Consider the following 61,066-nt stretch of genomic DNA (forward strand, 5'->3'; position numbering starts at 1 on the left):
AGAGAAGCCACCGCTGTGAGAAGCCCGCGCACCGAAAGGAAGAGTAGCTCCCGCTCACTGCAGCTAGAGAAAACCCGTGCACGGCAACGAAGACCCAATGCAGCCAAAATATATATATATATATACACATATATATACATATATATGTGTGTGTATATATATATATATATATATATATATATATATATATATATATGTAAACAGTATATTTTTCTCTGGTGTTCAGACTTGACACATTTTTGCATAAAGATCTTTGTGTCAATTCCTCCTCCCTTGATTGTTTTTAAAGAATCAGCAATGTTTCAAGTTAATTTATGGACGTTGTAAAATAACTTACATAACGTTACTTCCTAAAATGAGTAACTGATATTGTTCAGCAAAGATGTAATCAAACAGCTATGGACCTTCATAATTTTTTTTTGATAGTTTCACAGTTGTTTTACTGTTACAATTTATTACCAATTGAAGATTTGCACGTGATAATAGTATTCATTTTCATGCTGACATTTTGATTACTTCCCTTTCTAGACTTTATATACTTCTCCTTCCATGTCTTTAGTGATTATGCTGAAGCATAATCCTCAATGGGGTATTTGACACTTAATTCGTAATTCAACCCATGCATGTGAACTGCAGTAGTTTCTGCACAACACATAATAAACTACATTAACTAATATATTTTGGTTGTCTACCTAATACCAAAATTTAATTCAGGGGAAATAAATCAAGTTCCTAGTTTGATACAGATCTTCCTTGACTAACAATGAGGTTACCTCCCAATAAACTCATCATGAGTTGAAAATACCGAAGTTGAAAATGCGTTTAATACGCCTCACCTAGCGAGCATCATAGCTTGACCTAGCCTACCATAAACATGCTCAGAGCACTTCCATTAGCCTACAGTTGGGCAAAATCTAACACAAAACCTATTTTATAATAAGGTGTTGACTATCTCATGTAATTTATTGAATATTATACTGAAAGTGAACAACAGCGTGGTTATATAGGTACAGGATGATTGTGTTTTGGTTGTTTACCTTGGTGGTGGCGTGGTTCTCTGGGAGCTGTGGCTCGCTGCCCTGCCCAGCAGCACAGGAATACCCTACAGCATATCGCTAGCCCAGGAAAAGACCAAAATTTGAAGTTTGGTTTCTACTGAATGTGTATCACTTTCACAACATCATAAAATCAAAAAATTGTATGTCAATCTATCATAAGTCAGGGATGCCTGTATATAAAAATCTGCAGCTTTCACTTCTCAAAATGTTGTTTCAGCATTATGAAGATTTGGTTTGCCCATTATAAAATGGAAGTTTGTTTTATAGCAAAACTATTTAATTTTTTTTCATTAGTTTCCAAAACCCTAACATCAAAAATACACTAAAATTTTCCGAGGTCTAAGGCAGTGTCTAGATATCACCTGATTTGTTAATACCACGTTAAACCATTCAGTCACATGGATGCTTTCTAATGATTTTGTGTTTAGCATAATCTAAAACACGGATGAAAAACATCTGGCCCTCAGCTTAATTTCATCCAGTTCACAAGGCAAGTATCAAAGCTAAATCCTCATTTATGCTTATGGTTGGGAAAATGTGTCTTAATTTGAAAAGTGTTTGGTGGCAGTTTCCTAAAATCTATGTAAGGTACCATGAAAGCTTATTTCTCTTATTTCTGTCTTTGTAAGTTTTATTCTTATATTCTGTATGTCTCTTTACTTGTGGATGCCACGTCTTCGACATATTCGTGTTCATCTCTAGCATGGAAACTCATTTTGTGTCATGTGTCTCTCTTCCTTTTCTTGATGTATCTATGCCCATTATTTTATTTTGCTCCCTATAATGCAGGACTTGACAGGATTCTAAACTCCAATTATTTAAAACCTGTTGTATTTTTAATAGACACATATTCCTTGGTCTAAATTTTACATGTGAGTGAGTTAAATTTAGAGTTCTATTTATAGATTCAAATCATGTTTTATTTATGCATTACATGGCTGCTGTTTACTGCGGATTTGTGAACATCATTTTACTTTCAGTTGTCATGGAAAAAATATTTCCATGACAATTGAGAGTAAAATTGTAAAATATGGTAGAGAATTATGGTTTGAGGTAATACCAGGTTGGATAGATTTTAACTAGTAAAAAGCATACAAAAGAAGTAGATTACCTAAATCTGTAAACATAACCCTTTATTTATTGAGCTAAGGTTTTAATGAAGGGGATGTGAACTAAGACCTATAAGCATTTATCGATTTTTATTCCTTTTTAAGGTTATTATATTTGATGGAGGTTTCTTTTTCTCTCAAAGTCTTTATTCTCCTCTGTTTGATCCTTGATGAAGTTCATGTCATCTCTCCATACCTCAGGCAACTGCCAAGAAAGTCATTTTGGTGACAGATTTTGTACTGAGACTGGGTTTGGAGTAGAAAGCTGCTGAAGTTTTCTAAGGAGAAAGTACTCCCTTCATCGATCATGATTCAGGCTTGTCAATAGCAAGTCTGTGTGCCCTGAGCAGCTAGTAGCTGGAAGCTGCCCCCTTGCTTCTGTAGCACAGAGGTCTAGAAGTAGTGAAAAGGGAAACAGATCAGAGGGAATAACATGACCACGGGGAATAACAGACATTTGGAAGATCCTGTTTAGACAGGATGTTCCTAAAGGGGGTGGAAATAGGGCCATTGGGTAGAAGCTGAAGGAAAAGGCATGATCACTTTCTCAAAGTTAGAATGGACCCCTGGAAAGTGCCTTCCTCACCCCAGGTTGGTTTTTTCTTCCTTAAACCAAAGCTGAGTATGAGTAGGCTGTAGGGGAGATGCAGACCTTGACTGAGTTGGACTTGGAGGATCTTTATGGTCTCTTCCAAAGCTGAAATGCTTCAAATCGAAAATCTGTAAATCAAAAAATCCAAATACATTTTATTAAGGCTACTAAAAATGCAAGTTATATGGCTATTCCTGGCATTCTGGCACCTGATTTCAGAAATCTGGTTTTTGAAAATATAGTTTATTCTTAAATAGTTAAAGGTATTAAAGAGAAGCAGAGTCATTTGGGATAAATCAGTCAGCCTCTCTGCAAGTAATATCAGAAGGTAGTCACATGATCTTAATATTGGTTTTTGAAAATAACACTTCTGGGGGTGTCAGTCTTTGTAAATGCTGTATCATGATGCACATCACCAAGTCCTGTTTTTATTTACGGAAATTTCACAGTACAATGACAGGATGGAAAAGTATAGGTAACTTTTCAATAGTTATGTAGGTGTAATCATTTAGATTTATAAACTGTGGCCTAGCTAAATTTAAGGAAACCATTCTTTCCCCATACCCTCGAAGTCAGTCAAGTTGATATATATAATTAATACGTGAGCTGCATACTTAATTCAGTATTTGCTATTTATAATTATTAGATGCAGAAAACTCAGGCAAAACAAATTCAAAACATGTATACATAACTAAATTCAATTCACCAAATATTTATTTGAGTTTACAAGATGTAAGGTGCATTGAGGATTCGAAGATGAACACAATCCGAAGAGCTCCCAGTCATAAAGCAGTTAAGACATATACACAAATGAATGTAATACAAGGCCTCACTAAAAACCCAGGAACGAAATTCCTATTGTAACAAAAAGGAAAGAGAAATTACTTCAGGTAAAACAATGTTAAACTATTTTATGCCATAAATGTTTCTGTCTTCAGCAACAACAGTCCACAGACTCCGCAGCCTTCAGAATCCATTTAGGTTTTTACTTGGAGCTGAGAGTTCAAGACAGTGTGGTCCCTAGACCAGCAGCATTAACATCACTTTGGAACTTGTTAGAAATGCAGATTCTTGGGTCCAGTTCCAAGTTACTAAATCAGAAACTCTGGAAAGGGGCCCAGCAATCTGTGTTTTAATAAGTCCTGCAAGTGATTCTGATGCACACTAAGGTTTGAGAACCACTGGTCTAGGAAATTGTACCTTTTATAATGCATGAGATTAACCTATGGAAAACAAGCAAATTCAAGCCTAACACATTTCTCATAAGGTATTCTGGGGAAATAGAGAATGGACAGGCCACTTGGCTGAAATCCCTCACCCAATCAAGAGACCCAATTGAGAATCTTCTAACTCCTGATGAGAAGACAGCAATAGTCTTAATTACAGAGTGATTCTTCTGTGCATCTTCTACAATTATGTAGACAATTGTTCTTTTATAGTAGTATTTAATACACATAGAAGGTTTGGATTTTTGAATCATCAATCATATTTTATGTTAGTGGAATTTTCCCAAGAAAGTGGAACAGTGACTTTTAACAACATCTGTTTTCTTCAAAGCAGTGCTCAGCTAACTGAGCAGTTTGGTTTTTTAGTGTTGTTGGATGCTTAATAACTAATTATCTTAGGGCACGTATAAACTCTACCACTAAGAGTGAAAAATACATGTACACTCAATGCTGCAGAAATACAATGATGGCACTTCTAAAACACAAGCATGGTTGCTTCAAGCCTTTGTTTTGCTAAATAAAAGGGCTTTTAAAACTACTGATAGGGAAGTGCAGAGTCCTAGGGCTTCTTCGTAGAGGCCCAAACTTAGGAAGTTGTAGATATTTATCTAAACCCGGGGTCTTCAATTCCTCTGGCTTCACTGCTGTCCTCCTCAGCCCACCCCTCTCCTCCACCAAATCTTTCTTGCTCAAGGTGCATCTCAGGGCTGTTTCTCAAACCAGAGCATGATTTTGTAACATTTCTTTGAAAAACATTTTATTTCTGACCTTTGGAATTATAGAAGGATGCTGGGAATTACCAGTACCAGGGAAACTTGTAACATAAATGAGAATAGCTCCAAAATTTTTTCCAGTGAATGAACCTCTTCCTCTGCCTCCAAATCTAAACTATCCATCATTGATTTGGGGTACTTTAGGAGGACACTTAATGAATGACAACAAAAATCTAGGTTGATGATGACTATGGCATATTCCCAAGGAGTTCCCCAGACCCTGAAAGATCAAGGGAGCTCTCTATGACCAGATAAATCTCCCCAACCAGGATTTATAGAAATAGAATTTAACAGGTTGGAGTTGGAGAAGACCTTTAAAATCATCCAGTTTGACCTTCTCATTTAACAGAGGAGACAACTGAGGGCATGCTTAATCAAATGAAGCAACCATTATCTAATGTGTCTATGATACATTAAAGAGTAAGTACACTCAGTAGAAACCCAGCAGCCTAGAAAAGGGAGCGATAGTTAAAGATCACGATGAGTGGGAGAAGACTCAGGGATCAAGACCAGGATCCCTTTCTACCCTTAGCTGTTTGGGCAGAGGTAGGGTGGTAGTCCTAGGAAGCTGCTAATTGGCTCCCTCTACCCCTCCCAGTATCCTGGGTCTCCTGCCTTCTCTGAGGCAATCTCAACTTCCCAGTGCCTTAACAGTCGTTCCCTTGCACGCCTAAGTCTCATTGCTTCAGCTTTTAAAGACATCCCCCCACCACAATCTTCCTATGTTATCAAAATCTAAACTCATTTAGAAGATTGTTAAGTGACCATTCAAAGGCAAAAAAAAAAAAAAAAAAAAAAGCAAAGACCAGAAGGGCAGGGGGTAGAGGAAGACAGAGCTGAGGAGAAAAAGAGAGCCTCTCTGATGGAAAAGAGCTGATAGTGGTGTGGGTGTGTGTCATGTGGAAGACTGATAGATCTGGGGACGTGGAAGGACCATACTTCAGAAGGAACAGGTAAAAAAGGTGTAAAAAAGTCTAGATCCAGAGCACTTGGCAACTGTCTCAGCAAAGATTCCTCTGTATTTGTTATCTTTTGTTGCATAACAAATACCACAGACTTAAAGGCTTAAAACAACATATGTTTATTATCTCACAGATTCTGTGCACCAGGAGTCTAGGCAGAGCTTATCTGTAGCCTCTGCTTAGGGACATTCATAAGGCTGTAATCAAGGTGATGGCCAGGACTGGGGTCTCATCTGAAGCCTTGAACAGTGAAGGATATTCTTCTAAACTTAAGTGGTTGTTGGCAGGACTTGGTTCTCTGTGGGCTGTTGGACTGAGGACCTCAGTTCTTTGTTGGCTGCAGCCTGGAGACAACCCACAGTTTCTTGATACATGGGTCTCTCCAACATGGCCACTTGCTTCATCAACATGCAAGCTGGGAAGGCAATAAAGTCTACTAGAAAGATGGAAGTGGCTTCCCTGGTGGTGCAGTGGTTAAGAATCCGCCTGCCAGTGCAGGGGACACGGGTTCGAGCCCTGGTCCGGGAAGATCCCACATGCCACAGGGCAACTAAGCCTGTGCGCCACAACTACTGAGCCCGTGCGCCTAGAGCCCATGCTCCACAACAAGACAAGCCACCACAATGAGAAGCCCACGTACTGCAACAAAGAGTAGCCCCCGCTCGCCGCAACTAGAGAAAGCCGCGTACAGCAATAAAGAACCAAAGTAGCCAAAAATAAATAAATAAAATAAATTAATTAAAAAAGAAAAAAGAAAGATGGAAGTACATCTTTTGTAATCTATTCACAGAAGTGACAGCCTATCAACATGCTATTCACTTGAAGAAGGTTACTGAAGAGAAGATTACACAAGGGTTTGAATACCAGGAGGTGGGAATCATTGGAGGCCATTTTAGAGGATGACTATCACACCTGTGACACAGCTTGTCAAAAACAATAAAAATAATGGAGTCATGTATGTAGACCATAAAGGTTTGGACAAAGAGTTTCTCAGCATCAGCTATGACGCCTCCTCACTCGTGAGAGACTGTCCCCCAGCATCCATCTTTCCTTTCTTCCTTATTGTAAATAGTAATCCCCAAATTTTAGGGAGGCATATGGCTGTTCATCTAGAGACTACATATGGCAGCCTCCCTTGTAGTCAGGTATAGCCATATGACTAAGTTCCCACCAATGGGCCGTGAGCCTGTGTGATATACGCCACTTCTGAGTAACATCCGTAAAAGAAAGTTGCATGCCCCCCCTTCTTTTTTACCCCCCTTTCTGAGGCTGGAATGCTTATATGGTGGTGGGCATCCAGCTCAATCGTGTAGATAAGGGCAACACCCTGGAAGATCTTGGAAAAATAAAACAGAAGGAATAGGAGTCCCCAGACCATCACTTGAAGCAGAGTAGCCCAACTTTCCTGGGCTGCCTACCAGCTGGACTTCTATCTAAGAGAGAAATAAACCATCTTGTTTAAGCCATTGTTATTTGCTACGTGTTACAGTAACTAAACCAGTATCCTAACTGATGGATCACACAGTGCTTCCAGAGGCAGGTATTAGCAGTGCTCCTGCTGAGTCTTCCTGTGGCAGCTGTGAATTACATCGCTTTAAAAGATGTCACAGTGTGTCACCTTTCCAGCTCCTCCTAGGCTATGTCTGCTGGAATCCTCAAAATTAGTTCTCACCCCCAAAAGCGTGTCCTCTTAAGATGCTGCTATGGAAAACTCCATCACTGCTTTCCAGCTTTGCCCATGCTCAGGTACCCAGAGGACTTCAGTCATTCAGTGATTCATTTATTACACTATTTACGGGGCTTTTCTCATGTGGCAGTCACATGAGGCTGGGGATACAGCAGTGAACAGGACAGACCAGCTTTTTGCTCTCAGGAGACTGACATTCTAGTAGGGCATTAAAGACACAATAAACAAATAAACCAACAAATAAGCTAATTCAGGGAATCATAAAATAAAACAACAACTTGAAATTCATCTTCATTTACCCTACAATCACATAGGGAAACTGAGTCTCAGCCACGCTGCTGGATGGTTCATGGTCTCCAGCCTGAAGAATGGCCCCCAGTAGTCCTTGTCTCATAACTGCCTCAGACTGAAGGAGACAAATTATTTCCACCTACTACCCTTTGGTGAGAATTAGTCCCATGAACACACCTGTAAGCATGGTGGATGGAAAATATAGAGATGCACATGGATATCTGTTGAACACTAACAGTGTTCCACCAACATACCCATCATAAAAATCCAAATAAATAAAAAACACATAAAGCAGAAAATAAAAGGGCCACTTTATCCTTTCCCTTCATAAATAACCACTGTTAACATTTTCATTCCTTCATTCAATCAACACGTCTTTATTGATCTCCTGCACTGTTCCCGGCCCTGTCCTTGATGCTGAATATGCTGGAGATGGTTCCTAACCTCATGTGGCTTCTAGCTTGAGTGTGTGTGTGTGTGTGTGTGTGTGTGTGTGTGTCTCCTCCTGGGTTTGTAAACTGCCTGTACCATACCTAGCTATATGATTTCAGACAAACCACTTAACTCCCAAAGGCTCGGTTTCCTCATTGGCAAAATGGGTATAAAAATAGTAGCTAATTTACAGGGTTGTTGGAGGGGATTAAATTTCATAATATAGGTTAAATAACTTAGAATAAGTACTCAGTAAAAAAAAAAAAGGCTGCTACTATTGCTATATGTATAATATAAATATTTGCTTTTATATAAAGAGGATTATACTATTGTTGCTTATATACAACTACGGTCTACTCCTTGAACGCTTTCAGTGATGTTCCTTTTTCCATTTCAAAACATAGAAGGTGAAGTTCATCATTTTAACTGCTTTATGGTATTCTGTTGTCTGTATTTACATTTGTATATATATTTGGTGGAGAGATTGATGGACATGGAGTCCATGAATGGACATTGTATGCCAAGTTCCTTTTTTTTCTTTTCTTTTTTGCCAAGTTCTTGATGTACTTTTTTTTCTGGACAGTGGATACAAAATTTAGTTACATTCTAAAAGGGTTCATAATCCAAAAGCAGAACTGTGGTTTAAATGGGCCAGTGCTTGACTTGATCACATAATTTCACCTCTTCATGCTCCAGTCCTTCCATCTGTGTGTTCAGTTTAATTACTCCTCTCTCTTTCCTAGAAATGTGAAAGCTTTCTAGAAAACAGGCAAAAACAGAAACATAGAGCCAAAACCAACAATTTTACTACGTTTAAACTTAATGATTTCATTTTACTTACCACTTCCTCATTGGAGCAGGACTAATTGCCAACCTCTACACTTGGGTTTAGTCTAAACAACCCCAAATACCTTCCCAGCTCAGTCTTTAAAAATCTGAGTTTCTGTGCTGTTTCTTCACAAGGCCTATTTCTTTTCCTCCATAAAGTGTGTCCTCATTTATATTTTCCTCCCTTTGTATCCATCTAAAGTACGACTCTTGAGAAGATGCATATGCTCCATTAAACCCTACAATTTAACGCCGCTATCCATAAAGTCTAAATTTGTGATTTGAAAATGTACTCTTTGAATACCAGTGACTTTAATATTAAACTACCACAGATAAGATCTTTAAGGGGGAAAATACAACTGCCTATTTTGATTTGGGGAGATTTTAGTCCTGAGATCCACACAGAGGCACCAAGACTTGTATGATCACAGACAAATCACTTCACTTCTCTGAGATCAGTTTCCTCATCTATTAATGGAAAGGAGCTTAAGGGGTTTCCAAATGTAATTCCTTAGCACCCCTGGTGACTGATGAGATGCTTCAGGAGTCTCGTAGATGAGATGTTCTCCTTCTGTTCCATATTCTGAGCTCCTCTGATAACCACTAACCAGCTGGTTGATGATCCCTTCCACTCCTGTATGAGGCTGGACCGCATGAATTACAAGCATAACCATTCATTGATACACAAGGTTTCAGTACATAGTGCTGAAAAAGGAAAATGGAAGAAAATAGTGGAGTGGGAGAAGCCAGGGGGAGGAGAGGGAAAGAGACCAGGGAAGATTGAAAAAGGAAGAAACAAGTTGGCCAAGCTAGTAATGTGACCCATGCAGAGGGCTGACTCCTTAGACAGGCCCTATGGGGAGTTTCAGCTGAAAGATTTACCCAAAGTCAAGACCTTTTCCCTCCAGAGAGCTGGAACTTTCGTGAGGAGTAGCTGATGCAGTTCCAGTTCATAGGTGGCTGCACTGTGTAATGGGTTCATCTGTACTGCAATGGAAGAGGAGTTCAGACTCTTGGTCTGCTACTAACTAATGGCATGACTTTAGGCAAGTCATGTGATTCTGTGAGGGTCAATTTCTTTATCTGAAAATGGAAGGAGTAGGACTGGATGATATCTTGAGGTCCTTTCCTGCTTGAAAATGGTATGATTCTTATGAACGCTTGTATATATAGTCAGGTATTCTGGTTTATCCATTGCTAAGTAGAACCACCTCGACATTTAATGCCATAAAATAACAACCATTGTATTATGCTCACATATTTTGGGGGACAGGAATTCACCCAGCACGCAGTGGGGGTCGTTTGTCTCACAGTCTTGGGTCTCTCTTCTGAGAGTGACTCAGTTGGAGGCAACTTGAATGCCTAGGAGTTAGAATCATCTGGATGCTTCACTGACATGTCTGGTCCCCGAGCTAGAATGACTTGAAGTCTGAGCTGAGTACTCTGTCAACCGGAGCACCTATTCGTGGCCTCCCCATGTGACTTGGGTTTCACAAAACATAGCAGCTGGGTTCCCAGAAGGAATGTCTTGAGATTGATCATCCCAATAGTGAGCCTTCCAGAACAGGCAGAAGCTACATGACCTTTTCAGACCTAGCTTTAGAAGACACTTAGTGACAATTCTACCATATTTTGTTGGTTACAAGCAAATCACTAAGGCTAGCCTAGATTCGAGGGAAGGGAAAGTAGACTCCAGATCAGCAAGTTCACGTTGCAAAAGAACCATCATTGCTGCCGTCTTTGGAAAAGTATGATCTGCCCCAGTCTGCACTCTGGTAATGACGGTTCACATGCCTCCGGAATACATTGCCTCATCCCTCCCTCAAGATCCCCAAAGTCTCATCCCCAAGATCTTCAAAGTCTGCATCAATTCAAATTCCAAGATCTTGCTATCTAGTCGGGTCCAATGCTGATGAGGTCTCTCAGTGCCTTTCTCAGGCCCAGCCCCTTCACTGAAGTTCCTTGCAGTCTGAAGACTTGTGAACCAAAGAGACGAGTCTTCTAGTCTTAATATCCTTTAAAGGCCTATTATCTATCTGTCTGAAATGGTTCATGAGGCACCATCTTAAATCTTTCTGAGGTCTTAAAAAAAGTACTTAAAGTCACATCATTGGCTTCCTCTTTATTCTGAGACCGTGTCTTCCTAATCAAACCCTTGATTCCACCTTTGCACTGAGGACCTTTCTTACTTTGAGGATGCTTTGCTGATTGCAAAGACTGACTTGAGCTCGCTATACTTCTTCTAAATGTTACTGCAAAATTGAACAGAGCCATATTTTGTCATCAGTAACTAAAAGAAACCAGTTGACACTTTCAGCTTTCTGTCAGGAAACCTCCTTAGGCAAATCTACTAGTTCACTCAGTATAGTTTCTATTTTTCATGTTACCACAGGTGATGGTGTTGCTAAACCTTTTGCTACAACTTAGCAAGGTCATCTTTTTTCCACCTTCCAACAACAATTTCCTCTTTGTCCCTCTAGCTTTCACTGACAGTCTTCTCAAGGTCCATCCAGGTTTCGCTAACTTCTAAGGCCATTTGACCTTGAGAAACTGAATATACAAACAGATAATGGCCAGATAATATATAAAAGTGGAACTCTCACCAACAGTCTGCAGCAGCCAGCCTAGGAGACTAACCTATTATCTACAGTAACCAGCCCAGAAGGCCAACCTACTATAAGACAGACTAGGAAATCAGACAGCTATCTCTAGCAACAATCCAGGAAACCAAACAATAGCTCCTGTAAAAATTGGCCCCAAATGACCAGGACTTGATTAATAACCAACTGCTTCCCTAATTTTTGTCCCCGTTTCCAACTTAGGACCAACCAGAGAAAGCCAAATATTCGTTCTAACCAATCAGATAGGATTTCCCACTTCTAGTCAGTCTGCTTATAGTATCACCATGCCAGCAGCCTCCAACCAGGGCATATTTGAAGTCTTCCCCTTTTTTCCCACTGTAAAACTGTCGCACTCCTCTGCCTGCCTTTGAGTGTCTGCCAAAACGCAAGTGATCGTGGCTGACTCCCTTGCTATAGCAAGTTTTGAATAGATAGCCTTTGCTTGTTCTCATTGGTTGGTGTTCCTTTATTTCCACAAGCTTCTTCCTGCTTCCCAGTCAAAAGCCAATGGGTTATGGTTTGGGGTTTTGTTATGGGAGAATCCCATGTCCGAGTACCAAACTCTGTTCTCGTTATCTATTGTTGTGTAAAAACCACCCCAAAACTTAGTGGCATAAAACAACAGTCATCTTATTATGCTCACAGATTCTGTGGGTCAGGAATTCCGACAGGGTTAATAAGGATGGCTTGTCTCTGATCCACAACATCTGGGGCCTCAGCTGTGAAAACTTAATGGCTGAGGGGGGACCCACCAGGAGGCTGCCTCATTCACACATCCTGATGCCTGAGCTGAGGTGACTTGAAGATTGGGCTCAGGTGGGGCTGGCAACCATTGGCTTAGGCTCTTCACGGCTCTTCACAACCATTGGCTGAGCTCTGTGAGGGAGGGTCCTGAGACTCGCAGCCAGGCAATGAGTGTTCTGAGAGAGACAGGTGGAAGCTACAAGCCTTTTCTGACCTGCCTTGGAAGTCACATGTGTTGGTTAAGTGAGTCACTCAGCCTGACCTAGATTCAAGGGGAGGGAATCAGGCTCAACTCTTAAAGGGAAAGTGACAAAGTCCCTCTGCACAAGGACACATGCGATAGGAGATAGTGTTGCAGCCATTTTTGGTAACTCTAATTTGCCACTCCAGGCCACCCTCTTCCTGGCATCCCTCTACTCCTTCATTCCTACATTACTTATTTTTACCCTGCTTCCTTTCAGAAAGAATTTGAAGACACTGAGAAGATGGATTGGTGGGCATGGAAACAAAACAAAGGAAGTTGGTTGATGTCAGGTGATAATCTCATACAGGTATTCATTTATTCATTCCATGAGTCTTTTTAAAGCGTTAACAATGGGTTCCATACTGGAAATATACGGAGGAGATGTGAGATGAGCAAAATGAACACACATCCTGCTCTCATGAAGTTTAAGCCCGGTGGGAGAGGCAGACATTTAAAAATAATTCCACAAGTACATAACCACAGGTGCTCTAAGTTCATAAGCATTATACAGTAATGGCCCAGGAGCTGTGTAAGTGCACAACACAGGAACTTGGTCCTGTTAGGGAATGAGAGATTTCCCTGAAAAAAAAAAAATTTAAGCTTATAACTCAAAAATGAGAAAAAAGTCAGGTAACTAAACTAGGGTGTTGCAAAGCATGTTACATGGACCACTAGTGATACAGAGAGATACAGCATTGGCCAAAAATTTCGTTCGGGTTTTTCATAACATCTTATGGAAAAACCCAAACGAATCTTTTGGCCAACCCAGTATCATTATTGTCCTTGTTATGTATTTATTTTACAGTTTTGCAACTTATGACAGGTGATATTGGTTTTCCATTATTGTTGGCAGATAAAGTTTCCTTGTAAAATGAAAGTTTTTAAGTTTAACAAAGCTATCAATTTAAGGTAAAATAATACAGTAAGCATTACATCTTGAATTGGCAAATATCATGTAGGTGATGTGTGGAACCTGAAGCTCTGTATAAAGACTGGAGTTGGTATGTTGAGAGATGGGACGGCGAGGGGATCATGGGTAGTAAAGAGAGCATTCTGGTGCAAAAGCCCTGAGGTGGAAGAGTGGGGGGGTCCACGAAACAGAAAGGTGACCGATATGGCTTGAGCAGAAAGCAAGAGGGAATAGTTTACAGTGAGCCGGAGAGGCCTGCAGGCCCCTGAGTGTCAGGGACTTTAGTTCAAAACTGAAACTTCCAAAACTCAGCATGGGCAATTGCACTTTTTTCCTTTAAATACTGTACCTGTGGCAGGGTTAGTACAAAATCACTGGCATTTGAATAGTACATTTATAATAGAACAAATTTAGATGATACAGATATCAAGAATATTAATTTGCAGTATCTGAGAGCTAATGTTTCCTTTGGAAATACTTTGTTCAACATGTTTAACTATCCTAAAAGCAATGGGGCGTCATTGAAGAATTTGGGAAAAGGGAGTGATAAAACCTAGTTTGTGAGGTTTTAAAAAATAATGTTTATCAATGTAATTCACGCATTAAAAGAATTGTCCAGAAGAGCTAATCGTAACAATAAGCAACGTTCTGCTCTCCAGCCTCTTCCCCACCACAGAGGGAGCCACTTTAAATCTCTTCTGGTTTCATTCTTCTGATAGTTTCCTTCTTATCTCCAAAAAATGCTTATATCTGTGTCTCTTGATTTATCAGATTTGGGCATTATATCAGATATATCATATGTGCTTACTCAGATTTCCTCAGCCTTACCTTTCTCCCAGTCTCCCAGCTCACTCCGCCCAGGCCATCCCAATGGTCACCAACTAAGTCTGAACTTCTGTTTCCACTGCAGCAGGCCATCAGGCCACATGCCCAGATCTACTTCCCCAATGGCTACTACAGGGCCCGAGTGACACAACCTGCATGCATGGGAGAGTAAACTCTCCAGGCAGCAAATTTTGACCAGTGGAAGAGAGAAGGCAAAGACAGAGGGGAGATATATTTTCTCTTCCTTTCTCCCTCTGATGGATTGTTCTGGCACAATATTTCCATCCAGCCTGTCCAAAGAGGTTCTTTGTGACTGAGTGGTCACCTGCTGAGGAACCAGCTCTGGTTATTCATGGCATTTTATGAAGCAATGGCCAGTGCAGTAACTCATCACCTTGTACTTGCTGCCAGATCTTCTCTGCCTGTCTTCCTCCCTAACTCTCACAGAACTGGGGTTGTACCTCCTAATAAAGCATAAGCCCTTAAGCTTTGCCTCAAGCTCTGTTTTCTAGGGAAATCAGGCCAAGATAGATATTGCCAATATTACCTGTTGACTTATAGCTATGACTTAAGATCACCATTCGCATCTCTCTCCCATGTTCCTACAGTGAACTCGTTGTTCTTAGTTCTTTTAGTTATGCTTCTAACTTTCGATTTTGTGCTTATAACTTTACTTCTTTTTCCAACCACCAGAGAGAGTATCTCTTGGTTCTGATATTTTACAGGACGGAGATACTGGCACTCCTTCCTTCTTTGTACTTCTCCTCCTCCTTCCATCCCTAAACCGCTGCATCATACTTTCACATCCTTAAGGTTGACAGAACTTGCATTCTGTTCTGTAATCATGATTGTCTGCTGTTATCTTCCTAAGTGTTGATTCTATATTTGAAAATCAATGTGTGTATATACTATGTATAGTATATACAGTGCATATACTATGATGACTGTTCATTGAACCATAAGTTTCTTGAGAGTTTGCTGTGTCTCAGGCACTGTTCTCTAGGCTCTAGGGATAACACAATGAACAAAACAGACAGAAATCCTTGCCCTCTCAGAACTTTCATTTCAGTGGAGGAGACAAACAATTAACAAGGTAAATATATAGAATGTATGGTATGACAGATAATGAAAAGTACTGCGAGGAAAGTAAAGCAAGGAAGGAGAATAGGAAGACTCAGGCTGGGGGTTGCAATTTTAGGTGTTCTGAGCAGGGAGGGCCTCACTGAGAAGGTAGCCTCCAGAAAGCAAGGGAACAAAACAAACAACCATCTAGGCAAAGGGAACAGCATTCTAGTCAAAGGGAACAGCATCCTAGGCAAAGGGGACAGAAAGTACAATAGCCCTAAGGCATGAATGTGCTTATTGTGTTCGAACAAGAGCAAGGAAGCTCATGTGGCTGGAGCAGACTGACCAAGAGGGAGACTTAGAGAGGAACAAAGAAAGAAGTAATGGGGAGCAGATAGTGTAGGACTGTGTAAGTCATAGCAAGGACTTTGACTTTTATTATAGGAGAGATGGGAAAACTTGAGAGAGTTTTGAGCAATGGAGTGACACAATTTAATGTACATTTTAACAGGATCACTCTGGATATTGTGTTGGAAAGAGACTGAAGGGGGCAAGGGAGGAAGCAGGGAAACTAGTTAGGAGATAAATGAAATAATCTAAGCAAGAGATGACAGTGGCTTGAAGTAGGGTTGTAGCAGTGAAGGATAGAAGTGGTCAGAATCTGGATATATTTTGAAGGTAGAACCAACATGATTAGTGAATAGTTGGATGTGAGAGGGAAAAAATGGAGCCAAGAATGACTGTAAAGGTTTTGAACTCAGCAACTGGAAGAAAGGAGCTGTCATATAAGTAGAAGGGAAGACTGGGAAGAATAGGTTTGAGGGAAAAGGTCAGGGACCCAACTTAGGCAGTTTGAGTTGCTGTTTCAGTTCTCTATTACTGCGTAACAAATCACCACAAAACTTAGTGGCTTAAAAAAACAAGAATTAATTATCATGTCTCATGGTTTCTGTTGGCCAGGAATTCGATGGGGGTTAACCAAACAGTGCTTGTTTAAGGTCTCTCATTGTAATAATCCCAGTTTTAGCACTGAAAGTCTTGTGTCCTGGGAAGCCCCTCCCAAGGATGCGAAAAGTTCTGGGTTTTGGTGATGGGTGAAGTATTGAGGAGTAGGGGTAGTACAGCACCCATACAGTGACCAAAAATATAAGGACTGAAAGCAGGGCTGTTTTTAGTGTCAAATGGATACAGCATGAACTATCTGTCCAGTCATCACCGTCACTCACTGATTTTTCCCCTCACCACTGATGTTGGCAACCACGATTTGCAGTTCACAATAATGGGTCACCCATTGTTGCCTCATTTCCAGTGATGTGAGTTAGGTGTGCAATATAAGTGTGTGTGATCATGGCATTAACAGTCCAAGTTTGACCTGGCCTATGAATTAACTGTTGTGCTTTGAATTAAGATGATAGAGGCCATCTTGAATAATCAGGATAGATCCCCACCCCCAAATTTGGTTGGGACGTTGATACTGATGCACACACCAAGAGGCTTTGGAAAGATTAATTATTTACACCACTGAGGTCCCTGAGAAGGGCAGGGCAGGCCTCTCAAGCAGGTCCAGAATGCCTTGAGAGAGCTGAGATAGGAGACCTACTGGCTTGGGGTTTTTATTGTGGAAAGGGGATGCGGTGGGGGGGTGAGGGTTCCCAGTACGAGTAGGGACTTGTGTGGCTTGACTCTCCCGCCAGCACCAAAGGAGAGAGCGCTCAGGCTTTCTTAGCAGCTTGCCCAGATGTAGGGCAGACGGGGAGATGAAGGGATAAGGTCTAAAGCTCTTAGTTGTCAAACATCAAAATGGAGCCACTTTTCTATTGCAGAGATAGTGCTAGGTTAATTTTTAATGTGAATATTGGGACAATGTTTTCTGAAAGTTCAGATCATGAAGATGGGAACTACTGTGATATCACAGTCATGACCCAGATATCACTGAAACAGGAGGCTAAATGGGTTGTTTTTTTGTTTGTTTTTGCTTTTGTTTTTTTACATTTTGGCCATTCTGTGCAGCCTGTGGGATCCTAGTTCCTGACCAGGGGTGGAACTTGGGCTGCTGTGGTGGAAGCGCCCCTGTGGAGTCTTAACACTGGACCACCAGGGAAGTCCCAGACTGAGTTGTTTTAATGATAGAAGGAAGGACACATACAGCTGGATTAGGGAGGAAAAGAGCCGAACCAGAGCATGCTGTACAATATGCAGAAAATAATTTTGGATTGCACATGGCAGAGGAGGTGACTGTGGAGACACATATGGAGAATGAATTTCACAAGTCTGGGATTAGACAGGGAAATACCTCTAAATTAATCAAACGGTTTTGTGGTCTCCCAAAGAAACACCAATGTTCAGTTGAAAATAGTGAGCAGAGAATTAATTTGGGCTAACCACACGACCAACACGCACGATTGTATCATTCCCTTTGTGGCGCTGTGGAACTGAGTAGAGTACCATATACTGATTCACAGGTTGGAACTAAAATGTCCTGTGGGGAAATTTGAGAACAGGTACGTCGGCCTCTGTATTAAGTTGCTAGGGCTGCCATAGCAACGTAGTGCAAACCAGGTGGTTTAAAACAAACAAGCAAAAAATTAATCCTCACAGTTCTGGAGACTAGAAGTCCAAAATCAAGCTGTCAGCAGGGCCATGCTGCCACTGAGGTTCTAGGGAAGTATCTGTTTTGTGCCTCTCTCCTAGTTTCTGGCGGCTCTGGCACTCCTTGGCACTCCTTGGCTTCTAGGTTCATCACTCCAATTTCTGCCCCCATCTCCCCATGGCCATCTTCCCTCTGTGCGTGTGTGTGTGTGTGTGTGTGTGTGTGTGTGTGTGTTTGTATCTGTGGGCAAATTTCCTTCTTACAAGAACACCAGTCGTATTGGATTGAGGGCCCACCCTATTCCAGTATGACCTCCTTTTAACTTGACCCTATTTCCAAATAAGGTCACATTCAGAGGTTCCAGGTGGACATGACTTCTGGGGGAACACTATTCAATCCAGTACAGCCCCTTATGGTGCAGAGCTCATTCTGTCAAATCTTACCTATGATCATGCTTTCTATAATATATAGAAATGAGTCAAATAACAGCAACAAAAAAATGTTTACCCACTCTTAGGTATTTTAATTTGAAAATGGAGTTTCAAATCATTCTCTTGATTTTTATGAAGATTTTAATAAAACTGTAGAAAACAAAATATTGTTGATATCTTGTCCAAATAAAAGCTAGAGTTTATCTGTCTGCAGATTCAGCAGAGAGTGCAAATGTAAATCTTGGCAAGCTCTATTCAGTCTATAAACTTCTATAATGTGGACTTGATAATAGCAGAGCTGCAAGTCAAAAAAAATTTACATTTGACTGTAGTCAGTTTTACCACTACATAAAAGGAAAATGGATGTCTTAAAGGCTGTAGGCAGTTCATAGAAATATTAGTGGAAAAGAAAACAGAAAGATTAAAAATAACCTACTATAGGACTTCCCTGGTGGTGCAGTGGTTAAGAATCTGCCTGCCAATGCAGGGGACATAGGTTCGAGCCCTGGTCCGGGAAGATCCCACATGGTGCGGAGCAGCTAAGCCCATGCGCTGCAACTACTAAAGCCCGCGTGCCTAGAGCCTGTGCTCCACAACAAGAGAAGCCCCCGCAATGAGAAGCCCGCGCACTGCAGAGTAGCCCCCGCTCACCACAACTAGAGAAATGCCCATGCACAGCAATGAAGACCCAACACAGCCAAAAATAAATAAATTTATAAAAATAAATAAACAAATAAAAATAAAAAATAAAATAACCTACTACATCATGAAACAGAAGAAAACATGTCATTGTTATTTTTTATTAAATACAGATAATATCTGTTTAATTAGTACTTTGTATTTATATTCTCCTTTTAAAATGTTTATAGATCTTAAGAATATACAATAACATAGCCTACAAATTTAAATATCCAATATAGAGTATTTTAAAAAGATAAAATAAGTTGCTATATCAAAGGAGAACTATTAAAATATTGTTATATTTTTCTACATATTATTTGTTTAATTATTCCTACTATTAATCACTTCTAATTGTCATTGCTAACTAGTCTTGTTATTGTTTATTTAAATAATAGCATTTATATTTATGTGCATATATTGATCTCTAACATTCTGTTTTTGAGAATAATTTAATTAAAATTTCAAATAAAAATGAGAAACAACTCCATTCATTTAATTAGACATCATAATTACATTTTTCTATTTGTTTAACAAAATTGAAATGTATAGCCAGCTAGAAAAAAAAATTTGAATCTAGCAACCATTATTTTAATAGGAGGTAGACAATATTTAACACTTTAGAAGATGAGGATTAACTGTAATTGAAATAAATATTTCATGATATGATTTAATAAAATAGGTACTAACTACATTATTTAATAATGTACACCCAATCTGAAGGAAAACACATAAAAGTTTTATCTGTAGCTTTTATCTAATACATCTACTAAAAATTAGTAGTCCCAGAAATCATTCCAGTTATACTGTAAAGAATCAGTGTTATTAACTTACACTGATTTGCTGTTCAAATTCTTTTCTTTCTAGCTAATGGCATGGCCCTAAGGATGAATACTGAGAATAGCTAAAAAGATTTGCCAATACTAAATACATCTTAGAAGCTATTTTTAGCATTCAGTATTTTTCACCAATCCTCTTTTTTCTCCTGAACTCCCCCCAAGAATGCTCTAGGATCTTGACAATAGTCCCAGGGGTGGAGGAGACTAGGTCTTTCAACAAAACCTGTCATCACTTCCACCACCCCACTCAATGATATATTATACTGAAAACATATCAGTGTGGGCCAAAAATACCCTATTTCTAATGCTGGTTTCCCTTTAACTGAAATATACTTAGAACAGAGGAAGACAGACAATCCAACATGTTTATGACAACTTGCTCCATCATGAAAAATAACTGCCCTTTGGCTTGGCCCAGGAGGCATGTACAGCATGGGGGCCACCTCTGAGGTTTAAGGTGGGTGAGGGGTATGCCTTTCTTTTGTAAAGTGAGAGGAGAAGCAGAAACTTTTTAAGAAAGAGTCCAGACAGACGTTGAGCATCCAGGAACCCATTCCCGTAACTATTCTCTTCTTGAAAGCAACCACAGTTTGAAGACCACTGGTGCAGGGGAGGGAGAGCAGATGGACATGTGGCATGCGGCATGATGGTAGGGCAGCACTGACCACCCCCTTGTGGTTAACCATAATGAATTGAAAGTGAAACTAGCCGTGTGTTTTCCATTAGCCACAGTCAGCTGAGCTGATACAGGCAGGAAGAAGGTAGAGAACTGGATTTAACCAAGCATGTAGTTTTGAGAATTTAAAGATGTGATACAGGCAGACAATGAACAACAGAAAAAAAAAAAAAACAGAAAGAAAGGAAAAAAAAAAGACTGTTCAAGAAAGAAAATGTAATCACAATGCACTACTAGATTCTGTAGCAGTACATTTTTCTATAGACTTTAGCTCCTGCCTCATCATACTCTCTAAGACCAGTCTGTCTACCCCCATTCTCTTTGCTGTAGATTTAGACCTTTTTTATTTTTATGTGATCTTTATAAGGGTGTTGGCAGGAAGAGGTGATAAATATGTGTGTACTTTGTCATCTTGAGCAAAAAGTTCTCAAATCACATTTTAAAAGATCACACCGGCTCTTGGAGAATAGATTTGGTGGAGGAGACAAGAGTGGTTGTAGTGACCTTACGAGAATGTTGCAGTAATTCAAGTAAGGGGTGCTGGTAGTTTGGTCTAAAGTGGTAGAAGTAGACATGGAGAAAAGCACATGGCGTGGAGAGTTATTCAGGATGACATGACTTAACTCAGTTATGGACTAGAAATGGGAAATAAAAAAGAGGTATTTGTCCAGGCTTCTTGCTAATGGTTGTACTCACTAAGATAGTAAACACTGAAGTAGGACAACATTTCTGGAGGAAGATCATTACTATATTTTTAGAGCTAATGAGCTTGAAGTATTATTGACATATCCAAGTGAAGAGGTTAAGGAGGAACATGCTATACACGTTCAGAGGTAAGGTCTGGAAGGACACATATATTAGGGAGTTGTTGATGGTGTTATCCGTGGGTAATGAGCCAGATGAATGTATGAGCTCTGTTAGGAAATGAATACAGAGTAAGATTGTAATACACAGTAGGAAGGGGGTTGTAGTATACTGTAAAAAAGAAAAAGGCCACATATTCCTCTCATCCTGGTTTGCATGACTCTTTACAATATGATTTTGTCTCCTATGAAGAGGTAGACTTTATTTCCCCAGATCTCTTAAAGCTGGACCAGCGTTGTGACTTGCTTGGACCAATAGAAAACAGGGAAAGTAATGTTGGGGGAATCAGAGCCTAGGTATCAAGACGCCTTCAGCTTCCACTCTTGCCCTTGAGACTGCCATGTTAAGAAGCCTAGATGAGCCTTCTTAAGCCTAAGTGACAATGAGAGGGAGGTTCAGCCAGCAGCCATCGCTAACCACCGCACATGTTCATAAGTTCATGTTAGATCAGCCAGGCCTCAATTTGCTATTAGATGACTTTTGCTGCCTGAGTGACCACAGGCAAGAGCAGGAGAACCCCTCAGCCAAGCCAGACCCAATTTGCTGACCCACAGGACCATGAACAAATAAAACGTCTGCTAGGTGTACGCCACAGCATTTTGAGGTTATGCAGCAATAGATCACTCACTGATGCAGGAGCCCAGGAAAGAGTCAAGAAATTCTAATATTTAAATTTCAGGTAGAGAAACAAAAGCTGGCCAAAAGAAAAAAAAAGTGGTAGCTAGAGAGATAGGATGAAAATCAGGAAGGTATAGTGCCACAGCAACAAGGAATAGACCCACGGAAACCAAGAGGTGTTTTGTGAATAAGGGAGTATTAACAGTGTCAAATATGGCTGAAAAGTCAAATAAGATGAAATGAAAAATTCCTGTTGGATTTAATGACAGGAAGGTCAATGGTGACTCAGTGACATTTAGGACAGAGGGAAAATTAATAAGTTCGGGTTTAGACAGAATTTGAGATGCCTGTGGGATATTTAAGTGCGTCTGTCCAGCACATAGGTAGATTATATGAGCCTGAAGCCCAGTGGAAAGTTTGTTTAAAGTAGCCCTTGAGTTGATTCTTTTTCTTTTTTTTTAAATTTATTTTTGGCTGCGTTGGGTCTTCGTTGCTGCGCGCGGACTTTCTCTAGTTGCGGTGAGTGGGGGCTACTCTTCGTTGTGGTGCGCGGGCTTCTCATTGCGGTGGCTTCTCTTGTTTCAGAGCACGGGCTCTAGGTGCGCGGGCTTCAGTAGTTGTGGCATGCGGGCTCAGTAGTTGTGGCTCGGAGGCTCTAGAGCGCAGGCTCAGTAGTTGTGGTGCACGGGCTTAGTTGCTCCGCAGCATGTGGGATCTTCCTGGACCAGAGTTCGAACCCGTGTCCCCTGGATTAGCAGGCGGATTCTTAACCACTGTGCCACCAGGGAAGCCCCCAGTGGAAAGTTTAAGGCTAGTCAGCACGTGGGTGATAGAGCCATTAGTGTGGCTAATCCCCAGGGAGATGATGTGGAGTAGGATCTTGGGGGGCACACCAAGGTTTTTAGAGGGTCCACACTGGCAGAAAATACTACAAAGAAGCCCATGAATTAGGAGAACTGAGAGAAAGATGTGTATGAAAGCTAAAAGATTAGAGTTTCAAAAAGGAGTGAGAAGTAACTGTGTCAAATGCAGCCTCTGCTCTAGTAAGGCAGGAACCAGAAGGTCCCCCCACCCCACCCCATTGAAGCTGGCACCGTTTACCAGAGCAGTTTCAGCAACGCTGGGCAGTGACTGAAAATTAGAAGATGGATGCCGATGGGTAAGGAGACTCGCACAGAGGAGAGGGAAAGAGGGCACTTTCAAGGGCCAAGTGTTTTGTTTTTTATTTATTTTAGTTTGTTTTAAGGCTATTTGACTTAAGCTCGTTTTTTAATTGAGAGGAAAGAAGTAGTTTAAAAAAAAAAGAGGGTTACACTCTAACGGCTTATTTTTTCCAACATCCGCTTTTCCAGCTTTCATGAAAAATTCTTCTACTTGTATTTAGTTTTTACAATATCACCCTTCCTCTTATAAATAGTTGGTTAAAATTCCCAGATTTGTTTGCTTTTTCCATTAGAATTTTAGGTTAGCTGACTCCTGATTGAGTTGGGGAGAGACAGGGCATTTTTCTCACTTGGAGCTATCTTCCAAATCACAAAGGAAGTATCTAGTATTCTAAGAATTCCCAAATGACCCTAAGAAAAGAAGTGAAATTTCCTAGTAAAACAAATTTGAGAAAGGCTATACATTTGAAATCTCCCTCTGAGAGACTGACAAAGTCTTCCTCTGAGACTCCCTACGTTAAGCAAAACAAAAATAAAAACAAACCAAAAAAACAAAAATAAAAAACAAAAAATCCCCACCGTGGTAAACAAACTATTTTCCTAGAGAATACTTTTTTCTCTGGATGTTATTAACACATCAAAAGAATTTCCCCTTAACACCAGTTAGGAAACCCTTCCACAGCAAATTGGTTGTATCTAAATTCTGTGGCTTCCTGTAAGGTTTTTACAGTAGAGAGGGTACATCTTACCTCTAGATTTAGGGACTCATGTTACCTCAGGGACTTGGAGCCCTCTGTAGACTACCCACAGTGAAGAAGAGTGGTGTCACCACCAACTACCTTGGGGACCTTTTTGTAACAGCAGGGTAGGGGGTGGAATTAACAAAAGATTGGAATGAGGATAAAGATGGTCCAGGAGAGGTCAGCAAGAGACAATGTTATTAATTAAGGCTAATGAAGTTTCCCACTCTGTGAAAGGATTGGTCATTTATTACAAACCTTCCCAGAAGGATGTGAGTTGAAGACAGGATCAAAGTGCCTCCTTATATGCCTGGAGGAAACAATCAACTAAACTACAATCACCTTAAATTAAGACACACAATTGGAGATGATAACATATTTGGAAGTTCTGATGGAATAAGGAAGAATCAGGAGGGACTTCACTGGAGGTCCAGTGGTTAGTACTCCGTGCTTCCACTGCAGCGGGCACGGGTTCCATCCCTGGTCTGGGAACTAAGATCCCGCATGCCTCGCTGCATGGCCAAACTGAAAAAAAAAAGACGAAGAAGAATCAGGATATAATGCCCATGGAAATGGGGTGATCCACATTATGGGTTGAAAGAGGGAAATCTGTGGAGCACAAATTTGTCAGTGTGGCCACATGCTGTCTTGAGCATGACTCAGGGAAGAGCAGAGAACAGTGGGGTTCAGGTTGGTTCCACTGTGAACCCTGATGGGGTCTAGCCTGAACTGGTGGCCAACATTCCCCTTCCCACCTTATTGAAGTGATTAAGTACAACCAACCTTTAAAAAAAAAAAAAGATTGCTATTTCACATATATACTAATATTTAAATTCATCCACACATCAAGAATTGGAAGACAATCATCATTTACACGAGACCTAAAATAACAACGTTTTGGCTCCAGGCTCCCTCTACTGTCTCTGCAATAATTAACAAACATTTTATGGCACTCTCCTGACTAGATTCCAACATTTATGAAAGTCAAAGCAAACATAACCTTGTACAATAATAAAGGATATCCTTAGTATCCTTAGTATGGTAATCAGGAAGTTCACTATTTGGAGAAAGTTGAAAAATTATAAACTAGTTAATGAAATATTTATATAGACAGAACCACATGAAGTTGGTTGACCATTTTTAATTCACAAATGGCAATTTCATAGGGTTCAACCTTATATATGAACATTTAATCGTCAAAGAATAGTAGGATGTGTGTGTGTCTGTGTGTGTCTGTGTGTCTGTGTGTGTGTTTGGGGGGAGATTATTACCTTTAATAACCTCTACTATGAAATTCCCTAAATACATTGGTTAACTTACATGATGTTTCTTGGCCAAAATTAACCACAGAATATGTTAAATCTAGTGTCTTATAAGAATGTATATGTTATAACTTGGGTTTAGAAAAAAGAAGTCTGCCTTTAGGTTAAAAAGTGTAAAGATACAAAATGTTTCACACAGGAAGTTTAGTGAAAGAAATGTAGAAAAGCCTTATGTTTACAAGAGGAAAGCTGGAAATAAAATAGTTAACATTTTAACTGTGAGAGGAGGAAGCAGGGCAATTTACATATACTTCAAACGATCTCACACTATTGAGAAAACCTGCAAATCCTGCAAAGAATTAGAGGGAAAAGCCAAAGTCAATACACTTCAAATACCCTTGATGTTTCACAGACACTAACGAGAAAGCATCTTCTGGGTAAGTTCACACTTTGCACAAAATAAATATTAATTCTGTTGTTGGTAATTTTCCAAAAAGTTAATATTTTACAGTTCAGAATTTTATTCCTTAAGTTTGCCTTTGAAGCTGGAAAATTGCTTTTTGAAGTTATGTTTTCATAATCCTAGGAATTCAGTCCAAGAATGAAAGATGCCATTAAAGATTTATTTACAAAGATGTCATCAAAACCTTATTTTTATAGTTACTGTTCGCCACTTAAATCTTAGGCCTAGCATAGTGTCTAATATAAAACAAGCACTCAATAAATATTCTTGAAAGAAGGAATTACCAGAGAAGAGTCGGAAATTTCTGAATTGGAGACTGGTTGAATAAATGATGGATAAATTGTGGTTTAAACATACTATATAATGTATGGCCACTAAAAATGTTTTTTGAAGACTTATTAAAGACATTGGGGACATACTAAGACATTGGAGAGAATGTTAAGCAAAGAGGAATGCTAACAATGTGTACACTATCTAATACAAGTTTTATAAAGTAAATATATACACGCACACAAAAAGGCTAGAAGGAAAAATAAAATTATTGACTAAGGTGGTTTTTATTGTTTTCTTTGTGTTTCTCTTCATCTTGCAAACTGTCCGTCATGAGCATGTACTACTTTTATAATCAGAAAAACACTAAATGTTAAACATTCTTTATGATGCTCTGCTAACAATTAGATCTGTGATAAAAAAAATTAACCATTCAAAATAGTGAGTTTAAGATAGTTGTCGTGGGGTGATTCAACATTTTTATAAGTGTGTTTGGCTTTTCTCCTTCACTTTGTTAGAATAAACCCTCACTAGATACATACTTTTGTAATTTATTCAGCGGCCTGAATGCACCAGCCAGAGCTAAATTGTGCTCTACGCTTGAGTATAACACCAAAAATAACTTCTGTACAAAAGTTATAGAGATAGGTGAATTCTTTCTTTTTTTAAGCTTGCCATCCTTTTATTCACTATAAAATACACCACTTAAGTCCACACTGCTTAGTCCTCTGCCTACAGGTGTAAAGCTCCAAAGCATCCAAAGGTCTAGGGCCCCAGAACTGGCCAAATTCACTCAGTGCTTGAGGAACAGTGACATAGAAGCCCACAACTGATAGAAATTATACACCAGTGGTGACATCTAATCACAGAATATTGAGGGGCAGGGACACCTCCCTTTCTCTCATAATTTTTTTAATCTTCCAGTTTTATTGAGATATAACTGATATACAGCACTGTATAAGTTGAAGGTGTACAGCATCATGATTTGACTTACATACATCATGAAATGATTACCACAATAAGTTAGTGAACATCATCTCATGTATATACAAAATTTTTAAAAAACAAAAAAATATTTCAGGTGAATTATTTTTAAAGTTATACAAAGATGAAATGTAATGTTTTTTCATCAGAGAGAAATAAAATAACCAACATGGGTTTAAATAGGCCCTGGGCCAGGCACTTTACCTAATGATCTTTAATCCTTACAGCTACCCTGGATGCAGAGACTTTTATTCACATACATAATATTATAGTAAAAGTAATCATAATAGCTAAGCATTGCTGATCAATTGTCATGTGCGAGGCTCTGTGTCAGGGGCTTATTTTCTCTCAGTTCATGTTCTGAGCAAGTAATGTTATCATCCCCACTTTGCACTTGAAGACCCTGACCCAAAATGGAAGCCATATCTGTTTAACCACTTCTCCATGTGGAGAAAATACTTTTATTCTCCAAGGTCATTAAACTATTTTTGTCCCTTCTTTCAGGAACAATAAATAAATAATGAGGGCTTCCCTGGTGGCGCAGTGGTTAAGAATCCGCCTGCCCATGCAGGGGACACGGGTTCGAGCCCTGGTCCAGGAAGATCCCACATGCCGCGGAGCAACTAAGCCCATGCGCTACAACTACTGAGCCTGTGCTCTAGAGCCTGGGAGCCACAACTACTGAAGCCTGCAAACCTAGAGCCCGTGCTCCTTAACAAGAGAAGCCACCGCAATGAGAAGCCCGCGTACCACAACGAAGAGTAGCCCCTGCTCACCGCAACTAGAGAAAGCCCGCGCACAGCAACGAAGACCCAATGCAGCCAAAAATAAATTAAGTAAATAAATAAATAATGAAATCACTGCATTCTACAAATGGGCTTGAGCTCTTCTGTTGCAGGAAAGAGGGGTGAAGAGGAAGTTTAATCAGTTAGATTTGGGGGTTTCTTACATTTCCTTGGAGCAGGACAATGGGAATAGCCAGTTAGACATTACCCATTTATCAACAGTAAGCAAATTCATCAAAACTAATGTTTTAAAAGGTATTGATCAAGAAATATAATGAATTTTCCTTGGCCTTTATTGAACAAAAAGTCTTCAGTCAAACTTAAGATATAAGGGTGTTCCGATAACAGAGGAGGTAGTAGTTTGCTATGTCCTTATCAAGCTAGGGATGTATTTGTCAAGGATTTCACTGAGCGCTCTAAGAAACATCCATGCTGAAACTTCCATTCTGGCTTTTTCCCTTTGCCTCTTTCCTACCATCCAGGGCTCCAAGGAGATTTAGAGTGAATGTGAACAGATGAGTAAGAGAATTTTTTAAAAATTTATTTACTTTATTTTATTTTTGGCTGCGTTGGGTCTTCGCTGCTGCGCGCAGGCTTTCTCTAGTTGCCGCGAGAGGGGGCTACTCTTTGTTGCGGTGCACGGGCCTCTCATTGCGGTGGCTTCTCTTGTTGCGGAGCTCCGGCTGTAGGTGCGCGGGCTCAGCAGTTTTGGCGCAGGGGCCCAGTTGCTCTGCTGCCGGACCAGGGATCAAACCCGTGTCCCCTGCACTGGCAGGCAGATTCTTTAACCACTGCGCCACCAGGGAAATCCCAGGAGAATTTTAAAATAACAGAATCTCCGTATACCCTTGGTTCCTGAAATGGTCCACCTGGTTCCATTTTATTAAAATATAATTATAAAATTTACCATTTTTTAAAGCATCTCTACATGTCAGAACTTTATATACTTTATGTCATTTGAATCTGACAACCATCTACCAAAGTTCATATTCCCAGAGAGCACCTAAGAGGTTAAATAGCGATTATACCTCATATAGCTATTTAGTGAAATTCGCATCCAGATTTGATTCCAGAAAATGGGCTTCCTTCAAAACACGGTGCCTAGCAACAAATCGACCCTGGTGACTCCCTGCAACCAAAATGGAGAAAACCAATTCCTTCCTAGAAGCCAAGCTTGAGGGACAATTAGAATTTTCTAATAGAAATGCTCTCCACCCTCTTCTGTGACCAAACCACTTATTTAAGCAGTAAAACCTTCCACTGGCCAATGTCAATTTCATGTCCCCCGCTAGTGGGAGAGGAGGGTCCCTGGTTCTAATCATTTGAATCTGATCTGTGGGGAAACGCGTCCAGAGCCCTCCAGGAAACCCATAATCTTTTCAGGGCAACCTAAGGTTGGGGGAACAAGTCCTGCAGGGGACATCGGTTCATCCACATCCACGGACAACCCTCTCTCCCAACTCAAGACATCTTTTACTCTATAGGTTAGGTTTAAAACACTAACGAGGCCGCCCTGCCTTTTCCCCTCTCCCCGCCATGAATAAGATCAGGTATGGACAACGAAATTCCAATTCCCCTCCATTCTGCCCTTCTCAGAGTAACTGGTGCACATGCGGACTCTCAAATGAGTGTGTCTGACGGTGTATGCAGTCAATTCTCTGCGCGATAGGACTCCAACCGCCGACCTCTACAGGCCACGGGTCACTGGGGGCGTACCTTCCTAGACTCCCGGATCATGCTCCGCCCCCGCCCTGCCCCGCCCCTCAGCCCTGCCCCGCCCCCTCAGCCCTGCCCCAGGCTCGCCCCGCCCCTTCCCCCTCGCCCCTCCGCAGCTTCCCAGTCCCCGGCGCGCGCAGTCTCGTCTCCATGGCGACGCGGCGTCTACGGCTCCTCGCTCCCAACACCGAGCCGACCAGGAGCTGGGCTAGCTTTCTGTGTCAACCCTTCAAAGCTAGTCGGCGTGAGAGGGCCACAGGCGGGTAAGAAGCGCCGCATCGACCACGGTCGCCCTCTCCCCATCCCAGCGAGCAGCCTGACCCAGTCCTCACCTCGGACTCCCCCAGGCCCGGCGCCTGAGCCCGCAAACTTCTCTGCCTACTCCAGGTTCAGGCTCTGGCGCTCCAACGCAGCCGAGGCGGCGCGCGAGGAGGTAGGATCCGCGCGGCCGGAGGTGCAGCTTGTAATTGGCTTTCTCCTCTGGCTGCAGTCGGGCACTGAGGAAGGGATATTTGTGTCTGGGTGGGTGTGATAACTGGGCAGTTTTGACAGACGTGTCTACACCACCGTTCTCTGACCTGCCGAGTCGCACGCGCCAACTCCTCCACCTCCCCCCCCCAAAAAACAATGAAAATAGCCACGTTCCATCCAAGGGCTTCCGGCTACTTCCCTCTGCCCGCAGGCAACCCCCCCTTTTTTTTCTTACTTTTTTTTTTTTTTGAAACTTCTTAATGGCCAGTAGGAGCGAGCACTCAGCTGGCTGTAGTTAACACGTCATTACTCCCTAGTCCGAGTTGCCATAAAAAATTTCTGTGGAATTTGAACAAATCATTTAACCTCCCCTGGCCTTGTTTTCATCTTCTGTAAAATGAGGGGCTTGGACAGCGGATCACTTCTAAGGTCTAGTCTCAGCCTTCTGTGAGATAACGAAATTGACTTGAGATTTCTAAAATCAAGATCCTGGGGTCTTTTGACTACTCAAACTACACAGTGCCCCTATAGCATTTTAGTTAACACATAGCATCACTATACATTTATCGTCTGACTTCCCAGAGGGCATAGGTGAATTGGAGGAATCTGTTATTACCCCCAAGAGACCCCTGGAAGTTGCTTTTTAAAAATAAATCTGAAAAAGACACTGAAAATGTCTTTTGATTTGTTTCATTCTCCTAAAAACCAAGTACAATGATCACGAAGTCCACCTTGTTAATTTTTTTTTTCTAATTGAAGTTTTGTTTTTTTAAATCTCAGGAAAACAGTAGCACTGCTCTTTAAGTGTTAAGAGTTTACCAGAGCTGAATTCCAACACCTTTGTCGGATTCCACTGCACCACTCCAGAATTCCAGAGCTTCCTACCCCACCACCACACACATTCAGCACCACCATTTGAGCTCAGTCTTCAATATTTTCTCCCCCTTCATTGCCCAAGCCAGGCCCAATTGTGCACTTAGAACGGACTTCCTTAGTCAGGGTTCAGCTTCCGCACTGTCCTTGCTAGGCTGTAGGTAATAATAACAATAGTAATAGGAAGAGGAAGAGTTGGAGTGGTTATCATTGTAGTAGGAGATAGGTGCTACTGTTATTTATTATTAACTATTTATATTAACCCTCACAGTAACTCTGTAAGGCAGGTAGTATTGAAACCACTAGGTGGCGTTTGGGGGAGCTCCAAGGAGCTCTGGTGCTTTGTCTCCACGAAGAAAGAATTTAGCGAGAGGCAAAGTGATAGATAAGAAGTGATTTATTAGAACAGGACGCCTGTGAGGCTTACAGGAGGGCAGGCAAGAGGGTGCTGTGCCCAGAACTAAGTGAGCTACAGTTTTATAATCAAAGGAAAAGTGGGGGAGGGGAGCCCCCCTTCTTCCTCATTCTTGAGTAGACATCACACTTCCATCATCAGTTCCTCCTCCACGTTGGGCGGGAGAGTTTTCTTATCCCTACATGGTCAAACGGAGACTCTCATGGTGCAATGGAAATGAGCAAAAAGGTGGTAACATATACTAAAATATGGTAAATCATCTCAAGTTTCAGTATAATGTCACCTTTTCCTTATATGTTTGTTTTTTATGCATGCAGAAGAGTGTGTCCTAAGAATCATTAACTTACTGAGTTCACTGGGCAGGATATGGGTCTCATTCCACTATTGTTTTATTGTTTTGGGGCTTGTCGCATGCTTCTGTTGCATGGTTTTGTTGCTAAGCAAACCTGCCTTCTTGAGTGATCATTAACTTACAGGGGTCTCCCATACTTTTTTCTTTACTTGCAGTCCCCTAGGGGGATTAACTATTTAATCACTCTGTCCCTATCGTATTTTTATCCTCATTTTACACTTGAGGAAAGTGAATCATAGAGGGATTAAGGAACTTGCTCAAGATCACACAATTTGCTGGGATTTGAACATAGGCAGTCAGACTCCAGAGTCTGAGCTCCTTGCACTATATTATGCTGTAAAGGAAATATATAAAATTTACAGATAGTCATTTTTAATTATGAATGTAACTGATAGATGATCACTGAAACCATTTGAGACTGTACAATGAAATATTGCCCTCTGCCTGTCCTATTATGTTTCCCCACTAAGCTCCTCTAGGATGGAGGATGGTGCTTAATCATCTCTGTCTCTCCTTCTCACCACAATTTCAGGGCCTGAGCATGTAGCTGCCTACTTATTAAATCATTCTTTGCCTATTAGAATAAAAGGTAGCTTATAAAAACAAATAGCACAAAAGGATAAAATAATTGCACATGTGAGATGAAAAAAAAAATCTTTCAGTATTAGAAACCTAAAATGAGAATTTTGTGAAATCTGAATTATAAATATTGGTAACTCATTTTATAAATCGGTTTTCTGAAGCTTTATAGAATCCAAATAAAACCGATTTGGCCCTATTGGGTGCTGGTTAGTGAACACTTACCTGAAGAGTGGGGATATGAGATGTTTTACATTCTTTTTTTGGTACCAAGTCTTTATAATCTGGTGTGCATATCTCAAATTGAACTAATCATGTTTCAAGTGCTCAGTTGCCACATTTGGCATGTGGCTACCATGTTGGACAGCAAAACTCTAGTTTAATGTGTTCTTTTCCCTTTGCTTTCTTGTTGCCTTCCTTCCTGTTCCATTCATTTAACAGATATTTATTGAGCACCAGTTTGTGTGACATGGAGTGCATTAGGTACTAGAGATTTTTTTTTTTTAATGGCTTGAATTTATCTGTTCTTTGTAGCCAAAAAAACTAGCTGAACTAACTAACCCCTCTTCCCTGGGGTTTTGGTTGTTGAGAGAGGCAATTTTTCCTTAAAAGCTAGAGCCGTATCACATAAAAATTAAGAATTGCTGGGAGCCATGTTTTGCATTACTTATGGAAAATCTGTCTGCAGTGAGAGAGAAGGATGAGACCCAGGTGGGGAGAAGCGAAGGTGAACAAGGGAAAGCCCCCACCTAAGCCCCGCCCCCACCTAAGCCCCACCCTCTCCTTGAACACCGCTGTAGCCACTGTGTCCTGACTTCCACGCAGCTTGGGTATTCAACTCATGGATTCTATGAGCCAGGGCTTCCCGTTTTGTGCCTGAGCTACCTTGAGCATGGTTTCTGTAACTTGCAACCAAGAGTCCAGGCTCACACAGCTAAGAAGCTAAGAAGCAAGACCTTTCTTTTAGAAATGAGCCCATGATGACCCCCCACCCTTCTGTGACCTGAACCCCAAAGTACATTTTTATTTACATAATACACAGAATTTTTCAAACATATGTAATCACATAATTATGCCTTTTCAAATCATTTTGTCATGTACATTTTTATACTTATCTAATATCTAAATACACTCATCTTCTGATTAATACTACCCATCTTTCTATGTAAGGCTTTCAGTACTTTTTTTCTTAAAATAAATCTATATCTGCTTTTCCATAGCTCTTTTCTTAGAATTATCCCTCCCAACTCTATGGGCCTTTTTTTTAAATTATAAGAGCATTCTAAAGCCAATTAAATTACTTTGTATCATTCCAATGGTTTTATTCAATCAGTGAATATCTGAGTACCTTTAAAGTGGTGTAGCACCCACACTCATGGGTAACAGCCAGTTTCTGCTCTCCAGAAACTTCTGGCCTGGTGGTGCATTCATTCCACCTCTCTGTGCAAGGAAATGCACATATTGTATATGTGCATTTCCTTAACGGATTCTTTTCCTCTACCAGGATTCTATGCTTGGCCTTTTCTTATTCTACATAGGCCATGCCATCCATCCCCACTTTCTCACAGCTATCCCATACATCATCTTTTCTCTTGAGTTCTAACTCTCTTCTCAATAGAACACTTGATTTCAGATGACCTACAGGCACCTTCAACTCAGAATTTCCGAAAACAAACTCATTATCCCCCAGAATGTGCTCCTCTTCTGGTCCTTATCCTGGTCATCCAAGCTGGAACCATCAAACTCTTTTGTTCTCCCTCATTTCTATGTCCACTGAGTCTCAGTTTCACCTCTCTTTTTGTTCCAAGTGTACCTTCCTGGCTTTGTGCATCATCATTTCTCCCTAGACTAGAGTTTGGCAGACTTTTTCTGTAAAGGGCCAAATAATAAGTATTTTAGGCTTTGCAGGCCATACAGTCTTTGTCGAAACTTTTCAAGTCTGCCACTGTAGCTTGAAAGCTCCCATGACAACGTACAAACAAATGAGCATTTCTGTGTTCCCATAAGTTTCATTTATAAAGGTAGGCAGAGAGTCATATTTGGCCCATAGGTGATAGTTTGCCAACCCCTGCTCTGGGCTGTTGTAAGAGCCTCTTAACTGGTCTCTCCAACTCCCATTCTTTCTCGGGTTTACCCTCCACAGAATTTCTTTTCTAAGATAGATCTAATCATATGATTGTTATTCAGAGCCTGGTTTGCTTTCCATTGCCTACTGGTTAAAATATTTAGCACATGGCAATAACTTTTAAAATTTGATCCCACATACAAGAAGCAGGTAAAGGAAAAGGATCTATCAAGGAAATGCACATAAGCAATATGTAGACAGATAACTACAGAGTGGTGGAATGACTTACCACCAGGATAGGCTACATCTACTGCCATTCTCTAACACACGGCAGGAGTACTCTTCCCATCTACTGACTTGATCTTGACTTGGTTAAATAAATGCCCCGTTCATTGTGAAGCCTGACTCAGTCTTGCCCAGTTGCAGGTAGAATTGATCACTTCTCACTCTGTGCTCCCATGGTCTATGTTAATTCTAGTGTTGTAGCTCTTATTACATGACAGCAGGTATGTTAGCTTCTTTTGGTTTCAAGGAGTAGGAGCTGTATTAGTCAAGGTCTCTTGGTTTCAGATGACAAAACTCCAGCTTGTTTTGGCAAATAGAGAAATCAGTTGGCCCATGGTAAAGGCAGAGGTTGATCTGGAAACTCAAATACCATCAGGAATGTGTCCGTGTCTGTCTGTCTCTGCCCCACACACACACTCCACCCCTCCTCCGTCCCTGTCCTTCTCTCTACCTCATCTCATCATCTCTCATCTCTGATTCTTTTGTATATTCTGCTTCACTCAGGCCACTTTCTTCCTGAAACCTAGAACCATGGCAGTTGAAAGCTCTACTCTCATATTCTCTTACCTTTGTGACAGTTCCACTTGGAAAAGCCTCAGAAAAAGGTGTGGTGAACTTAGCTTGGATCACAGGCTCAGTCCTTGGTTCAGTCACTGTGTTAGCTTATGAATTACCATGATGGGTCTGTGCTAGGACAGCACTGCTTTTGTGTTCAGGGGGGCTGGATCTGTCAACCACATAAGGGGGGATGAGCTATAGGCAGACAATACCTTATTCTAGGGATATTTGTAGAAATTACAATACGTGGTGGAATATAGCAAACCCAGAGAATAGCCCTCAGAACTGGATTCTGGAACTTGAAGGTTGTTCAGGGACAGTTCTGTTGACTGGACTCTCCCTCTATCTCTCCAATTCTGCCTCCAATGCCTTCTGACTCTCCTTGGGTATCTCCAGGCCATGAGCTCAAAAAAGAAGGGATTTGACTGATCCTGTTTGAGCAGTATGGAAAATTACATTGGAGCCCCTAGAGGGAAGCATTTAGTATATTACTTTGAAGCTTGGTCTGTCCCATATATATAGGAAGTTAGTACTTTGTTTCCCCTATAAAATTCTGAGCTTCTCTTGTATCCCCAGAGCTTATCACAGACATATCTGATACATAGTAGGTGCTCATCAAACGTTTGTTTTAAATAGACATTGAATACTACATGAAAGTTAGGAGTTACCTAACTGTGTTGTTCTGTTACCACCCGGATTGTTGAAAGACATCAGGAGAGTCTGCCCATGTTCCAAAAGGCAGAGGGTGTATTTGGTAGAGTCGAAGTGCTGATTAAATGAATGTTGTGATGTTAACATTAACCATAATCAGTAGTTATGAATCTACAAGGTGTGCACTTACATACTGTTCTTTCTGGAAACCATGACTGCAATTTGAACAGGTACCACTGGGTGGAGGAGAGAATTGAAGTAGCACAAGGCCAACATAACAGCTCACGTGCCTGTAAGAGGTGGATAAACAAAGAGGTGGATACAAACGGTATTGCAAATTTTACATCGTATTTTTTAATAGATAATACATTTATTTTATTTGAAGTTCAAGAGGTACAATGGACGTAAAGTAAAAAAACTCCCTCCCACCCCAGTCCTGCAGCTATCTCTGTTTCCTCCCCAGTCAACCAATATTATCAGTTTCCTTTATGAAAACATTTCCTTTCAGAGAGATTTTTTGCTATTAATACTCAATTGAAAAATACATAGTTGTGCAATGGCCGTACCTTTTTCTGACCAATTATCAGTCTCTGCTTTAACTTTACCTGTGTTCTCAATTACTCTCCTTTTTCCCCGGAGTCAGTGATCTTTCTAAGCAAGTATCATTACTTTAGGGCTTATGTGATTAATTAATTAATTAAAAGTCCTTAGAGCTAGTCTGCTTGTCTCAATCGCAGTAAAGCCTCCTTTTTGTTTCCCTAAGCAATCTTAATCAGCCCCATAGGGCAACGTCCCAGTTTTTCGTTTGGATAAAACATCAAGTTGTTTCTACCATGTCCCTCCTGTGTGCCGGGCACTGTGCTAAACTCTTTACCCAGATCATCCTATTTAATCCTTATAATGATCCAATGAAGTTGGCACCATTGTGATCCCTGATTTACAGACAGAGGAACTGAGGCCTACAGAAATTAACTTACCCAAGCTTACATGGGAAGTGGCAGAACTGGGACGTGAACCCAGTGTCTTTACTCAAGAGCACAGTTCTTTTTTTTTTTTTTTTTAATTGAAATATAGTTGATTTACAATGTTGTGTTAGTTTCTGGTGTACAGCAAAGTGATTCAAATATATATATATATATATGTGTATATATATGTATATGCACATACATATATATATATTCTTTTTCATATTCTTTTCCATTATGGCTTAATTACAAGTTACTGAATGTAGTTCCCTATGCTATAGAGTAGGATCTTATTGTTTTTCTATTTTATATATAGTAGTTTGTATCTGCTAATCCCAAACTCCTAATTTATTCCTTTCCCTACTTTCCCCTTTGATAACCATAAATTTGTTTTCTGTATCTGTGAGTCTGTTTCTGTTTTGTAAATGAGTTCACTTATATCATGTTTTTAGATTCCACATATAAGTGATATCATATGATGTTTGTCTTTCTCTGACTGACTTCACTTAGTATGATTATCTCTAGGTCCATCCATGTTGCTTCAAATGGCATTATTTCATTCTTTTTTATGGCTGAGTAATAGTATCCCATCATATATATATGATGGAATATTATATATATTTATATATATATTATATGTAAATATACATATATATATAATATATATATACCACATCTTCTTTATCCATTCATCTGTTGATGGACATTTAGGCTGTTTCCATGTCTTGGCTGTTGTAAATAGTGCTGCTATGAACATTGAGGTGCATGTATCTTTTTTGAATTAGAGTTTTCTCTGGATATACGCCCAGGAGTGGGATTAGCTGGATCATATGGTAACTCTATTTATAGTTTTTTTAAGGAACCTCCATACTGTTCTCCATAGTGCCTGCACCAACTTACATTCCCACCAACAGTGTAGGAGATTTCCCTTTTCTCCACACCCTCTCCAGCATTTATTATTTGTAGACTTTTTCATGATAGCCATTCTGACCAGTGTGAGGTGATACCTCATTGTGGTTTTGATTTGCATTTCTCTAATAATTAGCGATGCTGAGCATCTTTTCATGTGCCCGTTGGCCATCTGTATGTCTTCTTTGGAGAAATGTCTATTTAGGTCTTCCACTCATTTTTGGATTGGGTTGGTTGTTTGTTTTTGTTTTTGTTTTTGGGCCATGCCTCACAGATTGTGGGATCTTAGTTCCCCGACCAGGGATTGAACCCAGGCCCTTGGCAGTGAGAGTGTAGAGTCCTAACCACTGGACCACCAGGGAATTCACAGGTTGTTTGGTTTTTTTTAATATTGAGTTGTACAAGCTGTCGTATATTTTGGAAATTAATCCCTTGTTGGTTGCGTTGTTTGCAAATATTTTCTCCCATTCCATAGGTTGTCTTTTTGTTTTGTTTATGATTTCCTTCGCTGTGCAAAAGCTTTTAAGTTTGATTAGGTTCCATTTGTTTATTTTTGCTTTTATTTCTTTTGCCTTGGGAGACTGACCTTAGAAAACACTGCTATGATTTATGTCCGAGAATATTTTGCCTATGTTCTCTTTCAGGAGTTTTTTGTGTCGTGTCTTAAATTTAGGTCTTTAAACCAGTTTGAGTTTATTTTTGTATATGGTGTGAGGGAGTGTTCTAGTGTCATTGATTTACATGCAGCTCTCCAGCTTTCCCAACACCACTTGCTGAAGAGACTGTCTTTTCTCCATAATATATTCTTGCCTCCTTTGTCGTAGATTAATTTACCTTAGGTGTGTGGGTTTATTTCTGAAGAGCCCCAGCTCTTGAGTATTACTCTGTACTGCCTCCCAAAGAATTCAATTTTATGAAAGGAGATTAAATGAACATTTCCTAGGTAATGATAAAGCTAGACCTAGCAGAGACTGGGTTTCCATCAAGGGCTGGGATCTGCTCATCCTAGGTTTTTCTTTACCAGGTGAAAATGGGAGGAGAATTTTATGCACTGATGTTTCATCCAGGTAAAGGGTAGAATGCAGCAATCCATAAAGACCCTAGAGCTAGAAAGGAAAGGAAATCTCTAAATATAAAAGGGAGACCCAGACATACGGGTACCCACAGAATGTGGGCATCTGTGGTATGTAAGTACCTCTCAGGAGAGGCCATCTTAGATTTCTTCTGTTAAAATCTTATTTGGTTCATTATTGCATGTTTCGGCTTCTGAGCTCCACTGCTGTAGAGAATCAGAAGTAAAATCTTTTATTTATCCTAGAATTTGGTCTTCTACAGCTGTTTTTCCCAAAAAGATGCCTTGCTTTTCTGATGGACTTTAGCTCTCTGTGAGCTTCTCAGAGGGATAATCAAATTAATACATATATAATGTCTGGCTTGATCAGGGTTCCCCAGAAAACAAAGCCTAAGGCAAAAGCTTGTGTACTACTGCTTTATTCCAGAGTGCAAATCAGTGTGAGGGAGACACATTTTTTTTTTATTCTTTTTTTTTTTTAAGTTAATTAATTAATTAATTAATTTTTTATATTTATTTTTGGCTGTATTGGGTCTTCGTTTCTGTGCGAGGGCTTTCTCTAGTTGCGGCAAGCGGGGGCCACTCTTCATCGCGGTGCGTGGGCCTCTCACTGTCGCGGCCTCTCTTGTTGCCGAGCACAGGCTCCAGACGCGCAGGCTCAGTAGTTGTGGCTCACGGGCCTAGTTGCTCCGCGGCATGTGGGATCTTCCCAGACCAGGACTCGAACCCATGTCCCCTGCATCGGCAGGCAGATTCTCAACCACTGAGCCACCAGGGAAGCCCGAGGGAGACACATTTAAAAAGAGAAAAACTTAATGCAAATAAATGAAGCTTCTCTTTTATTGTCTACAGTTTTGGTCCTGAATTTTATATTCCAGAAATCCCTAGGTATTACTACTTATAATTTTTAAAGCCTGGCTTGGGATATGGGGACAAGTGTTAGGGGAGGAGAGGCAAGTGAATTATTACTTATGAAAAATTTAAGTTTGGCATCTCTCATACATTAAAAAAAAACCCTTAAAAGTTTATTTTTCTCTTTACAATTAGAATGAAATTTATCCAGATATATAAAGGGCTAAGTTATAGGAAAATCAGTGTATATAGACTAACTTTAAAAAGGTACACATTCAAAGAGAAAACATTGTAAGTATTAATAAATTCATAAAGGAAATTATAAGGTAAGAATTACATTTTTAAATGCATCTTTGGAGAAAATCAAAGGTTAATTTCTAAATGCATTTATTGAAATAATATTTAAAATACTGTATCTTGAAATATCATGGAAAAACTTCTAGTTCTGGCTAATATACACTCTGTAAAGGTGTTTTTCATAACACGGATGAACTGGAATGTGGCAGGTAGTTTGGTTTATGTGTTGTTTTGCTTTGTTAAAGTGGGAGGCAAAAGCAGTGTTGTAAACATGCGCCACACTGAATTTATGGTTTCTGGGGGTCAGCTCAGTAGGAAAGGGGCACCTCAACCTGCTGTATTGTATTTGGATCCAGATCTAGGGTCCAAGTTACATAAACCCAAAAAGGTAACAGAGAATTAGAGGCTAATTTAATACATCACTTTTCTAACATGCAAAATTTTTCCTATAGCTCTTTTTATGTAAACTCCAAGGTGAAACGGGGAAAAGGGGAAGCATTAATTTCTCTAGGCTTTTTTAAAATCTAATTTCATAAACCAGAAGAATGATGTTTTTCACTTAGGATGAAAGTAATGCTACTAAAAACAAAACCAAAATACATGCTTACTACCCTGCTGACAGACCGACTTCTGCATTCTATTTTATTTATATTCTAAATTTATACAAGTGTTTAAAGCAGTAAATATTTTGGTTTTTTGCAGGAATCATCTAGACAAGACAGAAGCTGTGAAGGTAAGAGTATATAAACTAGTTTTTAGGATGCTTTAGTTCTATTTTACCGTCAGTTTATATAGTTTTGGAATAACTGGCTTTAGTATAAAATTACATTTTAGCCTAGATAATAGAAATGTTCATATAAAGGTTATGAATGAATTATTTCAAATACCTCAAACTAAAATAATACTGATAATGCTAGTTTTTATTTCTGCTTCTCTTTTAGGCACCAAAATAAGGACAGAATGGCCGATTGCTAGTGTTTGATCCAAAGGGTAAATGATTTATTACTTAAAAAGAATATGTTTGACCACGCTTTTGTCCTAAATATTAAGAAGATAGTCTACAGGGATGGTTGAGTGTGGTTGAAAGACTTAGCAATTAAATCCTTTATTATACTGTCTGTCACTCAAACAATGCCTAAATATTTGCCAGTCAGGAATTTCTATTAAGCACATCACTACTGATAAAATACTGGGTTGATTTTTTTTCTTCTCTTTCGGAAAAAGTGATGACTGAACCAAATGAAGCAATGTTAGAGTAAGAAGATGTCTCTGGTTGTGCATCTGATCTATCACATGCCTTTTAAGCAATTAGAACTAGATAATGCAATCATTTGTCACCCAATTAAATTTGAAAGGCCAGAAATGCATGGATTAGCACTTAGCTTTTGCTTCAGTCAAAGCAATTGTTACTTAGATAAGAGGACATTTAAAATGCAAACTGAATTTTGATAAAAATGTAGGGGTATAGATAATATTCAAACCTACTTTTTAAATGCTTAAACACCAAGTATTCTGTATTTTACTTATATAACTTTCATCGCTCATTCCTGTTTCACTTTGATACTTGCTCTCTTCTTTGAGAATATCATTTTAAAGGAATACTTACCTTAAAATCAAACAGACTCTTTGTTTACTATGAGAAGAACCATTACTACTAAATTAGGAAAATAATCACCCCAACTAGTTGAAGAGATTGATATTAAAAAAGAATCATAGCCCGGTTTCAATTTGGTAGCTAAATATTAAGTACCTGCTTTGTTCAAGGCACTGATTCTGATAATTCATCAGAGCCCTTCCTGCTATGATCGTCTCCTCTCCCCTGAAAAAAATTCAATTATTTATTCCATGAAAAATTACACTTTGAAAGTTGATTGTAAAACACATTCATGGGGATTAATTATTGATAAATTGGTAGGTGCCATTCTAGTGGGATTCTATTCAAATTGATACTATTTTGAATTATTCTGAATATTGTTGGCTGGGAAAAATTATACCTTATGCAACATATATTTCAGTTTTCATACTGTCAAAGCTAAAAATTAAAATTAGGGTCCACCTTGACTTTTGTTGTAAATTATATAGTAAAGATGTATTTTTATACTAAAGAGAAGGTAATGTATTACAGATCAATGACAGAGAATCTGTGCTTATTTCAGATTAAATGTTATAGACAACCAGAAAAAAATAAATGCCCCATTAAGTATATTAATCTGGATGTAATTATTTATTATATATCCTATTACATGGTTGAATATCTTTAAATTAAAAATCTGAGAAAAATTTTAGCAGTCTTTGAGGGAAATAGGATATAACTTTCAGTAATACTAATGGGAGTTAGTAGTCATCAGTGAAAATAAATTCTATCGTGTCTATGAACCCCGATGTTCATAGGCTGTGATAAGCAGTGTTGGAACTGGAGCAAGGGGTAACCCACATCCTGAGGTAGTTAAAACCCAGAGGGTAAATCAAATGCAGTCTGGGCCGAAATAGAAAAGCAGAGTGACGGCCTGTTCTCTTGATCTCATTAATAATTGCATCTGTTTATCAAACTGCTTTTTGCAAGGGCAGTATGATCATGTTCCCTTCACTTGCAGAGAAGAGTTTAGGTTTGGGTTTGGTTTGGTTGTTGTTTGGAGTGGGGGAGAGAGGGATAGGTAGGTAGCCTGTAAGCTTCACAGGTGCATGGCTTTGTCACCTCAGGTACTCCACCCAGAGGTGAAGGTAAACAGAGCCAGTCCTGGAAAAAAAAGATCAAGTAGGAAAACAGAAAATCATGGGGGACCTTTACTTGAGGAACAGTGTGACTGACCTACAGAGTTGATGGATTTTCTCAGTATAGCTTTACATTCCACTCTCCACCCCACTTCTGGCTCCATAGTCTGACAGGCAACTGGAATTTCCCAAAAGGTCCTATCCAGGTTGGATTAGGGAAAACTAGAAATTTTCTTTCCCCACCAGTTCTTTGCCTTAATCTTCTGATTGATTCTTCATTCTAATCCGAGCCACAAGGAGTGTGTGAACTTTATAAACCAGGAGTTTCAAACATCTCTGTACACAAAGCCCAAATAACTCATTTCCGTTTTTCCTCATGGATCCTGTCTGTCAAAGATTTTGTCTACCCAAAAAATGGCACTTAATTAACAAACTATTTTCAGCAGTAAAAGTAAAGTATGTCTTTAATGCTGGACAAAGTGTTGTAGACCTTGGACCTTTGATCTGTTGGTTTTTCATCAAGCTGTCAAGTACACATAAAGATGTGAGGGGAAAATGGGTAAAGCAAACCCACAGCACTCAACTCTTGCAGTCTGAAAAAATTGCATCTATCGGTTATTCCATAATCGTATATTTTATCTTTTCTAAAATGTATGACACATTATTTTTTACTCCCATTTTTGCACTTTAAGTAAATGCCTCTTTAGATGCAGACCAACATTGGCAAGCAAACTTTAAACCTGACCAACACAAGTCTCTCTAAATGTAGCGGAGACAGTCTCAGAAAAGTAAGTTTTAATTAATTTTGTTTTTAGGCTCATGGTTTTTTGGGGTTTTTGTTTTTGTTTTTGTTTTGACCGCACCTTGCGGCATGAAGGATCTTAGTTCCCTGACCAGGGATCGAACCCGTGCCCCCTGCAGTGGAAGTGCGGAGTCTTAACCACTGGACTGCCAGGGAAGTCCCTCATGTTTGATAAATGTAAATCATTTTAAAACAAAGTTTAAAATATAAACTTTAAAAAATTATTAATTCCAATAGAAATTTGGGGACATTTCATAAATATGCCTAGTGTGCTTAACATACTAATTAATTCTAAAACCTAGGTTATCCACCCTCTGGTGTAAATATGTTCCAGTGGGATATCTAACTTGACTAACTCTCTAACCTTAGTAGATACTAAAGTAAATACTTCCCATCTTCCAAAGTAAAAATTTGAACCTTTCCTCAATTGTAATTGTATTTAAAGAAAACATATTTTAGAGTATACTGGTTATCTATTTTTGTTAAATGGTTAGAAGCATTGTTATCATAAATAATGTCACTTTCTCAAATGAAGTCAACAGATGATAGTTGAAGAGCAGGTTGGAGTTTGGTCCTCTGCTTCTTTGAGACTGTATACAAGATAGACTTTATATCAGAAAGTGAGCAGAAAAGGAATTCACATTTTACTGTTAAAATGATGATTTGGTCGCTTCTCATATGTATTTTTATGGCATGTTCACTGCTTCTCAAATAGTAATATCCTATTTATCTTCAGGTCATTGAGTATGTTGGCTTCCTCCATGTTAGGACATTAAGATTATTAAAGGCATTTCAAATTATTCAAATATCCAGAACTAGACTAGCTAAATTCCCTTCTTTAGGGATATAACTTAGTGAATATATAAGTACCATATTTCATAGATTCTGAAGCATGCATATTTTAACATCTCTACTTGACACTGCTTTTTCTTTCTTAATAACAGTATGTCTTATAATAAATAGGTGATATCTTTGGATGGACCTAGAGATTATCATACTAAGTGAATACGTCAGACAGAGAAAGACAAATATTATATGACATCACTTATATGTGGAATCTAAAAAATAATACAAATAAACTTATTTACAAGACAGAAACAGACTCACAAACCTAGAAAACAAATTTATGATTACCAAAGGGGAAAAGTGGGGAGGGATAAATTAAGAATATGGAATTAACAGATACACACTACTATATATAAAATAGATAAACAACAAGGTCCTACTGTATAGCACAGGGAACTATATTCAATATCTTATAATAACCTATAAAGGAAAAGAATCTGAAAAAGATACATATATATGTGTGTGTGTATATATATTTATCTGAATCACTTTGCTGTACACCTGAAACTAACACAACATTGTAAATCAACTATAGTTCAATTTAAAAAAAAAAAAGAGGAAGAAAAAATGGTATCTTAGATTCAATGAAACACTGTAATTCGTGGCTGGGAAAAGGCAGTGAAATCCTCCTTTTATCTAGATTAGATATTAGAGTATATGAATTCTAGTAATTACTTGTGGTGACCTTTGGCATAATAGGACTCTCACCATGCTAGAAACTGAATACTTAAGTGACTTCTCAACTTTTCATGTGTAGGGTTTCTTCTTGGATGCGCTCTTTCACAATTAGAAAATCAAGGAGGGCAGAGGTAGAACAAATGTAAATCATCTTTGCTTTGTATTTTTCATCAACAGAGTGGGGTTTTGCTTTAGCTGCATATACTGGGGAGGTGAAGATTTCATTCCCTCCCATAGTATTAAGAATATAACAAGCTGTTCAGCATATTTGCTAAAGCACTGTGCAAATCACTAACTTCACTACTAATGTTCTAGATTCACATTTCAATAGGGATAAAACAGAGCTACCATAACTTAGGGGAAAAAATAATAACACTTTACATCTTTTTATATCTTTCCATGAAAACTAGAAGTTGAATTTTTTAAACTCAGTACAGGAGACATATTAAAATAATCACATTAAAGGAGATACAAAAAACGAACTTGGGGTTATTTTTCCGCCAACATGGGTGCCTGTCTTTGTAAACAGAGTGCACCACACAAGAATCCTCTGTCTCAGTGTGTTATCTGTTGACATGAGGTATCAGGCTTGAAGGCTAAAAGAGAAAATTAACCCATTTTTATCTCAGCCATTTAATGAAAAAGCAGGCTACTTTGTATTATGACCAGGGGTTAATATTAGTGTTGGACTCCATAAGCATAGCATTTATTTTTTTAAATTTAAATTTATTTATTTATAGCTGTGTTGGATCTTCGTTGCTGCACGTGGGCTTTATCTAGTTGTGACAAGGCGGGGCCTACTCTTCGTTGCGGTGCGCAGGCTTCTCATTGCAGTGGCTTCTCGTTGTGGAGCATGGTCTCTAGGTGCACGGGCTTCAGTAGTTGTGGCACACGGCTCAGTAGTTGTGGCTCGTGCGCTCTAGAGCACAGGCTCAGTAGTTGTGGTGTATGGGCTTAGGTGCTCCGCAGCATGTGGGATCTTTTCAGACGAGGGATCGAACCCTTGTCCCCTGCATTGGCAGGCAGATCCTTAACCACTGCGCCACCAGGGAAGTCCCAAGCATAGCATTTAGCAATGGTAAGAACTGACTTACAAACTTAAAAAAAAAAGAAAAAAGAAACCTGAAGGCTAGTATTCCTTAAATAGTTTTATTCCATCATATCACAATGATATGCCAGGAACATTCAGGTAATGGATTGCGTATATGCTCTATGTTAACTCTGAAAAGATTCTAAGAATCATTACACAATGACAAATGCCCAATAGAAATAGAATTTTAATCATTAGTAAAACTTATTTTTAATGCTTTTCCACAAAGAAGATATTGCATTTTAGCTATTTATTGTTGGTGTGTTATATTGCGTGTTTATATTAAATGTATGTATGAACCCATATAGAACCTTAAACAGAATTGTGACCTAGAAAAGTGTTTTTTCACTATCTACTTTAACATTTAGTAAGGAAGTCGCTTCAAAAAATATTGAAAGTAAAGTCTCTTTAAAGAATTTTACCGAAAATAGAGTATCTCCAAAGAGTATTGAAAATAAATATATAGAAACAAATCTACAGTCTAAGATATGGTCATCTTCCTTCTTAAAAGAAAGCACAGGTAATAATATTAGTTTTATTTGAGTAACTGTAGCTTCTAATTCAGCCCTCCTTCTCTAGGACCTTTGGGATGTCGACAACTCGTAGGTCTGGAGCGGGTTGTGGGAATCAGTAATTTTTCAAACTCAGGTACCGGATGATTCTGATATGCAGTCAGGTGGGATCCATGGGTATATATTACATAAAATGATAATGATAGGGTGTTCAATTTTAGAATGATTTGAAATACCTGTGAAAACATTAACAAGTTCCGTCCATTCAACAATGGTTTACTGAGTGCCAGGCACTTGTTTAGAAGCTGTAGATATAATAGTTAGCAAATGGCCAAGATCCTTGCCCTTATGGAGTTCACATAGATAGCCAACTATTAAACACTAATAATAAACAAACACAAATAAGACAGTGACAGGTTGGGATGGGTGCTATAATATAAATAAATGGCACCTGGAAGAGGGAGAACTACCTTAGATCTAGGGATCAGGAAACCTCTCTCATGATACTCAGTGTTTGTGAATTGAATGAGTTCCTGTGACATCACATAAAGTTCTTAATTCCCTATTATGACCATCCCTGATGACACCAGTGTGATGAGTCGGTGAACAGGCTGGGTACACACTGGAAGATTAGAGTGGTTATGAGCCGACAGAGACTGTAAAGGAAACAGGTAGATAGACTGAATAGCCCAGGCATCCCACTCTTGGAAGGACTTGTTATCCCTTTTGAGGATAGATAGTACCTTTTGCTTCGAGTGAGGAGTTTTCCCAACTTTTTCTTTTTTTGACCTGCTTTTTCTTAACATTGTGTTCTCTCAACCTTTCCTAGATTTCCTCATTTTCTTCTTTCTAACACCAGTGTTTCTACACTATTTAGAGTAGCTCATGGCCACACTCCCATCAAAGAAGACATCTCAAGACTTCCCAGACACTCAAAGTCTTACAAGAAGGGGATGATGTAGCACAAGTTAAGGTTGAAACTGTGAAATTCATCTGTAGAGCCAAAAAACTTGGCAAGCTCAATAGTGTTTCCCAAAGAGATAATTTTAGGAAACACAGGGTAAATTTTTTTTTAATTACTTTAATAGTAGTATATTTTAATGTGTATTAGAAAAAAATAATATAAGACCTGGTTAAGAATATGAACTCCAGAGCCAAACTGACTCCCAGATCTACCCTAATTAGTGGTGTGAAGTTGGGCAAGTTATTTAACCTGTCTCTCAGTTTCATCTATGAATGGGATAAAAATAGTACACACCTCACTGAGCTGGTGAGAGAATTAGATGAGTTAATATATGTAGTATTCAGAAGAGTAATGGCATATAATATTTGCTATGATTATTATATCTTACTTTCATAAGTACCTCCATCAGTTTTGTGGATGATAATAGTTATGATCTGGCAAAATTCCTAAGTTAAAAAAGTAAATTAAAAAAAATTTAAGTAAATAGTGTAGGTGATACTCTCATGTGGCAAAATGGATGAAGATAGTATATTACTGAAATTTGGGAAATGTTTCAATAGCTTGTGCCATGGAGGTTTTACCTCTTAAATATTTCTCTAATATGTCTCCTCCTCTCAATCCCTATTTTAACAATGACCTGTCAGCCATCTCTTTCACCTGGACTTTTTAAAGACACCTCTAACCACCTCTCTCCCTGCTGTTTTTTTTTTTTTTTTTTCTGTCTGCCTTCAAATACACTTTCCACCCTGGTATCCAGGTATTCCTTCAGAAATTCAGAATTGATCATACTTGTTTCCCTACTTAAATCTTTCATGACTACTTTGTTTCCCTACTTTTAAATCCTTCATTCTTAGGATAAAGTTCTAACTCCAAGGCCCACAAGACTCCATTATCCAGCTTGTACCCCTCTGGCTACATCTGTCACCATTTCAGCCTCAACTTTGACCCATACGCAACAACAAAGTGCTTGTAGCTCCACACACATTCTTTTTTCACTGGTTCATGCTGTGCCCTCTCCTTGGAAAAACTGATCCACTCAGACCAGGATGGGGCTCTCCTTTGGGCTCCCATGTACCTAGTACACATCTTTATCACTTACTGCCATACTGTTTTATAATTATCCATTATGTGTCTGACTCCCTAGTTAGAGTGTGAACACCCTGCGGTCAATGACTGTTCATTTTTGTGTTCCTGGGGCTCAGCATAGTGCTGGGCACCGAATGGGTAGTCAGAGTAGTGCTTACTTTTTATTTTTCAGTCATCTATGTTTGGTCATAGGTACTGTGACTTGACATTAAGAAAAATCATTAATAATGTTATGTAACTTCTGGTTATATCTGGAACACTTCACATGTATCTCTTCCTAATTTGTGTGTGTGTGTGTGTGTGTGTGTGTGTGTACAGAGAGAGAGAGAACTTTATTCTCAAGTATCCAAGCAGTGAGTACTTGCCTAAGAAGAATTACTTTTCAACCTCTATAGTCTTACTTTTACTTTCCAAGCTCTTTATTTTGCATTTGCATTCCTATAAGAACAATTTAAGAAAAGTATTTCTGTGGATAGAATAGCATTAATTTCTTTTTTCTGGAAGTTATTATATTCTTTATAAACAAAACCGTTTTCCATTTATTACAATTTCAAGCACCAAACAACACTAACATCAGCTCAGTATTATCGGTTTGGGTTTTTTCCTGTTTCACTTAGCAGTTTTATTACCTTTTTCGGAAATGGAAATCAGGTAAATTTATTGCCGTGATGTTTAGTCGTGAAAAAAAATCCAGAACAGGAGGGCATATAGTAAACATGTACACTTGCTACATTATAATTTAGGAGTGACCATTTTAAATTTTTGAATACGTTTCAATATTTATTGATTAAATTATATGTATTCTTTTCTAGGTGAAATGAGCAAAAATGTAGTCATTACGGAGCAGGAGAAAAATAAGGAATGTTCCCCTGAGGATACTGATGATAAGTTGTCTGAATCAACACATGATGATGGTGAGGATGATACCAGTGAGGAAGATAATGAGGAAGACAGTAACCCTAATAAGGATACTCATGCCCCATTAGAGTTAATGACAGAAGTAAGTTTTACTCGTATGTTATAACTCAGGAAACTTAAAAATATTAAAATAGCTGAATAGTGTATAGTCTTGCAGGCTAAAAAAAATAGTTAAAATATCCTTGCCCACACACAGATGCTTACCTCGTTACTCATCTTTCTTACTACTTTCACCAGGGTAGAGGTGAGAGAAGATTCTAGAAGTGACTCAAAGTATTCTGGTAAAGGCAGAAGCAGGAATAAGAGAAGTTTTGGCATAAAACTCTTCAAAGACTGCTTTAAGAAAAACTTTCTACTTACTGGGTACCATGCTAGTTACTTGGGATATTTAGAGATAAATAAGAAAGACATGACCTTACCCTTGAGAACTAACAGGCACATATTTTGTATATAATGCAATTTATAATAAAATGAAATATGTGCTAGTAGAGGTGTTTGTAAAGTTCTCTGGGAACTGGGAGGATTAAGTGACTAATTGAGAAAAGAAGCAGGAGAAACGGGGGGTAAAGGAAGGATTTTTAGAGGAAGAGACATGAATGGAATCTTAGAAACTTGAAGAGGGACGTGTAGGAATTCATCTGGTAAACATATCAAGGAGGTGTTCCTGGCATAGGAAACAACATTGGCAAAGGCATTGAAGCCTGAAACGTCACATGCGAAAATTGTACATAAACGTTTGCTGATAATTCTATGGAGAACAAAACAGTTTTACCTCACTTGTTGTGGTGTCACAGTCTACCTTTAATTAATATTACACAACTTCATGTATATCATAAGAACTTCATAACAGTATATTTTAATTTCCCCCTTCTCATCCTTTGTATTTTTGTTGTCATATGTTTTACTTGTACATGTGTTATAAGCCCCACAATACATTGTTCTTTTTGTTTTAGATGGTTAGCTATCTTTTAAAGTGATTTTTTTTAATGGAAAATATCTTTTTTTGGAAGACATTTCTGGTGTTCTTCATAGCTCTGTGTAGATCCAAATTTCTACCTGATATTATTTTCCTTTTACCTGAAAAGCTTCCCTTACTATTTCTTATAATGCAGTTCTGCTGGAAATGAATTCTCTCAGTTTTTGTTTGTCTGAAAAGTCTTAATTTCACCTTCATTTTTAAAGGATTTGATAGCTGGAGATTCTAAGGGGGGGGCAGGTTTTTTTTAGTACTTTGAAAGGTTGCTCCATTTTCTCACATTTTGCATAGCTTTAGACAAGATGTCTGCTGTTATTCTTATTTACATGTATATGTCTTTTTTACCATCTTCCAAATTTTTTTCATATGTATTATTTTTGGCAATTTGATTATGATATGCCTTGATGTGGCCTATTTCTTCTGTTCATTGAGATTCTTGGACCTATGAGTTTATAGTTTTCACCAGGTTTGGAAAATGTTCAGTAATTAAGTCTTCAAATATTTTTTCTGATCTCCACCCTCCCTCTCTTCATCTGGGCTACAATTATACATATGTTAGACCACCCAATATTGTCCCAAAAGTCACTGATGTTCCCTTTGTCTCCTGTTTTTCTCTATATATTTTAAAAAATATGTATTTATTTATTTATTTTTGGCTACACTGGGTCTTAGTTGTGGCACGCGGGCTCTCTAGTTGTGGTGTGCAGGCTTAGTTGCCCCACAGCATGTGGGATCATAGTTCCACAACCAGGGATCGAACCCATGTCCCCTACATTGGAAGGCAGATTCTTTACCACTGGACCACCAGGGAAGTCCCTCAATGTATTTTATTTTAGAAATTTCTAATGCTCTGTGTTCAAGTTCATGATCTTTTCTTTGCAGTTATAATCTGCTGTTAAGTCCATCTCCCTCCTTCTCTCCCTCTCCCTCCCTAGCCCCATATATATATATATATATATATATATATATATATATATATATATATATATATATATATATATATATATATATATATATATATTCATTTTAGGTATCCTGTTTATCATCTCTAGAAGGTTTCTTTAAATATTTTTGTAACTATCATTTCTCGCCTCATCATGTTCAGATTTTCTCTACTCTTGAGCATATGGCATATATTTATAATGGCTATTTTAACATGTTTGTCTGCAATGCTATCATCTCTGTCAACTCTAGGTCAGTTTCTATTGATTAAGTTTTCTCCTGCCTATAGGTCATATTTTCCTGCATCTTTGCATGCCTGGTAATTTTTTACCAAATCCTAGATGTTGTAAATTTTATGTCCTTGGATACAAACTTTTGTTGTTGGACTTTGATCTGGGACAGTTGAGTTACTTGGAAATAGGTTTCTCCTTTTGAGTTTTGCTTTTTAACTTTGTTGGGAGGATCCAGGGCAACCTTTATAGTGTAGGGACACTACTAAGGCAATACCCTTATGAGGACTCTTCCCAGTGCTCTCTGTATTAAAAGAACCTTCCACTCTGGCTGGAGAGAACATGAGTTCTTCTCAGCCCTCTGTGAGGTCCAGTGAGTATTCCATCTGCTCATTCTAGTGATTCTTTCTGCGGCCTCAGTTTCTTAATACTCATATGCAGATCAAAACCAGCCAAAGACTCTTTAATATTACTTCATGTCCCTATCTCTTGCAGAGTAAACCTAGTGTACCTGCAAATGTTTCAGAATATGTGACACACAAGCAAGAACAATTAACCGAGTGTAGGCTTCTTTTTTTAATGGAAGGTGTCTAAATAACTAATAATAGAAGATCAGTAAATTGTGGAGCCTTAGTAAGTAAAAGAATATACAAGAATATTTAATTCCATGGGGAGAAAATGACCATGATATGTGGTGTATTTTTTAAAAGTTACTGAATAATCCTAGTTTTTGTAAATATATATGTGTTCATTTATGGAAAAAATACTAAAACAATGTTCATGGAGATGTTAAAAATAAACATCTCTAAATGGAAAAATATAGATGCTATTTAATTGGGGACAGAATGTGTTTATTTAGCATTTAAATTTCCTACCTGCAAAAATATACATACAAATATGCATACAAATATTACTTTGTAATTAAAAAAATACAATAAAAATAGTAAAAGCAAAACTAGATGGTATAAGGGCAATCAATACTGGAAAATATTGAATATACATAATTGTAAATCTATACTTTTTACTAAGTATTGTCATGTAATTATGGATTAAGTTCACAAATAAAAGCTGTATCTGAACCAAAGGGATATTAAAGTGATTAAAGTCTTCAGAGTCTATGCCAGTTGAATCAACCTATGTATTCTCAAATTGTTCAGTAGTGTGTACACTGTGTGGCTGCAGCAAAGCAGAGGTATCATACTTATTCTGTGTGGCCTTAATAGTCCTTAAATAGTCCTCATTAACTGCCTGATTACAGACTCAGTCCTGGAAAAACAAGTAAAAGTTAAAAGCAAAATAGTTAATCATTAATGGAATATTTTCTAGGGAGTTTATAATTGACTTTTAAATTCTCTGTGAAACTACATAGCTGAAGAATTTCTGAATGTTTTCCAGTTCCTGAGAGCAGAAATGGGCCAAGACTACCATTTGGCAAAAAAATTATGTCAGATGAGTAAGTACAAAATACTTTTCCGTTTTCCAATCTTCTCTGTTTCCAAATACATTCCATAATATGTAAGGTGGTTTGATTGTCATACATCTAATGAATTCTCTGATAGTGTCTCAATGAATCCTTGATAGTAAAAATTGATATAAGGACTAATTTAGACTTCTAGAGTAACTTTGAGTGGGATAAAATGACAGAGACTAATTACACCATAAGAAAATAAGTCAAAATCCTTAGCCTCATGATAACGGGTTAGTAGCATTATGCCTTTAGATTCAAAGACGTGTTGTGTAGTGCAGGAAGCCTTACTTAACATGCAATTATTCCACAAATATTTGAGTACCTACATGTGCCAGGCACTGTTCTAGGCACTGGACAGAGAACAATCCCACATTTATATCTAGTTTCAGACAGATAACAAATTTATCTGTAACTAGCGTGTCACAGATGATAGGTGCTATGGAGAAAAATAAAGCAGGGAAGAAGGAGTAGAAAATACTGGGAGGGAGACAAAGCAGTTTTAAGTAGGATGGTCTAGGAAGGCCTCACTGGAAGACTAGAGCAAACACCTGAAGAAGTTGAGGAAGTGAGTCCTGTCATCTGGAGGAAGTGTGTCCCAGGCAAGACTAATAGCAAATGTGCTGAGAATAAGCCAGTGGAAGTGTGATAGGAGATGAGGTCGGAGAGCTTACAGGTCAGGGGTTGTGCAGATTGCATAACACCTTTCGCAGCTTAAGGACCTTGGCTTTTTCTCTGAGTGAGGTGGGAAACCACTGGACACTTTTGAGTAGAGGAATGATGTGAACTACCTTATTTTTCGGTCTTTGGGTTTTAGTGGTTTGACTTGACGTTCAAAATGGTGGTGGTTTTCTTTGTATTTAAGCAAAGAAAGGTTTGAGAGGTTTGCTGAGTTTCTTAACTCTGTGGGTTGATGTTTTCATCAACTTTGAGGATTTCTTGGCCATTAACCTTCAAAGATTGCCTCTGCCATATTCTCTCTCTTCTCTTCCTGGGTCTCCAATTACACATAAATTAGACTTCTTTTCATGGTGTCCCACGTGTATCTTATACTCAGCTCTGTTTTTTCCATTTCTTTCTATTTCTGTGCTTCAGTTTGGATATCTTCTATTGACCTGTTTTTGAGTTAATTTATCCTCTCTTTTGCTGTGTCCAATCTGCTGTTAAAACTATCTAGTGAATTCTTAATTTCAAGGATTGTATTTTCCAATTTTAGAAAGTCTATCTAATGATTTTGAAAGATTCCAGCTCTCTGTCAAAATCCATAATCTTTTCAACTATTTTGCCCATCTTTTTCTCTTACTGCATTAGTCTTAGTTATTTTAAAGGAGAAAATGGCAACTCTACAATTAAACTTTATTAATAATGGACGTGAAATATTAACTATTGTAGACCTGTCTTATGGATAAAATCTTGTAGTGAAAATGTAGTGAAGGGACATGGGGTCTACTCTCCCTTGCCTCACAGAGTCCCCACTGTGGATACAGTATTTCTTAAATCATCGGCTAATTTTTAAAATGGGTTTCTTGAATGCTTTAACACTACCTATCTCATATCCAAAATAATTTGCCTTGTTTAATCCTTTCAAGCACTTTTGACCTTTAGAGCCATCAAATAAAATATTTCAATCAAAACTGTTTCTGGTGGCCCACAAACAGAATTTCCAATCAGAAAGAATCCTTAGAGAGAGAATCATGTCCAATCCTCTGTTTTTATAAATAATGAAACTGAAGCAGAGAGAGGTTAAGCAGTTTGTGCAGCCCTGCTCAGGGAGCAAGTGACACAGCCAGAACTGGAACCCCAGCCTCCTTTTCCCTCAACTACTTTTCTTCTCTGTGTGGCTGGTATAGAAGGGAGTGATTTTGTAGCTCTAGCTCCCAGTTCTCTGAGTTTTTCTTGTGGAGCCTAATTGTAGGAAAATTTACATATTGTATTATATTTTTATATTCATCAATCATTTTAGAAAAGTGTCTGGCCAAAGCTTACAAAATATAGACACTGATATCACCACATCTGTCAGTAAGTTTTGGCTGTTAGCCCAAACTGTAAACAGTAGGCGCTCAGTATAATGCTTATGGACCTGACATACCAGTGCACATGCATTAAGTGCCAGGTCAGTAGGGATGAAAAAGTTCAAACTGATATATCTTAATGGGGTTATATTCCTTTAAAAACTCACTCCTTTCCTTCCAACCAATAAATATTGAGCACTAACTGTGTACCAGACATTATGCTGGGAGCTGGAGAGAAAGCAGAACTCAAAGCACATGCTCTAAACCCTTTTGGGGTTGATATCAGACGTGGTTTGCACTCTTACGGCTCATCCAGTAATGCTGTTTACTCTTTTCTGTCCATGGCAAATAGTGGTGCCTCTAAAACTAAGGACTAAACTCTAGGAAAAGAAGCTATGGAGTGCCCTAAGACAGGCACCGTGATCCAGGCAGCCAAATGGGAAAGAGCTGCTCCCAAGAGGAAGAAGAGGCTGATGGGAAATGTGGGCAAAAAGGCCCAGAGAACGTGGGTAGAGAGCAGGGGTGTGCAAAGTAAGATTGGCTACCCCTGAGGCAGATTGCCAGCCAAGGATGTAAAAATTAGGGAGGCCCCGGTTTTGCAAAGCCAGGCAAGTTCAAGGAAGAACAGAGAGTTGTAGACAGACTGTGTTCCAGGGAGAAGGAAGTGCTAGTTCTTTGATGCCAATAGGAACACTTGGCTGAGGGCTTACCCAAAGTCCCTCTCTGTGTTCAGAGCAACAGACAAAACAAATTCTTTTCATCTAGCATATACCCCAAAATATTATATGTAAATTCTTACAGCATAGATATTCTTTTTCTAAAAAATTTTTGAAGGATAGTTGATTTACAATGTTGTGTTAATTTCTACTATACAGCAAAGTGATTCAGTTATACATATATATATATATATATACATTCTTTTTTCGTATTCTTTTCCATTATAGTTTATCACAGGATATTGAGTATAGTTCCCTATGCTATACAGTAGGATCTTGTTGTTTATCCACTCTATATATAATAGTTTGCATCTACTAACCCCAACTCCCAACCCGTCCCTCCCTCACCACCCCCCCCTCTTGGCAACCACAAGTCTGTTCTCTACAGCATAGATATTCTTTGGCCTCTTTTTTTCCCCCATCTTCTAGCTCTTCCATGGAACACTTCACCTTTCTCTCTATATATATTTATAAAGTTATGCATGTAAACATAGATTGTGTATTTACATTTTTATGTATTTATATATGTATATATTGAACACCTACTATGGGAACATTAAACATACATTGTTTAATTCTTACAGCAATTCTGTGAGGCAGATATGATTAACCCCATTTTACAGATGAGCAAAGTGAGGCTAGCAAGGAGAACTAATTCACCCAAAGTCACACAGCTACCCAGTGGTAAAGCTAGGATTAGATCCCAGGTCTGGCTTGAGAGCCTATGATTTCTTGCTATATTTCCATTTCCTCATTTGACTAATAAGCTTATTTTTCTGGTTAAGTAGGCAGAGACTTGGAAAAAAGATGCTTTTATGAATCAATCAGATTGAAGTGGCTCCTATAAGTTGACTAATATATTTTTTATTTGTATCTAAGGCAACTAGTTTATATGAAATACTGCATCTTTGTCCCTGCAGAAATGTTTTACAAATCCATTCTCTTGAATTAAGTCTCCAGTTCCTGGTGTGTTTCCTTGCCGTCCAATCACGGTATAGTCATTTGTATCTTCACTTGGCTGCAGGGCTTCCCATCCTGCATCCCAGGTGCAAATGGGTTCTTTTCTTTTTATCCTGCCTTCTAAAAAAGTTGTTGGTGAAGCCTTGGAAAAGTGGTTTTTAAATGAGACTGCAAGTCAAGAGTCCCAAGTACTTTTCTTCATTTATCTCATGATTGACTGTGAGATTTTCTGTCAATCTTCCCATTTCTTAGTCTCTTTCCCTGCAGCCCAGTCATCTCAGGGTGCCAACACTTCTGCTCACAGGCAGCCCGGGATTCTACAAAAATAACCTTTAAGCCTTGAAGACCTACTCTGTCAATTATAATAATTGTAAATGTTTAAGAATAATGGCCTGAAAACCAAAATGGTTCTCATCATTATGGGTCTAACACAAATACAGATGTATCTTGAGAAAAGAAAGTTCCTATAAAGTTTTCTATTTATTTTTGAGTAAAATAAATCACCCTTTCTTATTAGCCTAGAGTATAATTTTATCAAGGCATAAAAGGACTGCTTCCTATTCAGTTGTCTATATTCATTTATTCCTTTTTTTTTTTTTTTTTTTTTTTAATGTTTTGAAGGCTCCACCTCTGTGTCAGGTACTCTTTTAGGGCTGCAACAGTGAAAAAGACCAACAGTCTGTCTACCCTAGCATAGCCTCCTGTCTGAGGGCCTTAGAGCTCCGTGGGCAGCAGAATCCCCAGCTCCCTGCCCCAGCCCTTCAGCCAGAAGGAGGCATCCACTGCACACTTAGGAGGTAACCGAGCCTTTCTCCAGGCCCAGAACCACTCCAGGAAAACTAATAATCAGCATTTTTTCAGCACCTACCATGCACCAAGGACTAAACTAAGTATTTATCTTTATCTGTATTATCTGTTTGATTCATCAGAACAGCCTGATGTGGTCAATAGTATTATTACAGATAAGGGAACTGAGGTACAGAGGCATTAAATACTTTCCCCAAGGTGACCCAGCTAGACAGTGGCAGAGCCAGGGTTCACATCTGACAGTCTTTCTTCAGGGTCCATACCGGCCTCTGCTTATGGGCCCCGGTTGGGAAACAACTCCCAGAACATCAACTGCATGTGCTAAGGGCTTCTCTTGCCTTTTTACAAACCCTACTAGCCTGTCAAAGAGTAAAAAAGAGTTTTTTATTTATCACCTAGGATGGATATTGCAGGGCTAAGTTTCAAAGCAGATACCTTTCCCTAACTCTGAAAATTGACAATTGCCAGCAGTTTTTGTTAAACCCTGAGAACAGCTGATGCCATACTCCACTCCCATGGAATAATCCTAACTCCAACATGAAATTTTCTAAGCTGTGTTCCAAGGAATATTAGTTCAAGATTTCTTAGTAAGTGTTCCACCAAAAACAGATTCCATGGGGATAATAAATTGGGGAAACCACATTCTCCTCTCTGTAAGATCCATAGTAGTTATGAGCATATTAATGGCTATGTAAAATCCTGCAGTTGCTCCTTACTGTAAGCTTTACCTGATTAACTTCATTAGCCTAGTTTCCCAGATACATATTAACATCTTAAGAAACTAGTATCTCAAGGAGCAAGTTGGAGAAACTCTGCTCTGGAAAGAGGCTTAGCCTCAGAGAAAGATTTAGACTGCTAAATTATTTTAGTCTAAGTTAAAATGTACAAACAGTCACTTTTATCAGAAGCCTTAAAAGATGTATAAATACCCCTAGAAGCCTTAAAAGCATGTTCTGAGCAGGCGCACACTCATGCTAACCCAGATTGATGGTACATTGTTATATTAGGAATTAGGAAATAAAGACCTTGGTTTGGTGTGTCAGGATGAAAGCCATATGGGGTGAGGCCCTCTGAGCCATTGGGGCCTAGTTGAACCATCCACAATTCTCTGTCTCACTCTTAGCCAGGCAAATAGCACACTTGATGTTTCAGTGCCCCCTGGGGGCCATCAAGATATTACACAGGAGTCACGACATTTAAATGGATGATGCAGAATTATGAGTACACCTCAAGGCAGGTAGGAAGAAGGCAGAGAGAGAGATCTGTAGAGCAAGACCTGAAAAAATAAACTAGTCTAGAAAACTCTGAAACAAAAGGTGTAAATCTTTCTGGCCTCTAGGACATTGGTAACATACTAACAAGTCTAAAAAAAATCTATTGATATGGTCCAAAGGAAAGATGACACATTCACATAAAGGATCGGCAAAAAGGAATAAATAGCACTTAAAAACAATGGGTCTGATGAAGAGGTGAGAGTGCTGTTAAGTAGGCGATGACTAGGGTGTCATTAGTAAAGTCTCCATGTTTTGCGGGATTTGTACCTTGTTTGGGGAATGCTTATAGTCAAGAAACACTTTGGCTACAGGCCCATGAGGCATGCCTCATAGAGATAGAGATTTCCTTCTTTGGGCAGGAGGTAGAAACTAGAATGAGGATTATTTCCCTTACAAAGCACCTAAGATAAGTAGAACGTTTTCTCTATTTGCGCTTAGATATACCCATGGTATAATTGTTGGTGGTTTTGCTTTGTGCATTTTCACTTACTCTCATTGACAGTTTCAGTCTCATTCTGAAGAGGCTGTTTGCTGAAACACTTCAAACACTAATAACATGCATTCTGTTGTCCATTTTCAGTCCTAATCTATGAACCAGAAAATCCGGAGGCCAAGGAGTTTTTCTCACTTATTGAAGAAATGCTGCTGATGGGTAAATTTAAAAATTGAAATTACTTCTTTCTCATAGAACTATGAGCAGTCACTATTTAAAAATCCATTATCCCAGGAGATTGGCAAAGTATATCCTTAGGAAGTGGTTAAGAAAAGGCTAAATGATCGTCTTGGATGGTTTCATGAAACTGGCTTGTCCTCTGTGGATGGTCAAGATGACTCCCTTTCCTCTGTGGGGTGGAACTGCCCAAGCAAAGCAGGCTCCCTGGGCACAAGATATTGGGCACTGACAGAGTCCTCAGAGGGAACAGAACCTGCTAACTGCGCCAGGCACTAAAGGGATTATCCCACAGTTCCAAGCAAAGCCAATACCCTCTAAATCACCCTGAATCTCACTTTACTCTTATTCTATTTAAGTAAGAATTAAGTTGACAGTAGTAAAAAATATTTTTATAGACCAATGTTTTAAATTTATTTTAAATCCACAAACATCTTTATGCCAGTAAGAATATGTTCTTCTTTGTGCAACTGCTTTGACCCTACATGCAGTTAGCATATTTCAGCTCAGTTCTCACATTCCAAAAATGTGTATTTCTTAGTGGCGGGGAAACAAGGAGAAATGTGATTTTTCAGGGTAGAAATATTAAGAAACATTTTAAGCAAGTCTCTCCCTTTCTGTGGCAGAGAAAGCTCAAAATCTGGAGGAAGATGATGAAGAGAGTGAAGAAGACAGTAGCGGTGAGGGTGAAGGGGAGAGCAGTGAGGACCCAAGTGAAGAAAGCTCTGATGAACGTGAAGATGGGTGATGAGAGTTGCTGCTATCGTTTAATCTTCATGTGTGTTCATTACTGTATACTATGGAAATATAAAGAAGAGAGCTGCATTTCAGTCTAACTGTTCTTTATTTGGTACAGAGTTCTTTTAATTTATCCATATGAGTTTGAGCTCCTTCTTAATATTTAGATTTTAGCTCAAGGTGAGCTACTCAGAGAGGGAAGTAATCATTGAAAACACATAGCACTAACTATGTGCCAGGTGCTGTTCTATGCACATTAATTTGTTGAATCCAGCAAACCCATGAGGTTAGCACTGTTATCCCCATTCAACAGATGAGAAAACTGAGGCACAGAGAGGGTGGGTCATTTGCCCAGCATCATATACCTGTTGATCGGTAGAGCCTAGATTTGCATACAGACATTATGGCTCCAGAATCCATATTCCAAGCCCCTCCCATGTCCACTACTTTAGGCATTTTATATCATTTGTTTCATGTTCTTTATAGCATGTATCAGTACCTGAACCTTTCTTATTATTTGTTCTTTTTTTTAAGGTTTTATTTTATTTTATTTTGGAGTATAGTTGATTTACAATGTTGTGTTAGTTTCAGGTGTACAGCAAAGTGATTCAGTTATACATATACCTATTCTTTTTCAAATTCTTTTCCCATTTATGTTATTATAGGATGTTGAGTAGAGTTCCCTGTGCTGTACAGTAGATCCTTGTTGGTCATCTATTTTAAATATAGCAGTGTGTATATATGTCAATCCCAAACTCCCAATTTATCCCTCCCCTAATTTATTTGTTCTTTTTATCTTCTCCCTTCTTGTCAGAAAATGTAACCTCCATAAGCAGGACTTTGTCTTTTCACCGTTATATCCCTAGCAACTGGATAAG

General features: G+C 38.9%; 1 protein-coding gene across 4 annotated transcripts; it reads left to right on the forward strand.

Moving 5' to 3' along the window:
• The first annotated feature begins 29,552 nt into the window (after nucleotides 1–29,552).
• On the forward strand, nucleotides 29,553–60,275 carry ERICH2 (glutamate rich 2). Of its 4 annotated transcripts, XM_082465518.1 has the most exons (8): nucleotides 29,563–29,709; nucleotides 29,834–29,879; nucleotides 40,493–40,523; nucleotides 40,732–40,780; nucleotides 49,293–49,480; nucleotides 52,942–52,999; nucleotides 59,361–59,432; nucleotides 60,077–60,275. In XM_082465518.1, exons 5-8 carry the CDS (start codon nucleotides 49,298–49,300, stop codon nucleotides 60,196–60,198), a joined length of 435 nt encoding a protein of 144 aa, XP_082321644.1. In that variant the 5' UTR covers nucleotides 29,563–29,709; nucleotides 29,834–29,879; nucleotides 40,493–40,523; nucleotides 40,732–40,780; nucleotides 49,293–49,297; the 3' UTR covers nucleotides 60,199–60,275. The 4 variants fall into 4 exon arrangements, with proteins under 4 accessions (XP_082321647.1, XP_082321646.1, XP_082321644.1 ...); XM_082465520.1 differs by having other exon boundaries at nucleotides 29,555–29,879; nucleotides 49,293–49,394; nucleotides 52,916–52,999; XM_082465519.1 differs by lacking the exon at nucleotides 29,834–29,879.
• The last annotated feature ends 791 nt before the right edge of the window (nucleotides 60,276–61,066 follow it).

Source organism: Balaenoptera physalus, assembly GCF_965194825.1.
Source record: "Balaenoptera physalus genome assembly, chromosome: 6".
Taxonomy (NCBI): Eukaryota; Metazoa; Chordata; class Mammalia; order Artiodactyla; family Balaenopteridae; genus Balaenoptera; species Balaenoptera physalus.

What these genes read in the sequence shown, in the direction of transcription:
- ERICH2 (XM_082465518.1), top strand. Translation starts at nt 49,298, where the DNA reads ATGAGCAAAAATGTAGTCATTACGGAGCAGGAGAAAAATAAGGAATGT. An exon ending in CATTAGAGTTAATGACAGAA is followed by an intron (nt 49,481 to 52,941) that starts GTAAGTTTTACT and finishes AATGTTTTCCAG; the next exon opens with TTCCTGAGAGCAGAAATGGG. An exon ending in AAAAAAATTATGTCAGATGA is followed by an intron (nt 53,000 to 59,360) that starts GTAAGTACAAAA and finishes GTCCATTTTCAG; the next exon opens with TCCTAATCTATGAACCAGAA.